A 72,089-nucleotide genomic window follows, 5' to 3' on the forward strand; every position below is an offset into this window, starting at 1 on the left:
GTTCGTCGTTGAGTACACCATCGCAGGCGCTCCTGTCTGTGATGCACCGTCAAGGGTAACCGCAGCCATAGTCTCCAAGCTGATAGTTATGCTGCTGCAAACATCGTCGAACTGTTCGTGCAGATGGTTGTTGTCTTGAAAACGTCCCCATCTGTTGTCTCAGGGATCGAGACGTGGCTGCACGATCCGTTACAGCCGTGCGGATAAGATGCCTGTCATCTCGACTGCTAGTGATACGAGGGCGTTGGAATCGAGCATGGCGTTCCGTATTACCTTCCCGAACCCACCGATTCCATATTCTGCTAACAGTCATTGGATCTCGACCAACGCAAGCAGCAATGTCGGGATACGATAAACCGCAATCGCGACAGGCTACAATCTGACCTTTATCAAAGTCGGAAACGTGATGGTACGCATTTTTCCTCCTTAGACGAGGCATCACAACAACGTTTCACCAGGCAGCGCCGATCAACTGCTGCTTGTGTATGAGAAATCGGTTGGAAACTTTCCTCATGTCAGCACGTTGTAGGTGTCACCACCGGCGCCAACCTTGTGTGAATTCTCTGAAAAGCTAATCATTTGCATATCAAAGGATCTTCTTCCTCTCGGTTAAATTTCGCGTCTGTAGCACGTCATCTTCGTGGTGTAGCAATTTTAATGGCCAGTAGTGTATTTAAAGGTACATGAGTATGTGCATTCACTGATTGTGCGTAAAGTTACCTGCCTCAATAACACGAGAAGTTTTCACGTTTGCTCTAGTCTGGAACACTTTCCGTTACTTTCCGCTGAGTCATGTTTGCAGAAAATAGTTCCCCCTCTTGCCCATTGACTTCCGCAGAGAAATGGCTGTCGAGATCACCTAGAAGCCTGCTACCATCAGCATGGGACGGGATTAATGATGGGAAATTGCGGACGCAGGAATTACTGAGGAGCGTGCGCAAACTTGCTCGCCTCTTTGTAATCCGTGGCCGCTGATTAAAAAGGAATTTTCCCATGAATACCGAAATGAGCTAGTGCGGATTTGCCGAGGGAGGGGGATGTGCGGTAACGAGATTGAGACAGACCGGCGTTAAAAGCGGCGCCCCGCGGAATCCGCGCGCGGCTGCACTGGCGCCACTAAAAATTTACATTCGGTGATTAAAGGCGGCCACGTTAATTGCTCGGCTGGACCGAATAGCGCGTTAGACTCGCTTCACTCGCGGTGGAAAGACGGGACTTAGCGCTGGCGGCCTTGCAAAGGGACTCGGGATATCTGCTTTCCGCTCCTAGCCTGATGACGCATAGGTGTATTGTGCTACATCGCTTCAGACAGCGTTGCATTATAGATGACGTTAGTGACAGCGCTAGGTTTGCGCTTCGTTTGCGTGAAGGTTCTCTTATTGCTGCTGCTACATCTGAACTAACGGATGACTGCCATTCAACCCACGTGAGCTCAGATCTCTCTAATTTTACCAACCTCTAGTAGAAAACCATCTACTCATTCTCTAAGGACATGCATTCTAGAAATCTCAGGAGTAACTTACATGGTGATGCACGAATCCTCTCTTGCAGTGTCTGCAACCGGAGTCTGTTGAGTAGCTGCTTGACGCTTTCGCCTTTATGAAATGTTCTTACTGCACTTCTTCGGTCCATTTCCATTCCCTCTATCAATCCTTTTTAAGTTCCCACGTAGAGGAACAAGAGTCAGTAATACTTCGTTAATAATGTACAAAATGGCAACACGTTTTAGATTTAATTTTGTACAATAATGAAAATATTATGTTCTAGTTCATACGTCATCACTCGTTGTCGAGTAAATATAGGGTGACTCAGCTGCCCCTACCCAAGGGTTTTCTGCAACCCGTAACCCCTTCAAATACAACGCACAAGATTTTCGTGTTCTCTTTGGAAATTTGTGGTAAGGTCTTATGGGACCAAACTGCTCGGGTCTTCGGTCCCTAAGCTTAACCACTACTTAATCTAACCTAAATTAATTTACGCTAAGGACAATACACACACCCATTCCCGACGGAGGACTCGAACCTCCGACGGGGCCCGCCGCGCGAAACGTGACAAGACGCCTCAGACCGCGCGGCTAACCCACGTGGCTTTCATGTTCTCTCACTCGCAACATACAAATAATTAGTCCTACAGAAAAAAATGGACAGGACCTTTTTTTAAAAATCTGAAGTAGTTAAATTTTGTTCTGGGATTAGTAAAGGCCACTGTTTTCGAATTGTTCAAGAAAAACGTACAAAATTTACCGACAAACGGGTTTTCCTTGAATAATTTGAAGACTGTGGTCTCCAGCGAAAACAAAATTTATCTAGATCAAATTTCCTATAAAATGGTCTTGATTCTTTTCTGCAGGACTAACTACTCGTATGTAGGGAGCGAGAGAAAATGAAAATGCCATTTACGGTTTCTGTAGGCGTTGTGGGTTGCATAAAAATTATCGGTAGGGCAGCTGAATCACCTTATGTATACAGAGCTAGCGGCTTTCACCTCAAAGAATTTTTGACCTATTATACACGTCTGAATCAATTAACAACATTGAAGTTATTCTATCCTTTGCGACTTCGAAAAGTTTAATTTGGAAGAGGCGAGTTTCGAATTATTTAAAGAATCTTCAATGGTCGGTATTTAGGCTCCTACACTATTTCTATGCGTCGCCGCGGTCGTCTAGGGAGTAGGTCCCAGGTTCAACCCCAGATAGGAGCTGCGAATTTTCCTGTTTCCACTCCCTCCAGGATGTCCCCAGGTCCACTCAGTCTGCTATCAAATGAGTTCAAATGTTCAAATGTGTGAAGTTGGTTCAAATGGCTCTGAGCACTATGCGGCTTAACTTCTGAGGTCATCAGTCGCCTAGAACTTAGAACTAATTAAACATAACTAACCTAAGGACATCACACACATCCATGCCCGAAGCAGGATTCGAACCTGCGACCGTAGCGGTTGCTCGGCTCCAAACTGTAGCGCCTAGAACCGCACGGTCACTCCGGCCGGCAAATGTGTGAAGTGTTATGGGACAACTGCTAAGGTCGTCAGTCCCTAAGCTTACACACTACTTAACGTAAATTATCATAAGGACAAACACACACATCCACGCCCGAGGGAGGACTCGAACCTCCGTCGGGACCAGCCTATCAAATGAGTGCTCCGGCTCTTCCCCAGGGCTAAAAGGCAGCCGGGGCGAAGAAAGGCTGTACTCTACAAATAGTGAGGCCACGGTCAGAATTGTGCACTACAGACTTCCACTCTTGCATTATTTTCAGTCGTTCTGTTACACACAGGCATTCGATTCTTAACACACTGAACTGAACTAATATACAATATTTTCTCGTTTGGACTTTTTTAGTGCTCCATAACGCAATCGGTAAAAACGGCACACTTACGGGATCACCTTGTCTTCCGTCTACCTGTCCGTCCTTCTGTCTATTAAGATCTCGACATTTCTCAGGAATCGGTGGACAAATCAAATTGAAATTTATGTCTTATACTAAGATGTATGTTCCCTTGACAGTATAATAAATGGAAGCTTGTATATCAACGCAATGAAAAGATAAAGCCATTTATCTCACATACTTCGATACTCGCAAACTTACTCATCAAAACTTATAGGGTGCTTCCCGTTGGACTAAAATCATTTAGCAAGAAGAAAGATTTACAGTAAAGTTGATTTGTAGTTCTATCACATGAAAAAAATTGGCGTTTGTTATCCAACAGTCTTCCTGTCCGTCCGTCTATTAAGATCTCTTTTCCTCGGGAATGGGTAGATGTATCAAGTTAAAATTCTTTTTACATACTAAAGCCTATGGTCCTTTGGTCATGTAAAAAAGTTAAGCTTTCAGTCAACGTAAGCAAAAGATACAGTCATTTGTTTCACATACATTGATGTACTGGATGGGCGTAAGGGCAGGCGGTGGGCATTGTGGAATGAATAGGATAATTTTTAGATAAAGGCCATTTATTGGCGAAAGCATGTTAAAAAGGGGTCACAGGCCTAGGGAGGGGAGGGTGAGCCAGAGCATAGAGTTTGGCGAAACATAGTTCGCGAAGCTAAAGAAAGTTGTTGTCTGCCAAAACTAAGTCCACAGTGCTGCAGCACCGGGAGAATCGGGAAGGTCTACACTGCTACAGGGCGCGCATCCGATCGCGGGTGAGCAAGAATACAAGAGTGTGGGCCCGGTGACGGGCGGCTGGGTACATTCGACGCACCACGCGGCTTCCTCCGCCCTGATTGGTCGGGACTGAGAAACCCGCAGGAGCGGCGTGGAACTTTCCCCAATATCCATTCCCAAATCCTGCTCCTACCCAAATTACTACAATTATCTCGCCAAACCTCAGGCAGAACAATCATCACATTTCACAGACACCAAAAAGTACAGAAATAATCACACACACAAGTACACAGGGGAGTAAAAGCCGAAAGGCTACAAACTCCCCCTCACACTTCCCCAAAGAGGGGAAAGTAATAGATGAGAGCAGCAGGAACTTTCCAGAGCGTTGCCTGCCAAGCGACGCCTGGGGCGGCGTTACCTCGTCAGCACATGAGAGAGGCGCGCGAACAAGGTGCCCTTCCTTGGTGCTGACTTCCTGTTACTAGACCGTGGGACGAAAGAATTTACAGGCAGCTAACACTGCCGGCCGTGGCTTGGCCGTAATGGAAAAATGAAGTTACCATTTGGAAGCTCATATAATGAAGTAAAATCAGCTACTGTCTGGCTCATCCTTTGCATTGATACTCCCAAACTCACTCATTAAAACCTACTGATACTTCATTGACCTAAAAAGACAAAATTTCGCAAGAAGCAAGTTTTCACATCGCAAGTAAAAATAATCTGAAAATTGTTAATTTTTAATTACGTCACACGAAAAAATATTTATTTCGTCGTTTTTTATCCCACTTCAAACTTAAAATTGAAATATTCTCGAAAGTCTTGTAATTCGCGGGGCCAATATCTTGTCAGCATCAATCTCGATAACAGGCAAATCGCAGAGACTCTCGACCCCGAGTGGATCAACTGTCTGTATACGTAAGGAAAGACTGTGCGGGATCCTCACAGCGCGAGTCATACTCGCACCTGGACAATACTATTATTTCACGTCAAAAAATGCACACAAAGAATAGGAGGTGAACTTGTATGTTCAAAAACACGCAACAGAAAAATATACGAACTCAGTGCAGTCCAGTTTGCTAATAACCGAATGCCTGTGTATGTAAGAACGTATGGAAATAATGTATGAGCCAAACTACTGAGTACCGAATATGCTTTAAAGGAAGCGAAACGTTTCCAGCCCAACTAAGATTTTACAGTCGCAGAAGGAGTTACTCGCATATTAACCTCTAAACTGCGATAGCGGGATAGGGGCCCCAAAAACAAAATGATAACACGAACATGGCGAGAGGCTCATGAAACATTAGTTTACTTGGTTGTCCTAATTTACCTGCCTATTACTAGGCTTGCCAAAGCAGAAAATTATCAGTTTTTCCTGAAGCTATGTAACTAAATGTAAGAGTGGCGTATTTTGGGGTCATGCTCGATATCATGTAGAATTTTGGTTTTATCATATTTGGCGCCGTCAGTTTTCATATCCATGAATCTATGTTTAAGGGAGGAACACTATTTTAAAATTCTGTCGGAAATATATTTTACATTGATATTTTCGTGTTTTATTAGTCATTTCTTCTCTACGCTCATTTTTAAGAGGAAATAGGATGAGGTTGGTTCAAATGGCTCTGAGCACTATGGGACTTAACATCTGAGGTCATCAGTCCCCTAGAACTTAGAACTACTTAAACCTAACTAACCTAAGGACATCACAAACATCCATGCCCGAGGCAGGATTCGAACCTGCGACCGTAGCGATCTCGCGGTTCCAGACTGAAGCGCCTAGAGCCGCACGGCCACACCGGCCGGCGAAAAACGATGAGGTTCCACAGTGTGAAAAAACCTTACGTTTACGTACAATAATTTACAACGTTTATGAATATATGCTCTTTCTTGTGAGTATAAGACTTCGTTACTATGATTTTAAAGGTAGATTTACCTCTGTTTTATGTCTGTTACTAAGTAACGGTTTTATACCTGACTGCTTGGTTTTACCGATGTTTCATATCTGATTTTTATGTAATGTTTTATACCTGACTGTGGTTTTATTCATGTTGGATTTCCGTAACTTGCCGTGTTGCACTAAGTCGTCTTTTATTTCAGATACTATCTAACGGTTTATATTTAAGTTTGTGGCTTTACCATTATATTATGTCTTACTTTTACGTAATGGTTTTGTGTCTGACTGTGTTGTTTTATTCATGTTGGACCTTCATATCTTACCAAGTCATAAAAAGTTAATATTCAAGTTTGTCTATGATTCTGTTTGCTGGCTTTCTGAAAATTTAGTTTTGTATTACTGGATTCGTCAAGGAGTTCAACATTTTTCATCGATATGCCGAGTAAGGTGCTGGCATGACAACGTACAGATGCTTTTTTACTTCCGGTACAAATTGTAACTCAAATACCTACTTGTAAAGGTTTCTGCTTCCATTTGAAATATGTTTTAGAATGCTCGTTTCGACATGTGCGGTCAACTACTTTGTAAAAACTGAAAAACAGGAAATTTTTTTTAAAAATAAAGCTGTCCTAGAGGCGCAGTCCAATAAGCGCCCCCTATCCTGCTCTTCCTCATATCTCCCACACGTCGATAACACGGTTAGGTGAAGGAAGTTTAGCCCTGTACTGCTTTATACTAAAGAGCTGTGTAACTGCAGTGAGCAATCATCTGTCTGTCGTAATGTATATTACTGCGTAGCTTATTGGTATGAACCAATTGCCATCAGTTATCTTTGTACACAGTTTCGTAATGTACAAAGTGCTTACTGTTAGTTTTCTGTTTTTTAGGATAATTCGATTATGAGCTTAAGCTCGAAACTAGTGGCCAAGCAACAACGGAAATTAATATTGCAAATTTGACGATTCTCTGCAATTTATTGCATAATTTGGCTAACCAGAACAGTTGTTGACGTCTTGGCATCCAGTAATGTAGAAATTAATAAACAGCAAATCGTTCTTGCAACTTTATTAATAACGAAGATACATGCATTAACTATATTTGTTTTAGTTTAATTGTGCTAATTTCACGCGGCTGATACGGTCGCAGGTTCGAATCCGGCCTCGGGCATGGATGTGTGTGATGTCCTTAGGTTAATTAGGTTTAAGTAGTTCTAAGTCTAGGCGACTGATGACCTCAGATGTTTAGTCCCATAGTGCTTAGAGCCATTTGAACCATTATGCTAGTTTTTGCCGCCAGAATATCAGATCTCGATGACACAAATTCCGTGATATACGTCGTTTGAAGACATTACAAGATATCACAGAGTAAAAGTTCATTGCATATGGGGATTTTTGAGCTGCTGAATTACTCTCTACCGGGAAGTTAACTTTACTCTCTAAGTAAACTTGTGTCGTCCAGACAAGAGATACTTCGTCAGTTGTGTGTTGCCTTTAGGAGGAGGCAATGCAGTGGAACGAATGTCAATGTAGATTAGGTTTAATATGAGGAATGTTGCAATTCATTTAGAGTATGTTGGCTGCAAAACATCTACGGAGCTAGATGTTAGTAATCAATAAGAATCATTTTCAGGAGTTCACTGCCATTTTTACTAATAAAAAATTGATTAGCCAGCTCTTAATGTATGGAGAACGTCATCAAAACGCGTCATGAGCAGGAGAACTATATTCAAAAATGTTTCAGGGTGTCACAGTACAACTCGTCCCACCTACGTAAATTTTAAAAAGGAACACTTCTGAAAAATTTTAATCACTGTTTCTCAGATGAAAGAAGCAAGTCTCCTAAAATTACGGAAGTGACTCTAGGTTCAGCAGAAATTTAAAATCCTTGTTATGTAAGTATCACACGAGGTCTGCAAAGTTGTTGTTATGGTCTCCAGTCTAAGGACTGGTTTGGAGCGCCTCTTCAGGTTAGTCTACCCTGTGAAAGCTTCCTCATCTCTGAATAACTACTGCAAGCTACACTCATTTGAATCTCTAACTGTATTTGTTCCTTGGTCTCCACCTCCCTCTCCCTCCCCTCCACATTTCACTCCATAATAAAATCGACCCTTATTTCATGCCTTAGAAAGTGTCCTGGCAACCGAACTTCTCTTGTTGTCAGGTACTGCTATAAATTTCTTTTTTCACAATTCGATTTAGTACCTACTCGTTAGATACTCAATCTACCAATCTAATCTTCAGCATTCTTCCGTAGCACCACATTCCAAGGCTTTTACCTTGTTCTTGTCTGAATTCCTCATCGTACACATTTCTCTTCCACACAAGGATATACTCAAAAAATACCTTCACAGACGACTTCCCAACACATTAATTTACGTCTGATGTTAAAAAATTTCTATTTTTATGAAAAATTTTTCGTGGTATTGGCAGTCTCTACTTCGAACGTCATCAGTTGTTTTGCCGCCCATTAGCAATACTCGCACTTGTTTGTTCATTTACCAAAGTACCAGTTGGTGATGCTCTGGAACATATAGGTTCCATTTTCTCGCACGACATCATCAAGCTCTTGCATGCATGTATTATCAAGAGCTACTTCATGTGGAAGGGCGATTTATACGAACAGGTGGAAGGCGTCGCCAACATCTTCATGAAACATTTCGAAAGAATGGCGTCGTGGAGGTACATCGACGACACCTCCTTCGTGTGTAGCCATGGTGAGGACACCTGAACACCTTTCTGCCAGTAAACAATAAAATTTACTATAGACGTAGAAAAGGACCAACAAATTTCTACCTCTGCTGGTTACGAAGAATGGTGAGAACTTAGGACACAGCCTGTATCGAAAAGCAACACACACCTACACAGACCGTCAGTTCATCACCTGAACCAGAAGAGGGCATTGATCAATACGCTCGTAACGCCTGCAAGACGAACACATGAACCGCAGCTGTTCGGACGCTAGATAAAATCACCTGGAAATCGTTCTGAGGAGTAATGGGTAATCCACAAATTGCACAAGAAATGTTACGCAATTTAACGCTCAGCCAATTATTACGTCCATAGAAGAAATGTCGCCTACAGCCTTTCTACCATACATCGCCAGGGTGGCGGACAGAATCAGCCGTTTATGGTACAAACACGGTGTAAAGACGATTTAAAAACCAACCAAGAAGATTAAAAAGTGACTGAGATCAACAAAGGAGAAAGGGGACCCACTTCCATTGTCAGGAATACACCACATACCTGGACGAGCGGAAAAGTCTACGAAAGGATGACTGGATGGACCATTAACACTAGGCTCAAGGATCATAACTGGGCATTTAGGGGCCGGCCAGGGCGGCCGAGCGGTTCTAGGCGCTACAGTCTGGAGCCGCGCGACCGCTACGGTCGCAGCTTCGAATCCTGCCTCGGGCGTGGATGTGTGTGATGTCTTTAGGTTAGTTAGGTTTAAGTAGTTCTAAATTCTAGGGGACTGATGACCTCAGGAGGTAAGTCCAATAGTGCTCAGAGCCATTTGAACTTTTTTTTTTAATGCAGGCTGGGATGCGTGGGGAAGACGTCCGTGGTAGAGCACGCGCTGTGTGAGATCGACCACGCAATAAAAAGATTAGCCGACACTGAAGCCCTTGCTGTGCAAAAGAGCTAACACGTCCACTTGTTCAGGGAAGCCTTAGAATCCACAAACATGATGCTGCAATAAGGAAATCTTCAAGGAAAACGGAGCTTTGATTCCGTGCTGCAGTGTATGACCTTTGCAGGTAGCAAGGGAAGAACCACAGCGGTAATGACCTGCCAGACTTTGGTGTGATACGTACATATAATCTCTGGCCCAGGGTTAACCTCCAATCCGTCGCCAGGAATGGAGGGAGAACCTCAGACAATGTCCGTCACTCGTTCTGGCGAAGCCTAAGGAAAATCGTCGAAATACCCGAAACAGAAGGCAACAGGCATATAGTCAACAAGTGGCGTCGAAAGCCTCAGCATCACCTGATATAGTTCGACTACATCCCACCGTGAACGAGACCGAGTATTGGAAACGACTTGAATAAAACCAGATGAGGATTTTTTGAATGGAAGGCTATATGGCAAGCTGGATAGAGGGATTGCAGAGGAGCAGTTCGGATTTAGAAGAGGAACAAGAGATGCTATTGGCCTGTTAAGAACTACAGGGGAAAGATATCTTTGCTGTTTTTATAGAGTTAGAAAAGGCTTTTGACAGAGCTCAGTGGAACAAGCTGATGGATATTTTGAAGAGGAAAACAGTAGATTGGAAAGAGAGACGACTGATACAGAATCTATATTTACACCAGAAAGTAAGAATAAGGATAGGAAATGAAATGTCAGAAGGAAGCAGCATTGGACGAGGTGTTAGACAAAGTTGTTGCCTTTCCCCACTGTTGTTTAACGTATACCTTGAAGAGATTATTACGAAAGGCTTAGATGGGAAAAGAGGAATATGCATTGGTGGAAAGAGAATAGAATGTATACGATTTGCTGATGACAGGTATTAGTGGCAGAAAGTGAGCGGACAGTGAATAACATGCTGAAAGATCTGAATGAAGCTTGTGTGGAATATGGGATGCAAATAAACACAGAAAAACAAAGAGTATGGTCATCAGTACAAGACGCAGACTGTCCAATATTAAAATAGGACAGTGTATCATTAGCCAAGTAAATGCATTTAAATATCTTGGAAGCACAATAACTGAAGACTTGAGATGTCACCAGGAGGCGAAAACTCGAATTGCCATAGCGAAAGAGGCATTCAACAGAAAGAGGAGACTCATATGTGGCAAATTAGATGAAGGACTAAGGAAAAGGCTTGGCAAATGTTTTGTCTGGAGTGTGGTACTATATGGGGCAGAAACATGGACGCTGAGACGAGAGGATGAACAATGGCTAGAAGTATTTGAGATGTGGATGTGGAGGAGAACGGAGAGAATAAGCTGGATGGAAAGAGTGAGTAATGAAAGAGTATTGGAAAGGGTTGGTGGGAGAAGATGTCTACTGAAGGTTGTAAGAGGAAGGAAAAAGAACTGGTTGGGACATTCATTGAGAAGGGAGTGCTTGCTAGCAGATGCTTTGGAAGGATTGGTTTGTGGGAGAAGATTGAGAGGAAGAAGGAGATACAAGGTGATAGGCGACATAAAGGGAAGAGGAAATTATGCAGACCTGAAGATGATGGCGGAAGACCGGACAGCCTGGAGAACTACCATGTGAAAACCTGCCTTTTGGCAGAACCCTGATGATGTTGAGGAGCCACCGACCGGTCTGTCAAATCGCCGAGAGCGAGCATAAAAGTCAAACAACGAGGAAACGGGCAGATAGAGATTGCACTACATATAAACAAAGTCCGATGAGTAATCCGCAGAGACGGAACCTGAGGCGTAGCGAAAAATGGAGACCAAGAGCCAACAGTTGTGTCACGACATTGAGGTTATAGTGAAGGAAGTTACCACTGAGGCCCGTGACGATGAAAACGACGACGAAGACAACGACGATGATTACAATTGAACTTCATTGATATTCAAAATGTTCAAACGTGTGTGTGAAATCTTATGGAACTTAACTGCTAAGGTCATCAGTCCCTGAGCTTACACACTACTTAACCTAAATTATCCTAAGGACAAACACACACACCCATGCGCGAGGGAGGACTCGAACCTCCGCCGGGACCAGCCGCACAGTCCATGACTGCAGCGCCTTTGACCACTCGGCTAATCCCGCGCGGCCATTGATATTCCTTCTTCTCTTCTGTTTTATGGAGTTAAAAACTTGCAGTTATTCCTCAATTTCCGGTTGCGTGTTTATCCGTTATTCTTCAGTTCTGCTTTGTCTTCTTTCTGATCAAGTTTCTTTGCTGGCTTCTGGTGCTGACTGACGTTGCCAAGTAGCAGTCTATGTCCCCTGTCGCTGGAGAGGGGTAGTGGGAATGGGTGGGGTGGGGGGATGGAACTTACAGGGCGGCCGCGAACTCTGGTTGACCTGTGAAGTAGTGTCTGGCGCACAGGCAGGGCTGTGCTGGAGTTGACAGTTGAAGCAGCTCCGCCTAGCGGCCAAGGTCCATTCCCAGCCTCTCTGATGGACTTTCAAAGTCACTGGCTTTTGTTACGAAATATTCCATTACCCTGATTTTATTTATGTTGATGTTTTCTCTATCTTTACAGAAGAGGATCCATTTCCGTTCAACTACTCCTCCAAATCCTTTGCCGTCTCTGAAAGGAGTGCAGTGTCATTGGCAGACTTCAAAGTTTTTATTTCTTGTCCCTCAACCCTAACGTGAAACGAATATCTCCTCTCCAGAATCCATTCTACAAATGTGTATTTTCCTTATTTCGTTTGTGTGCCACGAAAATATACAGCAAAAATGTACAAGGAAATATCGTGTTGCTCTCATTTTCTTTTCCTCCCCCACGAGACGTCGGTCCTTTGAAAGTCGTCGCCCTTCCCAAGACGCGCTGTCGACACAGGCAGAGGCTGCAGCAGCAGCGCCGCCGGATCGCGGAGCGGAGACGCAGCGAACCGACGAGTGCCGGGCTGGGTTTACTACGGGGCGGATATGGCGCCGGCGTCTCTGCCGCTTTGTGCTGCTTCCCGCCCCCCTCCACCCCCGCCCCTCGCGGCGGGTCTCATATTAAAAGCCACGCCTGTAATCCCCCACCCCCACCCCCGCCCGCAGCCCGGCGGCTGTTTGCCCGCCAGATGGAGCTGCTAGAAGCTCGCAGCACCCCCACTCACCCCTACGCACGGCCGCCCCTCACCGGCTGAGAGCAGCGCGGGGCATCGTCGGCGCGTCCGTGCAGACACGATTCGAGGATAAAACTCTGAGGCCCGCAGTACTCGCTTAACCCCTGCCTGCACGTCCGTGTCTGCTCCTCATTCTCCTCGCCTCCTCTGTCTCTCCGTCTCGTTCGCTACGACTCATTCGCCCGGAGACGATGCTGTGTTTTCAGCAGACGTCCAACTGGGAATGGAGTTACCGGGCCGAACGTGCGCGTTACAAATAGCGTATCGAACATTTTCTGCTTGTCGACATGGGGACTAAACCGCTGCAGTTCTGTCAGATTCGTGGATGTTTTCCTTCGCATGAGCGAACAGAAGGCAAAAATTGGGCCTAAAGACCTGTTTTGCGCTCTAGTGTGTAATGGTACTTGAATTACGTAACCATTACGGCAGTTCACCTGAATCTCTCGATACCAGCAATACTCTACTGTATTTCTGTAAAGTAGTTAACATGTTTGTGAGACAACATTCAGATTTGATTTCATTAATGTAGAGATACTTTGATACATCGATATGTTTATGTTGCAATGATATTATTCTTATCTGTGTTCTTTCTTTTGTCACTATGATCTTTGACGTACTTGTAACTCTGATTTTTGGGCGCGTAAGCGGTTATTAGTTGTTAGAGAGTAGGACCTTGAAAAAGTCAAGTCTTGGACGTCATGTTGGAAAGACGCATATTGTAGTCAGTTTATAAAATGTGAACTTTAACAGTGAGGAAGATGTTTTCAAGTATGTTTTGTATTGTGAAGTAATGTTTTGTGTGTTACGCGATATTGCAACAAAAGCAATAAAAAGGAAGTGTATCTTAAATTCGGAGTGCTGATTATTTTTTACATCACCATTGTGCTAACTTTCAAAGGTTTAATCTTCAAGAATGGTTTGTGAAACACATCTATAAAACTTTTGAATATAGCAGAATAAAACCTAGGCCTCTTTGCATTCGAGCTTAGAATCATCACCACCTAGATTTTCGACGATTGAGCCATGATTTTACAACGAGACCAGCGTGGGAAACACGAAAAGATGAGTGCCTAGTTTATTCATTATTACATGAAATGACTTTATTAACTGTGCTCTAATGACACCTGCCACATAATAACTTTGTTGTTGCCCGAAAATCCAGTATTTAGCAGCGTGAGCAACACCACAATCATTATTAAATTTTGACCTTTGTTGTGGTAGGGTTGTTAGAAGGGGAAGCCGCCGCTGTATTGACAAACTCGGATCATATAACACATTACTTTCATTTTTCATCAGCTGACAGTTTCAGTTGGTGATCAGTTTGCGTAGAGCTAACAGGTTACGAGGGTGAAAATTGCCGCAATTCAGCCACTGTTCCAAGTGTAACAGAAATTTGCAATTGGATTAACACCAGGTGATTTAGTGGTCCAGTCAAAGTATGATTCGATGTTGTAGAGTTATTAAAACAAGGACTGTATGCATAGGAGTACTGCGAACATGGCAGTTGTCTGTCATCTTGGAAGACAGCGCACAGCATACTTATCTAGAAAAAGTAGAAGGGCCAACAGTTGGTTAATGAGTATGTTGAAATGAACATCATGACTAGTGTTCACGTTAACCTAAATGAGTGATCCTAAGTTTTGGAAAAAAAGTCACAAAACCAATTTTGGTCTGATTTACACTCTCGTGGCACTGTGGGTTAAACTCCTTATAAGATCATCGGTACACTCGATGATTTGCATCAGTTGAAAAGAGGTGAAGCTACATCAAAGTATCCTATGACTACAATACCAGTAACTGACAGAGTCAGGCAACCCATACAAATACATGTAAAATTATGCACTTCACAAAACGAAGTATACTGCAACTAAAATATCAGTTTACGTGACCATAGTCAGCCGTCTTTCCCCGCTGGTTGGCCCACCGCAGACATGCAACCTTATGTCTTCCTCTGAACAATGGCCTTTCGCAAGGTACCCGTCTCCAAATTCCCATTGTAAATACCAATTCCTGTCTGAATTGAAACCAGTTATCATTCACAAGACATCACACACGTCTCCAGGCCCTTTTGGTCAGCATCTTTGAGCCGTTCAGAGAACGACTCTGTTTATTGATTCTAGAGATGTAGAGAGAATGATTGGTGGGGCTCGTAATACTGAGGCATGGAGAACAATCAAGTCGATGCGAGTGTCAACTAGTGACAAATTGCATAATAATAATATTAGTTATGGTTAATGGACAACGTATTTTAAGGATTTGTTGCAGGGACATCGTCCTGAATTTTCACGTAGTTCTGAGATGAGGATGTGAGGACCATGGCGTTTAGACATAAAACTTCTTCAACAGGCTGTGAGGAGCTGTGAGATGAAGAACGCACAAGGATATAAATCAATATATTCAGAGCTGGTGAAGTCTGGTCCATAGAAATTGTTGGAGGTGCTGAGGATACTGTTTAAAATATTGTTAAATGGAGAAGATGTCCCATGGGAATGGAAAACACGTTTACTAAGATGGGTGCATAAGAAAGTGTCACAATGACACAAATAATTTTTGGGTTATTGGCAGTGATCGCTTTCGTTGGACGACTGTACTCGAAGATATTGAAAGATCTGCTACAGAAAGAAACAAGTCACAATCAGCAAGAATAGCAAGCAGAATTCCGAGCAGGAAGATGGGTAATAGACGACATCTTCACACTGAAACTAATACGTGAAAAACGTAGAAAGGTGGGACTGGAGGGGCATGTTAATTGATTGACCCAGAGAAAGTATATGATAAGGTACCCGCCCACAGACTGTGGGAGACGTTGAAAGATATTGAGTTATATCAAAGATTTCTAAAGGTTACTGTGATATGATATGAAAGTAACACAGCCCGAGTAAGGGTTGGGAATAGTTGGAGGGAACAATTCGAGTGTGAATAAGGATCTGCTATAGGGACACGGGCTGTCGCTACCCTCTTTAAGCTGTATCTAGGAGCAATCCTGCAAACTTGGCATAGAAAATGTAGAAAATCCCGGGTTATGGGAGTGACAGCAGAGAACTGCAAGATATTTAGCCTATATTTTCCACATCACCAGATTATACTAGCAGAAGATGAAGATAGTCTCAGCTGTATGGTAAGAACCCTTAAAGGGGAATACAACAAGGCTGGGCTGAAAATAAACATGAAGAAGTGTACTGTTGAAATGGAAAAAGTAAATGATCTGCAGATGGATGGAGAAGCAATACTAGGGGTGGGGAAGGCGAAGTATCTTGGGGTATTATTTAATAAACAGCTAGTAGGATTAATAAAGGACGAGCTGTAACAAAGGCAATGAACACTGTTCTATGGAACAAAAAGATATGATGAAAAACGAGGAAGATAATGTATATAACTATAGTCAAGTGTGTAATTTTGTACAGAGCAGAAGCCTGAGACGTTGGCAAAAGAAATAAGGATAAACTGCTTGGCACTGAGATGGATTACTTTAGACCAAGCTCAGGGTGTACTAGGACGGATGGAATAAGAAATGACATAATCCGACAACGGATGAAAATGGACATGGGCATCTGTGACGACATCTAACAAAAGCAGGATGAATGAAGACAGGATACCGAATAGGATACTATGATGGACACCATCCCAGCGGAAATTCAAGTGGCAAAATGATGTGGAGGAGGCAATGAGAGCGAGGAATGTGAATGTTAAGGGAACCCACGACAGATGAAGATGACGAATGGGAACGGAGAAGCGGCGCCAGACATTGGTAATCCGCAAGAAGAAAAAGAAGAAGTGTCACTGCAACTGCTTTTGTCTCAGGATTCTTTTCGGACAACAAGGACATGGACTTAGCGTCAGATGGTGCTTGCTGTCTGCAGTGAGTCATCCGGTAGACGAGAACGACAGAGATGTAACTTCGGAGCGCCACAGGTAAAAAGCAGAGGAGGGACATTCGGAAAATGACAGGCGCCCAGCGCTGACTCTCTCTCTCTCTCTCTCTCTCTCACACACACACACACACACGCGCGCGCGCGCACGCGCGCACACACACACACTAATGTGAATGGAGGACTGTGTTCTGATGCAAGCTATGCCGGTTACCGTCTAGGTGTGTAAGTGACGGTTACATGCTATTGCGATAGTAGGTTGTGGTTGCCAGTGGAATTAGCCTGCAGGAAGTAGCACAGTGGAGTGTGTTTTGCTAGTCGGCGGTACTTAACAGTATTTCTATTACTGGTAAAGGCTAATCATTATGGTTGTTTTTGCTGTGGGAATATACTAGTGTGACTGAAACCTCGTACTGTGACTGATCGGCGTTTGGGCGGCGTTATTCTTCGGGTCGTTGGTTCTTTTTCCTTAGTGTGGCCCTGGCCATAGAGGTGTCGTGTTTTGCTTTGCTTTCAGACTGCCTCCTAGAATAAGATAGTGTATCATCACTTTATACTGTTTAACGTTTTTCTGTTTAGTGAAAGTTGAGGGGGTTTCTGGCTTTACTACAAATGAAGAGCCTTCCTCTTTGTATATGCATTAGTATTAGCCTCATTGCCTTCTCACTGATGCATATATGTAGACTGAAGCGACGAATGAAAAGTTGTACCAGGATTAGGATTCGAAACCAAGTCTCTTGGTCACTACACTATGCGGTAACTTCTGCGCCACCATGGCACAGTGGTTATGCACAACTGGATGGACTATGCCATCAAGCCTCCCCCCTTAATCCCTGGACATTCACGACTCAGCCCATTTGGTATTCCCTCTAAACTCGAACAATATTGCACAACCCCTCCAACTGAAACCCAGGCAGGAGAGAGGTGCGCCAGGGTAGATGTGCAGAGCCACTACAGTATACCAGGGTGGCGTAGTAGTTAGCACATCTGCCTAGTGTGCAGAAGACCTGGATTCAAATCCCAGCTGTGGACAAATTTTCATTCGTTTCTTCTGTCAGCATATACACATCACAGGTGTTTGAGACTTGAAAAAGTCTCTGGAATCATATAGTTTCAACCGGTTAGTGCAGCTATGCCTGGATTTCACAGGCAGGATCCTGCGTTTCATTCTATGCTGAGGTGCCGGAGAGCCTCTGCAACGCTGTACGAGTTCAGGGGGTAAACCGAGTGAGCGGTCGCGAATGAGAATCTGTACTGAGGAGGGAGGCGTGCTATGGTAATCCATGCAGTTGTACAAAGCCGTTGTGCCAGGATGGCGAAGAGGTTAGCGCGTCTACCTAGTGATCAAGGGACTTGGGTTCGAGTCCGGCCTTGGTACAAATTTTCATTCGTCACTTCAGTCTGCATATACACATCGTAGTTTCGTTTGTTTTCGTGCAGGTTAAATGTGTTGGTACTGAGTGCATTTTAGATAATGTCAGAAAAGTGTAATATTTTACCAGAAGTATTATTTATGTAAAGTGTTTTTAAATATTCAGTGCACTGTTGGCGCCAAATATTATTTTACCACAATTATCACATTTCAGTGTTTTTAAATATCTAGTGTACTAGCTATTGAACTGTGGCTATTACATTGTGGCACTTTAGCAGCCTGTAATTTATTTCTTGCAGCGAAAAGTAATTTTCTGGCTATTTTCATCAATAAACTTGATTTCTAATAAGTCCATTTTTGAAACGAGCAAGACTCACCTCCCCAGCCCATGCTATCTACCATTCCAACCTTCATATGCCGTTTTACATGACAGAATGGTGCAACATTCGATGGACAAATGGTTCAAATGGCTCTGAGCACTATGGGACTCAACATCTGAGGTCATCAGTCCCCTAGAACTTAGAACTACTTAAACCTAACTAACCTAAGGACATCACACACATCCAAGCCCGAGGCAGAATTCGAACCTGCGACTGTAGCGGTCGCGCGGTTCCAGACTGAAGCGCCTAGAACCGCTCGGCCACTCCGGCCGGCCATTCTTTGGACAACGGGGCATCTTCATTCGCGGTGTGGTCATTGTCTGTTTGCACTGACTCTATCCAGCCGACTACCCCATACACACCTCTACATACCACGACTCACGACAGCAGTGGAGAGTCACATAATATTCTGATACCACTCCCACATCATCTACAGAGGCTGAAATGTCATAGTGTTGTCTTTTAAGCGGATGTCTAATATTTTTACTTTGAGCTTGCCTGAACCACGAAGCTTTTGTTCACAACATTGTGTCCTTTCGCAGTGGTGGAGATAAACGTCCACAATAGAAGAATAGGAAAACTTAGTAAAGAAGGCCTGAACGAAGGCTTCAAAACTTATTGCAACAAAAGTAAATGAACGTGCGATGTAAACATCGATAAGAAAAGTCTACACATCCAACGAAGAACAACGTCATACAGCCACTTGACAGCTCTTGGGGTTCTGGGCAGTTCAAGAGAACACATCTACCGATGGCAAAAGCGATAAGAGTGGCATTGCTAAATAGAGATTTAGAAACTAAGATTATCGACAGTAAGCTTAGAGTATAATGGCAGTTTTGGATTACGATGGCACAACGGCGAAAGAATCAGCAACGATCAATGGCATGAAGATGCAGAAGGTAATGTAAACCACTCCATTAAAAACACATAACGTGTATCCAAAGGACACGTGGCCTGTAACTTAAAAGTGTCATGATGATCTCTCCATTGGCAAAAGATTCCGGAATAGTCCCCCATTCAGATTTCAGAGAAGGATCTGCCAAAGGGGAGGTGACCATGAACGATTGAATAACCAACGAAACGATAAAGTTTACGAGTCGGGGGCGTGGAACGTTAAAAACTTGAACATTGTAGGTTAGATAGCAAATCTGAAAAGGGAAATGCAAAGCCTCAGTCTAGTTATAGCAGGGGTCAGTGAAGTGAAATGAAAAGAAGACATGGATTTCTGGCCAGATGAGTATAGGGTAATACCAACAGCATCAAAAATGGTATAACAGGTGTAGAAGTCGTCATGAATAGGAAGGTAGGACAGGGGGTGTGTGACTTTGAACAGCTCAATGATAAAACTGGTCCTTATCAGAATCGACAGCAGACCAACATCAACAATGATAGTTTCGGTACACATGTCAGCAACACAAGCTCAGTATGAAGAGATGGAGAAAACATATTGGGATACTGAAAGGGTAATACAGTATCTAAAGAGAGATGAAAATCTAGTGGTCTGGAATGCAGTTGTAGGGGAAGGAGTAGATGATAAGGTTAGAGGAGAAAATAGGATTGGGACAAGGAATGAGAGAGGAGAAAGACTAATTGAGTTATGTAATAAATTTCAAACAGTAATAGCGAATACTCTCTTCAAGAATCATAAGAGGAAGAGATATACTTGCAAAAGGTCTGGTCATACGGGAAGATTTCAGTCACGTAACGTCATGATCAGACAGAGATCCCTAAATCAGATACTGGGTTGTAAGGCGTACCCAGGAGCAGATATAGACTCAGATCACAATGTAGTGAAGAGTCGGCTGAAGTTTAAGAGATTAGCCAGGAAGAATCAATTCGCAAAGAAGTGGGATACGGAAAGACTAAGGAATGACGAGATCCTCTAATGACGAGATCTCTAAGGCTATAGGTCTATAGATACAACAATAAGGAACTGATCAGTAGACAGTACAGATTAAGAGGAATGGACATCTCTAAAAGAGTGCAGTCACGGAAGTTGCAAAGAAAATCATAGGTACAAAGAAGGTAATTGCGAAGAAACGATGGGTAACAGAAGAAATACTTCAGTTGATCGATGAAAGGAGGAAGTAAAAAAGTATTCAGGGAAATTCAGGAATACAGAAACACATGTCGCTGAGGGATGAAATATATAGGGAGTGCACGGAAGATAAGGCGAAATGGCTGCATGAAAAATGCGAAGATATCGAAAAAGAAATAATTGTCGCAAGGAAGACTCAGCATACAGACAAGTCAACATAACCTTCGGTGAAATTAAAAGCAAGAAGGGTGGTAACATGAAGAGTACAACGGAAATTCTACCGTTAAATGCAGAGGAGAGAGCGGATAGTTGGAAAGAGTACGTTCAAAGCCTCTATGAGTGGAGAGATTTGTCTGATGTGATAGAAAAAGAGACAGGAGTTGATTTAGAAGAGATAGGGGATCCAGTATTAGAATCAGAGATTTGGAAGACTTATGATCAAAATGGCTCTGAGCACAATGGGACTTAACTTCTGAGGTCATCAGTCCCCTAGAACTTAGAACTACTTAAACCTAACTAACCTAAGGACATCACACACATCCATGCCCGAGGCAGGATTCGAAGCTGTGACCGTAGCGGTCGCGCGCTTCCTGACTGTAGCGCCTAGAATCACTCGGCCACCCCGGCCGGCACTTATGATCAGATAAGGCAGAAGAGATAGATAACATTTCATCATAATTTTTAAAATCATTGGGGGAAGAGGCAACAAAACTACTGTTCACTTTGGTTTGTAGAATATTTGAGTACGGCTCCATACCATCCTCCGGAAAAATATCACCCACACAATTCCGAAAACTGCAAGAACTGAGAAGTGTTAAATTATCGCATAATCTGCTTAATAGCTCATGCTGACAAGAATAATGTACAGAAGAATGCAAAAGAAAGTTGAGGATGTGCTAGATGACGATCAGTATGGCTTTAGGGAAGGTAAAGGCGCTAGCGAAGCAATTCTGGCGTTGCAGTTGACTATGGAACCAAGACTATGGAAAAATCAAGAAACACTCATAGGATTTGTCGGCCTGGAAAAAGCGTTCGACAATGTAGAATGGTGTAAATTCTTAGAATAAAAAACGGTAAGCTAAAGGGAGAGACGAGTTATATACAATATGTACGAGAGCCAACCTTCCCCCATGGACCATGGACCTTGCCGTTGGTGGGGAGGCTTGCGTGCCTCAACGATACAGATGGCCGTACCGTAGGTGCAACCGCAACGGAGGGTATCTGTTGAGAGGCCAGACAAACGTGTGGTTCCTGAAGAGGGGCAGCAGCCTTTTCAGTAGTTGCAGGGGTAACAGTCTGGATGATTGACTGATCTGGCCTTGCAACACTAACCAAAACGGCCTTGCTGTGCTGGTACTGCGAACGTCCGAAATCAAGGGGAAACTACAGCCGTAATTTTTCCCGAGGGCATGCAGCTTTACTGTATGGTTAAATGATGATAGCGTCCTCTTGGGTAAAATATTCCGGAGGTAAAATAGTCCCCCATTCGGATCTCCGGCGGGGACTACTCAAGAGGACGTCGTTATCAGGAGAAAGAAAACTGGCGTTCTACGGATCGGAGAGTGGAATGTCAGATCCCTTAATCGGCAGGTAGGTTAGAAAATTTAAAAAGGGATGTGGATAGGTTGAAGTTAGATATAGTGGGAATTAGTGAAGTTCGGTGGCAGGAGGAACAAAACTTTTGGTCAGATGAATACAGGGCTGTGAATACAAAATGAAATAGGGGTAATGCAGGAGTAGGGTTAATAATGAATAAAAAAATAGAAGTGCGGGTAAGGTACTACGAACAGCATAGTGAACGCATTATTGTGGCCAAGATAGACACGAAGCCCATGCCTACTACAGTAGTGCAAGTTTATATGCCAACTAGCTCTGCAGATGATGAGGAAATTGATGAAATGTATGATGAGATAAAAGAAATTATTCGGGAAGTGAAGGGAGACGAAAATTTAATAGTCATGGGTGACTGGAATTCGGGAGTAGGAAAAGGGAGAGAAGGAAACATAGTCGGTGAATATGGATTGGGGGAGAGAAATGAAAGAGCAAGCCGTCTGGTAGAATTTTGCACAGAGCATAACTTAATCATAGCTAACACTTGGTTCAAGAATCATAAAAGAAGGTTGTATACATGGAAGAATCCTGGAGATACTAGAAGGTATCAGATAGATTATATAATGGTAAGACAGAGATTTAGGAACCAGATTTTAAAAGTGTAATACATTTCCAGGGGCAGATGCGGACTCTGACCACAATCTATTGGTTATGAACTGTAGATTAAAACTGAAGAAACTGCAAAAAGGTTGGAATTTAAGGAGATGGGACCTGGATAAACTGACTAAACCAGAGGTTTTACAGAGTTTCAGGGAGAGCATAAGGCAACAATTGACAGGAATGGGGGAACGAAATACAGTAGAAGAGGAATCGATAGCACTGAGGGATGAAGTAGTGAAGGCAGCAGAGGATCAAGTAGGTAAAAAGACGAGGGCTAGAAGAAATGCTTGGATAACAGAAGAAATATTGAATTTAATTGATGAAAGGAGAAAATACAAAAACGCAGTAAATGAAGCAGGCAAAAAGGAATACAAACGTCTCAAAAATGAGATCGACAGGAAGTGCAAAATAGCTAAGCAGGGATGGCTAGAGGACAAATGTAAGGATGTAGAGGCCTATCTCACTAGAGGTAAGATAGATACTGCCTACAGGAAAGTTAAAGAGACCTTTGGAGAAAAGAGAGCCACTTGTATTAACATCAAGAGCGTTGATGGAAACCCAGTTCTAAGCTAAGAAGGGAAAGCAGAGTATATAGAGGGTCTATACAAGGACGATGTACTTGAGGACAATATTATGGAAATGGAAGAGGATGTAGATGAAGATGAAATGGGAGATACGAAACTGCGTGAAGAGTTTGACAGAGCACTGAAAGACCTGAGTCGAAACAAGGCTCCGGGAGTAGACAACATTCCATTGGAACTACTGACGGCCTTGGGAGAGCCAGTCCTGACAAAACTCTACCATCTGGTGAGCAAGATGTATGAGACAGGCGAAATACCCTCAGATTTCAAGAAGAATATAATAATTCCAATCCCAAAGAAAGCAGGTGTTGGCAGATGTGAAAATTACCGAACTATTAGTTTAATAAGTAACAGCTGCAAAATACTAACGCGAATTCTTTACAGACGAATGCAAAAACTGGTGGAAGCCAACCTTGGGGAAGATCAGTTTGGATTCCGCAGAAATATTGGAACACGTGAGGCAATACTGACCCTACGACTTATCTTAGAAGCTAGATTATTGAAAGGCAAACCTACATTTCTAGCATTTGTAGACTTAGAGAAAGCTTTTGACAATGTTGACTGGAATAGTCTCTTTCAAATTCTAAAGGTGGCAGGGGTAAAATGCAGGGAGCGAAAGTCTATTTACAATTTGTACAGAAACCAGATGGCAGTTATAAGAGTCGAGGGGCACGAAAGGGAAGCAGCGGTTGGGAAGGGAGTGAGACAGGGTTGTAGCCTCTCCCCGATGTTATTCAATCTGTATATTGAGCAAGCAGTAAAGGAAACAAAAGAATAAAGGAAAGAAAAGAAAAATTCGTAGTAGGAATTAAAGTCCATGGAGAAGAAATTAAAACATTGAGGTTCGCCGATGACATTGTAATTCTGTCAGAGACAGCAAAGGACTTGGATGAGCAGTTAAACGGTATGGACAGTGTCTTGAAAGGAGGATATAAGATGAACATCAACAAAAGCAAAACGAGGATAATGGAATGTAGTCCAACTAAGTCGGGTGATGCTGAGGGGATTAGATAAGGAAATGAGACGTTTAAAGTAGAAAATGAGTTTTACTAATTGGGGAGCAAATTAACTGATGATGGTCGAAATAGAGAGGATATAAAATGTAGACTGGCAATGGCAAGGAAAGCGTTTCTGGAGAAGAGAAATTTGTTAACATCGAGTATAGATTTAAGTGTCAGGAAGTCGTTCCTGAAAGTATTTGTATGGAGTGTAGCCGTGTATGGAAGTGAAACATGGACGATAAATAGATTGGACAAGAAGAGAATAGAATCTTTCGAAATGTGGTGCTACAGAAGAATGCTGAAGATTAGATGGGATATCACATAACTAATGAGGAGGTATTGAATAGAATTGGGGAGAAGAGGAGTTTGTGGCACAACTTAACAAGATGAACGGACCGGTTGGTAGGACATGTTCTGAGGCATCAAGGGATCACAAATTTAGCATTGGAGGGCAGCGTGGAAGGTAAAAATCGTAGAGGGAGACCAAGAGATGAATACACTAAGCAGATTCAGAAGGATGTAGGTTGCAGTAAGTACTGGGAGATGAAGAAGCTTGCACAGGATGGAGTAACATGGAGAGCTGCATCAAACCAGTCTCAGGACTGAAGACAACAACAACAACAACGAGAGCCAAAAGGAAATAATAAGAGTGGATGACCAAGAATGAAACGCTCGGATTAAAAATGGTGTAATCCCCCCCCCCCCCCCTACTGTTCAATCTGTACATCGAAAAAGCAATGATAGAAATAAAAGAAAGCTTCAGGAATGGAAACAAAATTCAAGGTGAAAGGATATCAATGATACGATTCGCTGATGATTTGGCCATCTTGAGTGAAAGTGATGAAGAATAAACTGATCTGCTGAATGGAATGACCAGTCTAATGTTTACAGAATACGGACTGAGAGTAAATCGAAGAAAGACAAAAGTAATGACGGACGCAGCAAGGAGGACATCAAAAGCAGAGTAGCACTGGCAAAAAATGGCATTCCTGGACAAGAGAAGTGTAGTAGTATCAAACATTGGTTTTAATTTGAGGAAGATATTTCTGAGAATGTGCGTCTGCTGCATGGCATTGTATGGTAGTGAAACATGGACAGTGGAAAAGCCGGAACAGAAGAGAATCGAGGCATTTGAGACGTGGTGCTACAAACGAATGTCGGAGATTAGATGGACTGAGAAGGTAAGGAGTGGGGAGGTCGCGCAGAATTGGAGTCGAAAGTAATATGTGGAAATCACTGACAAGGAGAAGGGACAGGATGATATGACATCTGTTAAGACTCCAGGGAAGGAATGACTTCCATGGTACTAGAGGTAGCTATAGATGGCAAAAGCCGTCGAGGAAGACAGAGATTGGAATACGCTACTGGCCATTAAAATTGCTACACCACGAAGATGACGTACTACAGACGCGAAATTTAACCGACAGGAAGAAGATGCTGTGATATGCAAATGATTAGCTTTTCAGAGCATTCACACAAGGTTGGCGCCGGATGGTGCAGCCACGTCTCGATCCCTGAGTCAACAGATGGATCGATTGCAAGACAACAACCATCTGCACGAACTTTTAAACGACGTTTGCAGCAGCATGGACTATCAGCTCGGAGACCATGGCTGCGGTTACCCTTGACGCTGCATCACAGACAGGAGCACCTGCGATGGTGTACTCTACGGCGAGCCTGGGTGCACGATTGGCAAAACGTCGTTTTTTCGGATGAGTCTAGGCTCTGTTTACAGCATCATGATGGTCGCATCCGTGTTTGGCGACATCGCGGGGAATGCACATTGGACGCGTGTTTTCGTCATCGCCATACTGGCGTATCACCGGTCGTGATGGTATAGGGATGCCATTGGTTACAGGTGTCGGTCACCTCTTGTTTGCACTGACGGCACTTTGAACAGTGGAGGTTACATCTCAGATGTGTTACGACCCCGTGGCTCTACCCTTCATTCGATCCCTGCGAAACCCTACATTTCAGCAGGATAATGCAAGACCGCATGTTGCAGGTTCTGTACGGGCCTTTCTGGATACAGAAAATATTCGACTGCTGCCCTGGCCAGTACATTCTCCAAATCTCTCACCAATTGAAAACGTCTGGTCAATGGTGGCCGAGCAACTGGCACGTCGCAATACCCAGACACTACTCTTGATGAACTGTGGTATCGTGTTGAAGCTGCATGGGCAGCTGTACCTGTACACCCATCCAAGCTCTGTTTGACTCAATGCCCAGGCGTATGAAGGCCGTTATTACCGCCAGAGGTGGTTGTTCTGGGTACAGATTTCTCAGGATGAATGCACCCAAATTGCGTGAAAATGTAATCACATGTCAGTTCTAGTGTAATATATTTGTCCAATGAATACCCGTTTATCATTTGCATTTCTTCTTGGTGTAGCAATTTTAATTGCCAGTAGTGTATATCCGGCAACTAAGTGAGAACGTAGGGTACAAATGCTATTCTGATATGAAGAGGTTGGCACAGGAGAGGAATTCGTGGCGGGCGGCATCAAATCAGTCAGAAGGCTCCCAAAAAAAAAGCTCAACATGGACTCTTAGAACCAATGAGAATGTAAAAAATTGGAATGATATACGTATAGAGCTACAGTGACGCACAGTGAAACAAACAGAAGAATTAGGGAAGAGGTTTGACTGAAACGGGTATTGATGGCATGAGAGAGCATGCAGAGGTGAGATGCATATGTATAACTGCAGGTCGTAACGCATGGAAAATCTAAGAGAAGCTTCATTAACGCAGTGTGAATGTAAGCTCATTGGAGAAACTGTTAGTTACCCTTTCAAAGAAACAAACTGATAGCCTGACGGCGCTGTTTATGCTATACAACAGGTAGCGGGCGCCCACGTGACCCTCCACCTCTGCTGAAGTGGTGGCAGTGAAGCGGTGTGCATGTGCCAGTCGGCTGAATGGAATCAGTTCAGTAAAACTGACTTCGACGTGGAGTAGCAACACAATCCTAAAAGTAGGATATCGCATTTAGATTTGAGCATCACCACACTGTGAGTGAAACTGCAAGAATTATTGATGTATCAGCATGGGCATATCAACGCATCTACAAAGAGTGGAGTATCAGTAGCAGTCATGTAACACGGCCTAAGAATGGATGTCGCAAAACAATGTTAACCACCAGGGACCAGAGACGGGTGTCACGCCTTCTCAGTAGCATTTGGTTTCAAGTCTGAGACGAACAGCTACTGTTAGAAAATTCAGGTTCATCTCAACCACGTTCCGAGCTGACACAGAGGGCAACTGCTCCAGACCAGTTCCCAGATCCGCACATAAAGATGCACGACTTCACTGGACCGGTCAGCGCAGAACTTGCACAGTAGCGGGCTGGAGGCGTCTAATGAGATCCGACGTGTCGTCTCTCTTCAAATGGTGTGAGTTGCCGCGTGCAGCTGTAGCGTTGCATTTGCATTGGGAGTGTGTGGGCGTTGTGAAGGCATGGTGGTATTTCACAAAACCAATCATTAACGACATAAATATTACCACGCAAACAAAATTACGTGAACAGAATATTAACAATAATTAGAAATCAGTGGTATGCTAGTTAGAGCTAATCAAATGGTTCAAATGGCTCTGAGCAATATGGGACTTAACATCTGAGGTCATCAGTCCCCCTAGAACTGAGAACTACTTAAACCTAACTAACCTAAGGACATCACACACATTTATTTATTTATTGCCAAATTATAGACCTGTTACCTGATGTTTAAAACAGGTCGTACATCTTACAATTTTCGTTTTTCATCTTTTTACAGTTTTCTTTCCTTTTGTTTTATCTACAAAATTTACAAAGAATGATTCAAAATAACAATAATTTGAGGTTGAAATACAAATAAAATTTTGTTGTTTTTAAGAAGAATATAAAAAGAAGATAGTATAGATGAGAGATTTGTTAGTACCATCACCGAGTGTGACTGACGGTGAATACCTCGGAATGGTTTCATCGAGCCGTTGACCGCCAGTCACACACACACACACACACACACACACACACACACACACACAAATGGTTATTAGAAGAGAAATGTTTCTTATCCTATTTGTTACTAATCCTATGTATTAACTACATTAGGTGCGCATCCATGTACAGCATTTGGTGTTTTCTTGGCTAGATTGCCAGCAATTTGCTTATTTACTGTCACATCTCAGCTTCCTCCTTCCTCCTCATTGTCACTATTTTCGCTGTCCCTGTGGGTATCGCTGTCCACCTTCTGGAGATTGTTGTTACGTTGCACATAGGCATGTCTGTTATGTCGTGTCCGCATGTGCTCTTCATGTGTCGTTTTTGAAATACTCTTTGTCAGTGCGTTTAATTGTCCCCATTGTCCTTCGTCTCTTATTGCTGTGCATATATCAATGTCTGTATCTGTGTAGTCTAAGTGCAGTGTGTGTCTATTGTTCGTGTATTGCCCGCAGAAAAAGACAGTGTGTTCTGGGGAACCTCCTTCTCCGCATGTGCATGTAGGTGTCTGCCTCAGACTCACGCGGTTTAAGTGCGTGGGATAAGGTCCGTGTCCGGTAAGGAAATGTACCATACCGCGGCTGGGATCGATACGTCTCATTCTCAAGCGCTCCCTTATGTCAGGGAGGAAGTCGTGCAGCCTACGTCCCTTATCACTTACATCCCACTCACCTTGCCATGTATCCAAACGCCAACTTTTAAGGTGACGTATCGTCTCTATGGGCACACCGGTTATTGTGTGTACCTTATCTAGTCTCCCCACCTTTAACCAGTACCTTGCAGCTCTGTATTTGATCGTGATATCTATGGGGCATATTCCGAGCACCACACACAGTGCATCTGTTGAAGTGGTACCGAAGGCTCCAGATAGCACACACACATCCATGCCCGAGGCAGGATTCGAACCTGCGACCGTAGCAGTCCCGCGGTTCCGGACTGCAGCGCTAGAACCGCACGACCACCGCGGCCGGCAAGAGCTAATCCCTGTCTAATCTGAGCATCAGACAGTAATAGAATGAATAGAAAAACAACCAAATATATAATAGAATATTGAAAATCTGTGACCGTAGCACGTTGCAATTGAGCACTCAGTATGGTACAATAAATGAAGAAAGTCACAATAGCATCCACGCCTACTAACAAGGACCTCCACCAGCTGCTTACTACCATTACGGACGGGAGAACTACCAAACTACCTACACAATGAACAACAACAACAACAGCGACAACAACAACAAAATTTTGCAACTTACAGCTATGTACAACATTTGATACACTCCCCGAGTGGTTGAAAAAACCCAATGCGCAGAACTCTCTATTTTGTATCACAGTAGTGCACGCCCTCCGCGTGAAATGAAACCCAATACAGGGCACAATATTCTGTCGCTATATTCACGCCGTGAAATATGGGACCGAAACGAACATATTGTACTCAAAACTCATACGTTAGCCACCTCACTACGCACAGTACCTCTGGTACAAGTTCTTGCTGTGAGTCATTGGACACCATTAAAGCACTCTGCTAGTCCCCGTGTTTGCAATAATAACAAAACCGCTCCTGGCGGTGTTATTTCTCTGGACACGAGAGAAAAACGCCGACCACTGTGCAGGTGAGCGATGTCCACTACGGGTCGGCCACGCCCAGCATCGTCCGCATGTCTAGGGATGGCGGTTATCGCTGAAACAACCGGTTTTCTTACACCAGCATAATCTGAGTGTTAAAAGCGCTCAAAATAACAGGTTTCTGAAATTAATGGTTTTCGATATTTTATTCCTACTATTTACTGTAACAAGCGTGTAAATGGAACAAAAACTGAAAAACATTCAAGTTTCATGGAATCAAAATATTAAATTAAATGTGCACATAAAAGATAACTTACTTTGTCCACCGTTCTTTGCTGTTGTTGAAAAATGGTAAGAAGCTGAATACTACAAAAAACCACGAGTATTGTCCTATTAATTGTTTGAAACTCTGCTGTCACGTGATGTTCTAATCGGAGATCATACAACTATTTGGGCATTACGAATAATCAGTGATAAAACATTAAAACTAACGTTGAAGAACTCGCGTTTTTCGTGTTGATTTGGTCGTTATCAAAGGCTATAAGCAGATAAAGGCAAATTATGGAGAATGTAGAGACAGGTAGCAAATCAGCTAGTTTCCATTTTTGTTGTGTACTATAAATGAATTATCGTTGATTTTAATTTATTGTTGTTATCATGATTTCCATTTTCTTTTCTTATTTCATAAACGTGTCAAACAGATCTTCCATTTTTTAAGCAAATGATGCGTTTTACTTCATTCATATGTCGCGTCATAATAATATTTCCAGGTCTGGGTTTGGTGCCATTCTTCAGTACAACGTGTGTCCAGCAAACTACCATATAGACCTGATGGGGGCATGCGTTGCACACAGCAACTACATTCTTACCTTATGCCAACACACAGGGCAACAGGGAATTATTATCTCAGCAGTGAAATGGCTCTGAGTACTATGGAACTTCTAAGGTCATCAGTCCCCTAAAACTTAGAACTACTTAAACCTAACTAACCTAAGAACACCACACACATCCATGCCCGAGGCAGCATTCGAACCTGCGACCGTAGCTGTCGCGCGGTTCCAGACTGTAGTGTCTAGAACCGCTCGGCCACCTCGCCCGGCTTCTCAGCAGTGATGTATCATTTTTTTTGTGATATATGTTTGTTGCTCGTTTCCGTCGGCATTGTTATTAAAAAAGCACTGATCGCTTTTGCCATTTTCCATAATATCGCAATATTTCAAACCTATGCAAATTATACAAATGAAGACCATTGATTTAAAAAAAAGGTTTATTTAAAAACGAAAAATTGTAGCATTGGTGCTACAGCTAATTGATATTTCGCTATCTTTACTCACTCATTAGCGAAAAATGCCAACGGCCTTGCCGCAGTGATAATACCGATTCCCGTCACATCACCGAAGTTAAGCGCTGCCGGGCTGGGCTAGCCCCTGGATGTGTGACCATCCGGTCTGCCGAGCGCAAATGGGGTGCACTCAGCCCTTGTGAGGCAAACTGAGGAGCTACTTGATTGAGAGTAGCGGCTCCGGTCTCGTAAAGTGGCATACGGCTGGGAAGGCAGTGTGATGACCACATGCCCATCCATATCCGCATCGAGTGACGCCTGTGGTCGGCAGGTGTGGCCGTGCGGTTCTAGACGCTTCAGTCTGGAACCGCGTGACCGCTACGGACACAGGTTCGAATCCTGCCTCGGGCATGGATGTGTGTGATGTCTTTAGGTTAGTTAGGTTTAAGTAGTTCTAAGTTCTAGGGGACTGATGACCACAGATGTTAAGTCCCATAGTGCTCATAGCCATTTGAACCATTTGACGCCTGTGGTCTGAGGATGACACGGCGGCCGATCGGTACACTTGGACCTTCATGGCCTGTTCGGGTGGAGTTTAGTTTAGTTCATTAATAAAAAATAGACAACACTGCTATAACCGAGACCAAATAAATACCGAAAAAATGCCGATTATTCGGAACTGAAATAGCAGTGTCGGTTTTAACGGGTCGATTTTTCCTATCCCTACCGTTGGCTCCATTGCACACCGGGTCCCAACTGACTCCATCTTGGCTGCTGATGACTAACAAACCCACTGCTGTCCGCTTCGCTCAGTATCTACAACTGCGGGCCTATTGCCATTATGTAGGCATCCAATAGCATCAGCGTTGCACACCAGCTTTGGCAACACCCGGTGGCTGTCCTGCCGTTAGCCACCACAGCTTCCGTAGGAGGCTGAAGTAGTTGTCACTGCATCTCCCAGTCCATTGTATAACACCTCCAGGCTCAGCTCGTATCCAACACGTATTATATTCTATTTTTGCAACTAGATAGATAATGAATTAGAGTTAAATTGGAAATTTTTTACGACTTTTAACTGTGAAGTCATTAATGGAAGTTAATGAAATGCTTTTACGGACAGGTGCCAAATAAACACTGTTAAACAAAAAATGGCTCTGAACACAGTGGGACTCAACTGCTGAGGTCATCAGTCCCCTAGAACTTAGAACTACTTAAACCTAACTAACCTAAGGACATCACACACATCCATGCCCGAGGCAGGATTCGAACCTACGACCGTAGCGGTCGCGCGGTTCCAGACTGTAGTGCCTAGAACCGCTCGGCCACTTCGGCCGCCACGCCGTTATACATATCTGAAGTAAACTTGCTAGGAAATTTAGCAGTAAATATTCTTAGTTGTGTTTTCTTCTCAGTGGGAAATTTTACCTTTGCTTTCTGCTGCCGTAGAAGTTGCTAATTGTTGACCGTGTCGCCTAATGACAGAAACTAATATTACGACGCGGTGAGATGAACTGCTTGTCAATAAATACACGGGCACTGTATTTTACTCGGCGTCATTTATGTTAACACAAAATCCAATATTATTAACAAAAATGTTGCAATAGAAGGAGCGATAAAATGTTGGTGACCTCTCTATATCAAGACACACCACAGACTCCTCTCTTTCAGCCGACTTAAAAAAAGGTGACAGTCACATCCGTCTCACGAAACCTCCTGGCAGATTGTGTGCCGGACCGAGACTCGAACTCAGGACCTTTGCCTTTCTCGGGCAAGTGCTCTACCATCTGCGCTACCCAAGCACGACTCACGCCCCGTCCTCGCAGCTGTACTTCTGCCAGTACCTCGTCTCCTACCTTACAAACTTTACAGAAGTTCTCCTGCGAACCTTGCAGAACTAACACCACTGAAAGAAAGGATATTGCGGAAACATGGCTTAGCCACAGCCTGGGGGATGTTTCCGGAATGAGATTTTTACTCTGCAGCGGAGTGTCCGCTTCTGTAAAGTTTGGAAGTTAGGAGACGAGGTACTGGTAGAAGTAAAGTTGCGAGGACGGGGCGTGAGTCGTGCTTTGGTAGCTCAGATGGTAGAGGACTTGCCCGCGAAAGGCAAAGGTTCCATGTTCGAGTCTCGGTCCGGCACACAGTTTTAATCTGCCAGGAAGTTTCATATGAACGCACCCTCCGCTGCAGAGTGAAAATCTCATTCGGGAAACATCTCTCCCATGCACATAACTTCTGGTGCAGCGCATCGCTTCCTTTTTAATCTTACATGTACCTCATTGGATATATACAGAAAGCGCCATGACAAACAACAGAGTCAGCCAGCGTCCCAAGACCTGACCGCTGGTGACGCGCTGCAGGCTTGCCGCCGCCTGGCGCAGGCCTCCTGGACATGTTGACAGATCCAAGCAGAGCAGCTGGCTGAATGCTTCAGGGTCACGCCACCGCAGCTCGCCTCAAGGTGGTGCTGTTGCGGCTCACACGCCGCAGACCGCGCCCTCTAGCCAAAATGCAAGTACAACATGTGCACTGCCGCAAAAATCTAGGCGGACACGAAGAACGAAGCACCGTGAACTTCAAATTCGCAACACACAACGATGGCCCAAGGTGCTGTGGTATTTGGACGTATCCATGACTACACTGTGGATAAAGTTGGCCGATTTCTTGGCGTAACATTACGTACTGAATAAAAAACGGTGTACCTCTCACAGCCATTTCACTCGGCGCAAATGGATATAGCAGACACAGATTGAGTGTCATACCTCTAAGCCAAAGCACGCTCCTGACTCCGTCTCCTCAAGCTCCTTTCTGGCCGTACGTGGGGTCTGGACCCCTCCACCATACTCCACACCTATAAATCCCTCATCCGCCCTATCCTTTGTTACGCCCATCCGGCCTGGATCTCAGCCTCCCCCTCTACCTTTTGTAAATCCCTTCAACTCCTTGAACGCCTTGCTCTCCGCCTCGCCTATCGCATCCGTCTCCCCTCCCCCACGCGGATCCTTTACGATCTCATTCCATTCCCCCACCTCCTCCTTTTCCTTGAAAGGATACGGATCCTGTACACCTCCCGCAAGCTCGATCCTCCTCACCTGCTTATCTCGCCCATCCCTTGCCAACCCCCCCCCCCCCCCCCCCCCCGCCCGCTGCCGCGCCTGTATTCCCACGTCCCACCCGGCCTCCATCTCTCCACCCTTTCCCAAGGTGGCTTCCGCCAGCTCCCTCTCCCTGATGATGTCCTCCTCCCCTCCACCTACCCCTCCTACCAACTTTGATCCTCCCATCCTCTTCCTGTGTTTGCTCCTTTGGGCACCCTCCCTCCCTCCTCCGCTTCTCCCCACTCCTCCCCCCCCCCGGGCTTCCCCTCCCCTGTCCCTCTCCTCCTCCCCCATCTCCTCATTGGCATCCTTGTTCTCCCCTCTCGCCCACTTCACCCTTTTTCCTCTCTTGGCAGGTCCCCGGACTCGTACACGCTTAGTGGACATTTGCGCGCCGGAGATCATCGCCATCAGTGTCTCGTGTGTGCCGTCGTGTTTAGTGTTCACTGTCAAACTCCATCGTTCACCAGTGCCATCGACATCTTCAGTGTTTGTGCATCGTGTCAACAGTTTGTAGTGTGGATTGTCATAGAGTGTGAACGGATTCATGTTTTTTTATGTTCATGTGTCTACTGTTTTTTCCCCGCAGTTTTGTTCCAACTCATGTGTCTTCTCTGTTTTATCATTGTACTATCTTTGGCTGAAGAGCGGCGTATTGTGCTGCTGCCAGCCTACCTGTTCTACGGGTTTTAAAATCACAATAAAGAAAAAAAAGTGTCAAACCTTGTCAGTATTAATTGGTTTCAAATCCGACAGACCCTACTGCTCTCTGTCCATGTAGGTCCATTTCGACGTGTTTCCGAACGAACATTGCGACATGCAATAGACATTTGGAGTTGGATACCTCGCTCTCACAGCGACACAAAAAGATGCGTGTCTTCAGTGGGCCAAACCAAACAAAAGTGGGATAGGAGCTGGCTGTGTTATGACCTGCTCTCAGTGCAGTGAGGTACATCACTTCGAATTGTTGCACCATTATAGTGTACTGAAATCACTACACAATACGTCAGACCACGTCCAGAAACTCTCTTGTAATGGAACTCACGAATATCGTGAATAGCTCACTGAACATGTACTGCCAGTTATACAGTCTCTGTTGAAGCTAAGTCCATAAGGCGATACCACTTTTGATTGTGCTGCTTGCAATAATTAGTGCATCACTACCACGTTGTATTCCTGGACGTCGTTCCAATTAATCCATGATGAACTGTTGCTCGCGACTCATGATGAGAATGCTGATGAGGTCCTCTCTGTAGGCCTGTGCAGATGAGTACAGTGGGACTGCATGATTGGTCACCGGTATCACAGATACCGTGCTCGTGGCCAGTTGGCTTTCTTGACTTCCTAGTCCCAGATTGACGCCCACAAGAAGTGCGCCAAAGCAATTCCTCCACTGAAAGCGGCCTCTGTTGAGCAACTGTCGGACTATCAGTTGTGTCAGTGCTCAGTGCATTGCAGGCGTGGCCCGCAACCCGGAACACAGCGATGTGGGTGGAATATATACGGCAGGAATAGCCAAAACATACAACACATTGTAGGGGTATAGAATGGTCCGGCGAGTCGCAGTTTTGCCGTTCATGATGAGGATGCTTCCAGGGAAACAAGTCATGTTCCCAGAGTTCCACGCACACGTTACTGGTTTCACGATCTCGTGCACCCTATTGGATCTGCACTTGCCTGTTAAATCGCACAATCTTAATCACACAGGAAAGTTTTGAACACTTTGGAACAGTGGGTGAAATGTAGCAGTCACTGACATACATCCCCGTAATGTGGAGGCTTTGCATGATGTAATCATCGATGAGTGGCTACAGTGGATATGAAAAAACTCATGGACTCTCTTTTTTGTCGACGAAAAGAGGACATTACGAAACCTAAACGTGGTGTTACAACACATTAGTGTGATGTGTCCTGAGGTTGGTCAATTTCTTGTCCGATGTGCTTATGTTCATCAGAACCCGCAAGAATAAAGTATTGGATTAGCTTCCACCGAAGCTGAATGATTGGCGAACGCTCGTCAGATAAATCATCGCGTAACATCGTATTCCGGCAAAATACTCCTGCAATCACCATCAAAGCGACTGTGCTTGATGCAATTTGCTCGTGCTGCAATACCGCTGGTGTATCTGGCTGGAGCGCCTGATACCGCACACGTTCTCCGCAGTAAATCCCGGCGGGCATGCACTATTCACACTTTCATCAGTCCAAAGTGTGCTGTCGACGGTCGCCTATCAACTATGCACGGCGCTTCCCGCCATCGCTCCACGAGACCCTGTTCCTATTTCGCAATTACATTCGTCTCGTACCAGCATCGCAGTTTCGTGTGGATCCTCGGTAGTGAGACCACAGTTCATGTGGACTTTTCCCCCTCGGACTAGTTCGGAGTTAATATCTGCTACCAGCGCTGGATTTTCTTTTTTGCCAGTTTATACGATCGTTGTAGTGGTAACTAATACGCATTGCCAAATATCATACAGTTGCATGTCACTTGTTATTGAATTTTAGTTGACGTAATACTGGAAGAAAACAACAACTTCAGTGAAGTGTACACCTCTGGTAAGAAATGAATTCCCGAAGCAAACAAAGCAAAGATTTATAATCGTCTGTTACGACAAGCACATGTTTTCGTCAATCTGTCACGTTATTTGGTGAAGTAAACGGTCGAAAGTATTTACGCACTGTTTTACAGTAATATTAACGTTTCAGTGAAGGTAAATGCTTTGCTCACGTGTGTGTGTGTTTGTGTGTGTGTGTGTGTGTGTACGTGTCCGTGTGCGTTTGAGTGTGTGTTTCTCTATACGGAACGCGCCGTGGTGAGATAGGGAATTTTGGCCCCGAAACTGAGCCGTACGGGCCTCCAGAGAGAACGTGTACGCACTACTAGAGTATTCTGTTTGGCGCCTTTGTCCCGCGCCATTCCTGATTCTACCGCACTGCAAAGGACTTCACGTTCACAGAACAGCGTTCCTCTTACACTGGGCTGAGGTCTCCAATTTATAGTCATTCCTTGTTCAAGCATTTTTGCCAGCACATATGTGAAAAAGAAAGGTAACTGTTTATACAGTCAGCCTGAGAGGAATATACTACTGGCCAATAAAATTGCTACACCACGAAGATGACGTGCTGCAGACGCAAAATTTAACCGACAGGAAGAAGATGCTGTGATATGCTAATGATTAGCTTTTCAGAGCATTCACAAAAGGTTGGCACCGGTGGCGACACCTACAGCGTGCTGACATGAGGAAAGTTTCCAACCGACTTCTCATACACAAAAAGCAGTTGACCGGCGTTGCCTGGTGAAACGTTGTTTTGATGCCTCGTGTAAGGAGAAGAAATGCGTACCATCACGTTTCAGACTTTGATAAAGGTCGGATTGTAGCCTATCGCGACTGCGGTTTATCGAATCGTGATATTGCTGCTCGAGTTGGTCGAGATCCAATGACTGTTAGCAGAATATGGAATCTGTGGGTTCAGGAACGTAATGCGGAACGCCGTGCTGGATCCCAACGGCCTCGTATCACTATCAGTCGAGATGACAGGCATCTTATCCGCTTGGCTGTAGCGGATGGTGTAGCCACGTCTCGATCCCTGAGTCAACAGATGGGGACGTTTGCAAGACAACAACCATCTGCACGAACAGTTCGACGACGTTTCCAGCATCATGGACTGTCGGCTCGGAGACCATGGCTGCGGTTACCCTTGACGCTGCATCACAGGCAGGAGCGCCTGCGATGTTGTACTCAACGACGAACCTGGGTGCCCGAATGGCAAAACGTCATTTTTTCGGATGAATCCAGGTTCTGTTTACAGCATCATGATGGTCACATCCGCGTTTGTTGACATCGCGGTGAATGCACATTGAAAGCGTATATTCGTCATCACCATACTGGCGTATCACCCGGCGTGATGGTATGGGGTGCCATGGGTTACACGTCTCGGTCACCTCTTGTTCGCATTGACGGCACTTTGAGCAGTGGACGTTACATTTCAGATGTGTTACTACCCGTGGCTCTACGCTTCATTAGATCCCATACACTACAGCAGGATAATGCACGACCGCATGTTGCAGGTCCTGTACGGGCCTTTCTGGATACAGAAAATGTTCGACTGCTGCCCTGGCCAGCACATTCTCCAGATTTGTCACTAACTGAAAACTTCTGGTCAATGGTGGCCGAGCAACTGGCTCGTCACAATACGCCAGTCACTACTCTTGATGGACTGTGGTATCGTGTTGAAGCTGCATGGGCAGCTGTACCTTTACACCCCATCCAAACTCTGTTTGACTCAATGCCCAGGCGTATCAAGGCCGTTATTACGGCGAGAGGTGGTTGTTCTGGGTACTGATTTCTCAGTAGCAATGCACCCAAACTGCGTGAAAATGTAATCACATGTCAGTTCTAGTATAATATATTTGTCCAATGAATAACCGTCTATCATCTGCATTTCTTCTTGGTGTCGCAATTTTAATGGCCAGTAGTGCACATTTCCTCCACAAATAATTACAGGTGATAGACAAAAATATGGAAACATCACAAACGCGACACATTAACGTGCCTAATATGGCATAGGGAAAGCCACTATCATCCAAACAGCCTCCAGTTACATCGGGTTTGGTAGATACATGATCTGTACGGTTTTCAAGGGAATCGTACACCACTTTTCTTGCAAATTTACAGGAACGTCCAGGTAACAATGATGGAGGTGGATAGCGAACACGCATCCTTGTCTGCAAAGTAGACCACAATGGGTCAATAACATGGAGAGCTGCTGACTGTATTGGCCAAGTTACTAGTGAAGATTCATGGTCCTGCATCGAGTGAACTGTGTGAACAGGGGCCTGTCGTATTAGGACACAGCATCACGCTTGGGGAACAAACATCTTTCTATGAGATGGACCTGATCAGGTGAGATGGTGACGTAATTCTTGACAGTAATGCAGACTTCCAGAGTAACCACGCAGCTCATGGGAATACAATATGTTTGACCAAATTTTCACTGAATCCTCACTGCGTTTCACTCTTGGGACGTAGACTCGGCCAGCTGTTGGAAACAGTGTGTAACAAGACTTACCCGACCAAATGACATTCTTCCATTGCCCCAGAGTCTAGGTTTTACGGCATCGGCACCACGTTCCCCATTCACGAGATTTGCCTTAGTGATGATTGATTTTCGTACTCCTGCTCGCCTGGCAATATCTTTCTTCCGGAGGTCCCCTGTAATTGTTTTGGAGCTGACTGCGTTCGTGAATACGATATTCAGTTCATCTTCAATGACTGTCCGTCACGATCACTCAACACACACCATCATCAGCGTTCTGACTTGTCGGATGATTTTTTTCCTCTTGCCTTGCATGCAGTATAAATTTTCGATACGGTGTCACTTGATACATCAAACACTCCCTCTACGTTCGTTACGGAAGCAGCCACCGTACGAGCACAAACTATTTGCCCACGTTCGAATTCACTTAGCTCCGACATGATGCATTTTTTTTTCTATTTCAACACTACAGAGTAGCCCACCACCTGTGTTACTAAGGTGGGCCGTGTGCTACTTAAGACAAGTAACAAGCCAGGCAGAATGTAGGTCTCTTAGCCGTAATGGCTGCTCACAAGTTAAGTTAGTTTGACAAGCACCCATTCCGTTTCCCGTCCCTGCCACGAGGAGGCGGACCTTTTTCTAATATTTCTACTGTGGCTGTTGCTCTGTGTGTTGGTACACTGTATAATACAGTAAGTGATGTTTTAATTCAAAATAATTAATAAAACCAATATAATTATGTAAATATAAAATAAAACAAAATGGAAATAAAAATATACAAACAAATTTCTAAACTATAGGGTATCAACCAAAAACCAAGTTCTCACTCATGCAATTCCAAAGTTCAAAGCTGTACATGTGCCCCAAAGTTGAACTGAACTATATAAGATTATAAATGAAGTTAAAATTTCGCGTTAAACATAAGAGCATAATGAATATTAAGATATAATGATGTAGATTTAAGTTAAAGTTCCAGTTCTATTAATAAAAAAAACTGAAGCCGAAATTCTTGCAAAAACGACCTTAGATACAGGAAGTATTCTGGTAGCTATAGTTGAACATAACAAGATTCCTCTATTCAAAATTTAAAAATTAAATTTAAAGATGAGATAACATTACAAATCATCAATTGCTAGAAACCAGTGGTTACCAAAGTAAAGATAATTAATAAAAAGAATATAATTATACTTAGCATAAAACAAAATGAGCATAAACAGTGAATTTTTAAAATGTATGGTGTCTCCTAAAACCAGGTTCTCACTCATGTAATTCCTGGGTGCAGACGCTGTGTATGTGCCTTTAGGTTGAACATAACTACACTCCTGGAAATGGAAAAAAGAACACATTGACACCGGTGTGTCAGACCCACCATACTTGCTCCGGACACTGCGAGAGGGCTGTACAAGCAATGATCACACGCACGGCACAGCGGACACACCAGGAACCGCGGTGTTGGCCGTCGAATGGCGCTAGCTGCGCAGCATTTGTGCACCGCCGCCGTCAGTGTCAGCCAGTTTGCCGTGGCATACGGAGCTCCATCGCAGTCTTTAACACTGGTAGCATGCCGCGACAGCGTGGACGTGAACCGTAAGTGCAGTTGACGGACTTTGAGCGAGGGCGTATAGTGGGCATGCGGGAGGCCGGGTGGACGTACCGCCGAATTGCTCAACACGTGGGGCGTGAGGTCTCCACAGTACATCGATGTTGTCGCCAGTGGTCGGCGGAAGGTGCACGTGCCCGTCGACCTGGGACCGGACCGCAGCGACGCACGGATGCACGCCAAGACCGTAGGATCCTACGCAGTGCCGTAGGGGACCGCACCGCCACTTCCCAGCAAATTAGGGACACTGTTGCTCCTGGGGTATCGGCGAGGACCATTCGCAACCGTCTCCATGAAGCTGGGCTACGGTCCCGCACACCGTTAGGCCGTCTTCCGCTCACGCCCCAACATCGTGCAGCCCGCCTCCAGTGGTGTCGCGACAGGCGTGAATGGAGGGACGAATGGAGACGTGTCGTCTTCAGCGATGAGAGTCGCTTCTGCCTTGGTGCCAATGATGGTCGTATGCGTGTTTGGCGCCGTGCAGATGAGCGCCACAATCAGGACTGCATACGACCGAGGCACACAGGGCCAACACCCGTCATCATGGTGTGAGGAGCGATCTCCTACACTGGCCGTACACCACTGGTGATCGTCGAGGGGACACTGAATAGTGCACGGTACATCCAAACCGTCATCGAACCCAACGTTCTACCATTCCTAGACCGGCAAGGGAACTTGCTGTTCCAACAGGACAATGCACGTCCGCATGTATCCCGTGCCACCCAACGTGCTCTAGAAGGTGTAAGTCAACTACCCTGGCCAGCAAGATCTCCGGATCTGTCCCCCATTGAGCATGTTTGGGACTGGATGAGGCGTCATCTCACGCGGTCTGCACGTCCAGCACGAACGCTGGTCCAACTGAGGCGCGAGGTGGAAATGGCATGGCAAGCCGTTCCACAGGACTACATCCAGCATCTCTACGATCGTCTCCATGGGAGAATAGCAGCCTGCATTGCTGCGAAAGGTGGATATACACTGTACTAGTGCCGACATTGTGCATGCTCTGTTGCCTGTGTCTATGTGCCTGTGGTTCTGTCAGTGTGATCATGTGATGTATCTGACCCCAGGAATGTGTCAATAAAGTTTCCCCTTCCTGGGACAATGAATTCACGGTGTTCTTATTTCAATTTCCAGGAATGTAGATTTCTCTATATGAGAATAAAAATAATGTTTCAGATTTCACGTGAATAATAAAACAATACGAATATTAACATAAAACAATACAATTATACCTTTTGCAGGCTATTAGTCATAACTGATGCCAAAGTTCTCCCATACACAAATAAAAATACAAAGATACTTAGGTAGCTGAAGGTTGTACATAATCAATTCCTCTATACAAAATTTTATTTGAGACAGTGGATTACTAAAGTGGAAACAATGTTAAAAATCACTGAGTAAATGTAGAAGTAGATGGTTCAAAGACACATTGGGGAACGAATCATATATATAATATATCTTGAAAACTAGAAATGTCTTTAGTAAACTAATGAAACGTTAAGTCTCATAGAAGTGTAGAATATAATAATTCAAGTGTAAAATTACGTAAGTTGATGCATTCACAGCTACACAGGGAAAGCCGAATAACATCATCCGCTAATTCACAACGTGGACGAAAGTGAGTGTTGAGTGATTGCGACGGATGGCCATTCAAAAGGATTGTGACGGCTTCAATGGTCACTGCAGAACTGAATGTCGCATTCGTGAACCCTTTCAACACAAAGACAAAACGAAGGGAGTTCTATAAGCTGTGAGTTGCAGGTAGAGCCTAAATTCCAAAACAAACTGTCAGTGATCCAAGTGCCCGTAACAGCAAAACGTGGTGCCGAAGCCATAACACCTGGACTGTGAAACAATGGAAGAAAGTCATTTGGTCGGATGAGTCTCGTTGCCCACTGTTTCCAACAACTGGAAGAGTTTGCAAATCTCGCTGCTGCTACGGTCGCAGGTACGAAACCTGCCTCTGGTGTGAATGTGTGTGATGTCCTTACGTTAGTTATGTTTAAGTATTGAGTCTAGGTGACTGATGACCTCAGTTGCTAAGTCCCATAGGGCTTAGAGCCATTTGAACCAAGAGTTTTCGTCCAGAGAGTGAAATATGGCGGGGTTTCGGTGATGATTTGAGCAGTCATATTGTGGTATTCAATGGGCCCCGTGGTTATTCTGCAAGGTTGTATTACTGCCAAGGATTTTGCGACCATCCATGGTAAAATGTTTGCTCCCCAATGCTGACGCTGTGTTCCAAAACGATAGGATACCCTTTCACACACCTCGCTTCGTCCAGCAATGATTTTGTGAGCACGGGGATGAACTGTCACATCTTCCTTGCAGTCAACAGATCTCAGTGCTACTACTGCTTAGTGATGTACTGTGGAGGGAAGTAGGCGTAATAGCTATCCGCCCCAATTGTCTTAACCTGTACTTGTCACTATTTTGCAGGAGGAATGATAGCATACACGGTTCAAAACCATTCAAAACGTGTATGTATCAATTTCGAGACCATTTCAAGTTGTTTTCAGTGCCATGGTTTTCTCACGCCATATTAGGCATCTTAATGTGTTTTTCTTGTAGGGAGGGGGGGAGGGGGGGGAGGGGAGGGGTTTCCATATTTTTGTCCACCTCTTGTACATTGTTCACAATTTCATACGGAATTCTAGTCCTCTGATTCATTTTCATGATTTCTTGTTCCTCTCAGCAAATCTCAACACCCGGCTCTTTGTTGCCTGCTGACCATCACACCGCCTTTGCCTGCAGTTAACATTAAAAGTCGGTGTCTCAGCGCCATTGGTCAAACTCAGTAATGTACACTGCTTATAAACTTTCAATTGCAAGCACGTTAGAAGCTTACTCTTCAGCCCTGTTTCGTTTGACGTAAGCACACCATGTCAGTTTTACTCTTCTGCTGATTTATTGTCTGCCTATCTGTTGTCTTTATTTGTCCTAAACATAAAATTGCCTTTACTTGTCCTGAATATCAAAACAGTAAGGTCGGAAAGAGGCTTTAATCATCCCCTGGAAAATGATCAAGCAGCGACCATGAAACTGGTCGACGGTGTTTATCATTCTCTTGATATTCACCATTCAATGCGACACATTCTTCCCAACGTTGGATGGCTTGGCGGGGACATTAGTTGTAGAACTTTGCATTTCGGCTGTTTAGAAAATACTCCAAGTATAAAATCACGTCGTCGTGAATCTCTAAGCGCCTGCCAAGCAATGGTTTCTTCATCTTGCGAAAGAGGAAGAGATCATTGGGACCCATGTCAGAAGAATACGGGATGATGCGAAGAAATTCGATAGCCCAAAGAAGCAGTATATGTGTCGTGTGCGGAATGAGCTGGTGCGCTCTCGTGGTACAAAAACACCCCCTTGAACAGCTTCCCGCGACACTGCGTCTTGACAACCACCCGTAACCATGACAGGAGATTTTAGTAATATCGTCCTAAGGAGGTATGTCCCTTGCAAACATAATCTGTTAGGACCACGTGTAACGGAACTGGTCAGTTCACCATGAATCGGAACACTCGATAAACACAATCAGAGTACTCTGTACTCATCTACAACTGGAGTACCCGATACGCTCGGGCGAAAGCATTACTCGAATCCTTCAGAAGTCATAAACTTTTTGAGTTTCTTTGTTATGATTAAATAAATTATACAAAATTATTTCACTTAGGTGAAAATATAGTAAAATGGATAATAAGAAAATAGCTCGAAGTGTGAAAAGTTGTGTTCATCTTAAATTTTACGGAAACATTTGAAATAATTCAAATTTATTATTTTTACTATTTAAATAAATAGTTGACTATAATTCTTCAATCTGTGCAACGAAAATGTTGTAAAATATTACTGACTTATACTTTTTAACTTCTCATGCAAACAATCGTAATTTAATTTTAGCGTTTTAAGTTATGATGCGACATCAGTATTGCTGGTCAATTTTCATTAGAGTTAGCTGGTTTTTGGTGCGAGTTAATGTCGATCAGCAGTCTATAGTATGTGTTTCTCAGTGATAATATGGTGGACTGTGTATCCGATATTGTACTGTGAAATTCCGTTAATTTTGTGATGGAAAATTGAGTGTATTTCATGGAAAGAGGGGAATTAAATTTTTCATGGCGCCCACAACAGCTCATTTCATAGTACATATTTTAAAACAAAAACCAAACCTGTTGTTAGCAGATGAATATCACTAAATACTGAACAGCAACAAAGACAAAGAAGATGTTGATTCAAGTAAACAAGGTAAGTAATATAATAACGGGCTAATGAATTCGTAACGAATAAGACGCCAGTAAGTCCATCTCTTTCTCTCATTGCCTGAGTACATAAGGTGAGCAAATGCAACGAACTGAACTACGAGGTTTATAATCAAGAACTGATAACTTCAATTACACGTAGTGAGGGAAGCACCTTCGATACACCATGATAGTCCCAAAACCCTCAGATTACATTGCTCGATGATGGTTGCGTCTTCGTTTCTTTAGGCGGTGGTGAATCCGCCGCTTGTCTGCCCTGCTCGTTCTGCTCTTCTGACTCGGAGTCATAGTGACGCACATAGCACTCGTCCAGAATGTTCAGGTGGCTAGAGAACTCATCTAGGTTGGTCTGGCACAGATGCATTTCTGTTTCAAAGGCTTTTTCAGTCGCTGGGAGCAGTCGGGAAACCCAACAGCCAGCGACCTTCGTCATATTCAAAATGTCGCGCGACACGTTGGAATCTGATGCGTGACTGATTTTCACTTTTCCCACTATCGTCTCTAATCTAACACGCCGGTGTTCCAGCACCAGGGCCACCAATTATCTTTAAATTTCCAGCCTTTAATAGAAATATCATCTCACATTTCGCTTTCGACATTCAGAGTTGGTTGGCCATTTTGAAAACGTCTGTACGGCGTAATTACTGTGTCGTATGACGGTACATTGTTGCCCTACACTTTCAGCATGGATCGTTGTTCCTCTTTCTGATTCCTCTTCAGATTTGATTTTTATGAAACATGATAGAAGCAGTAGCATCGATGTATATACTTTTCAGTAAAGTATAATTGGATCAGTGAAAGACCGCGATCTTGTTTGGGATAGTTCTGTGCGCCTGACGTCACGCGTGCTGCGACAGCCAATGAGCATTCGGTAGTCTTCCGAGTGCTCTGCTGCGAACTTCATAGCCAGTGCGAGTATTTAAAGCGATCACCGAGAGTTATTTAGTGAATTTTTATACCATCTGTTGCGATTTGACGTGGTTAATGATGGTAGTAGGCGATAAATTCTGCGTAAGTAAGGCAGACCACCGTTCATGCTCATCAGGGGACATGTAAGACTATGTGTGAATTTCTAATCTGTCTCGGTCAGTCAACACCTTGCGGTACCAGATCTGAAGATGTTTCCCCATCAAATGACGATATGGCATTGTGTTATTCGTACGACCGTTTACTAACTGCACTTTGCGGCACCGGATCTGAAGATGATCTACTGGGCAGATCGAAACCGATAATGTAAGAAATATTGATCCAGACCCTTTTCCCTGTGGCCTCCTAGCAATTATCAAGCTACTTCGAAGATCACCAGGAAAGAGCGAGGAAGAAAGAGAGAGCCATGATTTTATTGTCCTTCGGATGCCATGCTCTGTAAACTTTGTTATTCTTAAATAACTTGCATATTTTGGCAAGTGACAGATAAATTGGTGAAGACATAAGCGATCTAGAATTAGTCACAGTTTAAAAGAGCTCTGGAAGACCTGAGATCAAATGAAGCAAAAGAAATCGATAATATTCCATAGGAATCTCTAAAGGCATTGAGGGAAGTGACAACTAACGCCGATTCAAGTTGACATGTAGAATATATGAGACTGGTAACGTACCATCAGACTTTCGGGAAGTATCATCCACACAATTCCGAAGATAGAAAGGGCAGATAGGTGTGAAAACTACGGCAAACCTCATGCGTCGAAGCTGCTGGCAACAATAATTTCCTGAAAAATGGATCAGTTTCAACGATCAGTTTGGTTTTGGGGAAAGTAAAAGCACCAAACAGGCTTTTCTGACGATGTCCTTCATAAGGGAAGGAAGACTGAAGAAAAGTCACTTTCATAGGATTCTCCGTCCTAGAAAAAGCGATCGGCAATGTAAAAAAAAAAAAATGTTCGAAATCCTGCTAAAAGTAGCAGTAAGCTATAGAGACAGACTAGTAATATATAACATGCACAACAACCAAGAGGGAACAGTAAGGATTAAAATTTACAGCGAAAGGATATCAGTGAGAGGATTCGCAGATGGCATTGCCATCCTGAGTGAAGTGTGGATGAACTACAGGATCTGGTGAGTCGAACAATGAGAACAGAATATCGACTGAGAGTAAGCCGAAAAACAAAATGAGAAGCGTCTGAAACGACAATAGCGACAAATTTAATATCGAAATTATTCATCACGAAGTCGAAGAATTTCAGGAATTCTGCTACCTTGGAAGCAAAATAATAACGTCTGACGTAGGAACCAGAGAAACCATCAAAAGCGAACTAACACAGTCAAAGAGGGCATTTCTGGAAAAGAGAAATTTGCTGCTATCAAACAAAGGCTTTTATTTGAGAAAGAAATTTACTAGAATGTTCGTTTGAAGCACAGTGTTGTTGTACAGTAGTGAATTCTAAAATTCAGGCCGTTGTGCCTTAGTTTCGTGGTTGTTTAAATGTTGAGTCAGCCCTGTGAGACAAGTTTCTGAAGTTATTGTGAAAGGTTTGGAAAATTGTACTTGACTTGTTTGCTCCCGTTACTGTTCTCCCAAGCTGTAACCTTTGTTGAAATGTATACAGTTCATGGTTTAAATGATAACATTTAGTCGTGCTGTGACATTAGAGGCTTTTAGTTTTGTGGGCTTGTCTATAAAAGATTATAATTTGATAAAGAAGCCTGTTTCATTTTATAACTGTTGCTGCTATCCAACAGCACTTTTTTTTACTTGTTGTTTAATGAATCTGTGGCGGATCTCAGAAATTGTTTCTATTAATATACGTAGTGATTTTTTAATGGTAATGTAAAGATTGTCAAACGGTTAATGATATATACTTAAATCCACGTCCCAGTCCTTCCACGTGATTGATTTTGGTAAGGCCGTGCTCAGAAAGGTCTGATTTCAATGACCACACCAGCGTAAGCGGTTCTCTTCAAGTTTTTCCATTACATTTGCGCCTTAAATGACAATTGGATGTGGTTGTTTCTTACTCTGCCTTTTAAGGTCATTCCTCCACACATGCACAACATACTTGTCTCCATAACCTGAAGCTTCTGTCGTCTGACTTGCAACATTGAACTGTATGTGAGATCTGGCTTTATCATTCGCTTTTGTTTTAAGGACATTGCCTATATGTAGTTGCTGTTCAGAACTGCTCAGCGTTTTTGAGATGTTGCAACACATATACTGCATTTTGGTCCAATAGTGCGATATTGTGATTTGAGGTGAATGTGCAAAATCATTATTTATCCAAAAATATTTAGAAAATATAAATCTTCCCTTAATTTCCCATTATGATTGACTGAGCCAAGAATGCCTCTGGTATGCAGACTGGTCTGAACAGCATTGATAGTGGGTTCCTTATGTTGCACTGAGGTAGCAGTCAGCATACATGCCAGCGTATGAGTAGCATGAGGGCCAACTTGAGCTCAGCTGGTACTCTTGACCAATTGTCAAAAGCCACTTATTATTTTTTCTAAGGGAAGGGGGGGGGCAGTAGGTCATGAAGGGGCAGTAGGTCATGAACCACCACCATTGTGTAGCGGAGTGGAGCCGTGATGGTGGTACCTCATGAAATAGTTCATCTGTACCAAGGTGGGCACAGGATTGGTTGCCTGAGTGTGTATGCCATAGGCCATCAGCTGTATGACATCTGCTGTCTGCCATCTGTGTCAACTGGCACCTGTCAGCCAGCTGACACAAATAGCAGATTGCAGCTGGCAGCTATCAGTCATGGGATATGAGAGGTCAGCCATCAGAAGTGAGCCTTGAACCGTCTACCATGATCCATCAAACATATGCCATCTGCTTCAATTGGCAAGTGTCGGCCAGTATGCTTCAGCCAGTTGACACAGATGGCAGACGGCAGGTGATAGCCATCAGCAGGCAGCCATTTGTCATCAACAGTCAGCCATCAGCTGTCAGGTGTGAACTACCAGCTGTGAGCCAGCAGCTGCCCAATACCAGCTGGTAGCTAATTCAGAGATAGCTATGTGGCTTATGTACACTCCTGGAAATGGAAAAAAGAACACATTGACACCTGTGTGTCAGACCCACCATACTTGCTCCGGACACTGCGAGAGGGCTGTACAAGCAATGATCACACGCACGGCACAGCGGACACACCAGGAACCGCGGTGTTGGCCGTCGAATGGCGCTAGCTGCGCAGCATTTGTGCACCGCCGCCGTCAGTTTCAGCCAGTTTGCCGTGGCATACGGAGCTCCATCGCAGTCTTTAACACTGGTAGCATGCCACGACAGCGTGGACGTGAACCGTATGTGCAGTTGACGGACTTTGAGCGAGGGCATATAGTGGGCATGCAGGAGGCCGGGTGGACGTACCGCCGAATTGCTCAACACGTGGGGCGTGAGGTCTCCACAGTACATCGATGTTGTCGCCAGTGGTCGGCGAAAGGTGCACGTGACTGTCGACCTGGGACCGGACCGCAGCGACGCACGGATGCACGCCAAGACCGTAGGATCCTACGCAGTGCCGTAGGGGACCGCACCGCCACTTCCCAGCAAATTAGGGACACTGTTGCTCCTGGGGTATCGGCGAGGACCATTCGCAACCGTCTCCATGAAGCTGGGCTACGGTCCCGCACACCTTTAGGCCGTCTTCCGCTCACGCCCCAACATCGTGCAGCCCGCCTCCAGTGGTGTCGCGACAGGCGTGAATGGAGGGACGAATGGAGACGTGTCGTCTTCAGCGATGAGAGTCGCTTCTGCCTTGGTGCCAATGATGGTCGTATGCGTGTTTGGCGCCGTGCAGGTGAGCGCCACAATCAGGACTGCATACGACCGAGGCACATAGGGCCAACATCCGGCATCATGGTGTGGGAAGCGATCTCCTACACTGGTCGTACACCACTGGTGATCGTCGAGGGGACACTGAATAGTGCACGGTACATCCAAACCGTCATCGAACCCATCGTTCTACCATTCCTAGACCGGCAAGGGAACTTGCTGTTCCAACAGGACAATGCACGTCCGCATGTACCCCGTGCCACCCAACGTGCTCTAGAAGGTGTAAGTCAACTACCCTGGCCAGCAAGATCTCCGGATCTGTCCCCAATTGAGCATGTTTGGGACTGGATGAAGCGTCGTCTCACGCGGTCTGCACGTCCAGCACGAACGCTGGTCCAACTGAGGCGCCAGGTGGAAATGGCATGGCAAGCCGTTCCACAGGACTACATCCAGCATCTCTACGATCGTCTCCATGGGAGAATAGCAGCCTGCATTGCTGCGAAAGGTGGATATACACTGTACTAGTGCCGACATTGTGCATGCTCTGTTGCCTGTGTCTATGTGCCTGTGGTTCTGTCAGTGTGATCATGTGATGTATCTGACCCCAGGAATGTGTCAATAAAGTTTCCCCTTCCTGGGACAATGAATTCACGGTGTTCTTATTTCAATTTCCAGGAGTGTATATTCACAGACATGTATGCAAGAGAGAGCAAGATTCTCAAATAGCTATTTTTGACGTAACTGAAGAGTTTCAGAATATGTAGAGACTCTAGAACCAAATTGAACAGGAATTACACAAAAGTTATTGTATGTCAGCCTGTTTCTGGTCAGATTACTTTGCCACTGAAACAGAACCTACGACTCATTGCAATATGCTGAGTGTGTATTTCTGTATTATTAGTTACTTAGTAATGTTATTTATAGCTTCCACCAAATTGATTCAACGATCTTGAATGAAATGTTGCTTACGATGAGTAGTAGTATGGTATTCTGCCTTACGGCAGGTCTTGTCATGTGTTAAGTCTCTTCCACTTTTGTATGTCCATAGCCAGTCTTTTTCGTTTCTGAATATTTGTCTCCTTTGATATTGTCCAGCGTTTGATATCTTCTTTTTCCTCTTCCCCTCTTTCCCGCCACCATTCCTTCTATTCCTTCCTTCAATAAACAGTCCCACCTCAAACAATGTCCAATCCAGTTCAGTTCTCTCTTTCAGCATGTTTCTTTCCTCTCCAACTCTTCTTAATACTTCTTCGTTCCTTACTCGGTCTTCCCATTTCACTTTTCCCATTCTTCTCCACATCCACATCTCTAGGGCCTCCAAACTTCTTTCATCTTGCTTCTTCAATGTCCAGGTCTCCGCACCATATAGTGCATTGCTGCAGATGTAACATTTGGCAAGTCTTTTCCTCAGATCTTTGTTTAGTGGTCCATAAAGTAATTTTTGTTTCCTCTTGAATCCTTCTTTTGCCATTGCAATTCTTTTCCTAATTTCTGTAGAGCAATCCATTATAATGCTTCCCAGGTAACTGAAGTTATTCACTTGCTCTATTTCCTCTCCCTCCTTTTTCATATGGCATTTTCTCCCCTTTCCTCCAAATACCATGCTTCTCGTTTTCTTCTTGTTAATCTTCATTCCATATTCTTCTAATTCTGTGGTTGGATCATCTAACATTTGTTTCATCTCTTTTGCACTCTCTGCCATCACAAACACGTCGTCTGCAAATATACACTCCACTCTCCGACCCCCTATACAAACTCCTGATCTTATACACTCCACTCTCCGACCCCTTATACAAACTCCTTCCATCAAAACTTTCACTAACAATTTCCTCCAGATATATATTGAACAGTGTTAGTGACAAACAACAGCTTTGTCTTACACCTCTTCCCAGTTCAATTTCTTACTCATCACACCTCCTATTCTTAGTCTTGCTCTCTGGTTCAAATACAAATTTCTAATTAGCCGTCTATCCTTCCAGTCAACTAGATGTGTAGGATTTCCATCAGTTTGTCCCATCTGACACAGTCAAAAGCCTTCTCAAGATCAATGAACATAAAATAAACCTTACTTTTCTTCTCCTTGTATGTCTCCCCAATCACTCTCAGTAGCCCAATGGCATCTCTGGTTCCCACTCCTCGCCTGAAACCAAATTCTCTATCTCCTGTTGCAAAATTCAGCTTTCCATATAGCCTTCTGTCAAGCGTCCTCAGCAAGACTTTGGCTGCATGCGATATCAGGCTCACTGTTCTATGTTCCTCACACTTTTTGCTGTCATTTTTCTTTTCTGTAGGTATTAAGATACTTTCTGTAAAGTCCTTTGGCCATTTTCCTGTCATGTACATTTGATTACAAAAATGGCTCTTAGCACTATGGGACTTAACATCTGTGATCATCAGTCCCCTAGAACTTAGAACTACTTAAGCCTAACTAACCTAAGGACATCACACACATCCATGCCCCCGGCAGGATTCGGACCTGCGACCGCAGCGGTCGCTCAGTCCCAGACTGAAGCGCCTAGAACCGCACGGCCACACCGGCTGGCTATTTGATTACACAGTTCTATGATTACGCCCAGGGTATTCAACGAGTTATTAACTATAAATATATTTATTCGTATAATATTTTCATTCATATACCAATAACTTAGATTGTCATAGAAGACTAAAAGTGTAGAACAGGAAACAAATCTAAACGCTGAACCAATCTGTTTTATTACGTGCCTGAAATCGACATATCACTTGTTAACCATTAGATTTTCTGGTCCATTTGCGCACAATCCATCACCATAACAACTGCCAAATAAAATATATACACGCCTTTACATGATGTAAAGAGTAAAAATACTTAAAAACATTCGCACTTACACTTAGATGCAATGCAAAATGCCTTGACACATAGTACTGTGTCACGTAATTACAGTCTCGATATCAGTGTTCAGCTGACGTAGGGCTGCATTAAATCAGCCAGAAGACTTGATAAAGACCTCCGTTCAGCGAAGAACCTTGTGCAAACGTTTGCCACTTATTCCACATCGAGGTGAACCAGTTATTAAAGATTAGATCCCACAAAGTTGCTACATTGCATTGACAGTAATTGCTACATTTAAAGTTCTGTTCCGTATAGTCACAGACATTGTCTATGGCGTTAAGCTTAGGTGCTTAGGAGGACTAGTCTTGGTGCAGTAGGGTGCCACAACATTCATGAAATCAGGAACATATGCGGGGTGCCCCAGAGACAAGCATTAAAATAAGTACCCTGTTTAATGTTGAATGTAACCTGAATAAGTGAGGCAAAGTTTACAGGTAGCACACTCGAGACACCTCACAGAGCCACCTCCAGCCTAAAGCATCACACCCCCTCCCCCCCCCCCCCCCCACACACACACACACTGTAAATTAAAATTCCCATCGGACCATAACTTCATTAGATGCCTCGCATCATTTGAAAAGACGCAAAATAGCGCTGTGTAAGACAGTAATGCACGCTTCCAATGAACGACTGTTTTGCTTCCGTCTTCTATGAACCAATGAGAATGACCAGCTCTCAGGTGCCTCCGTTAGTAATGTACCTTTGCAAATTACCAGACTCCAATGCTCCATTGCACGCAGTCCCCTTCACAATGTTAGCTTGGTAACTGGTTGATACAGACATGTATTCACATCCAACAGCAACTACTTTTGGGTTTGAAACGGATTGTCACTCATAAGGCGTGACATTCGTGTCTGGTCCCTGGTGGTTAGAATTATTTTAGAAGACTGTTCCTACATGATGTTGCAAGGCTGACGGTGGTACACCATCTCTTATAGACACCTTGGACATCTGCGTTGACACCCCAACAAATAGAACAACTTCATTGACAGTGTGGTGTCTGGCATGTCCAAACATGTCAATTTCTTTCTGCCATTCTGCAACATCTCCACGTTGATACCTGTTACTCCACTGATTGCATCCAACTGACTGGCACATACTCACTGTCTCGCTGCCATGTCGCATAAGAGCTGATTCCATACAATCAACTGGAACACACTCACTGACTCACTGCCGTAGCGCACTTCCATTGCTCCCATACAACCGGCACATGCTCACGGACTCACTGCAATAAGCACATGTGCTGATTCCATACAACTGGCTGGCACACACTCACTGACTCACTGCCGTAACACACATGTGTTGATTCCATACAATGAATTGGCACATAGTCACCGACTCACTGCCATTATGCACATCAGCGGTCAATGAGGGCCTGATATCAACACTGTGTCAACGATGATGCTCCACAGTGACCGGCAGGTGGTTAATGTTTTTTCCAGCGAACTTAGTTTTGCTTTAATTATTAAAATCAGTCAGCTTTGTCTATTCTCTAATCCTTCTCTGAAACTTACGTTTTGTCTCCGTGTGGAAGAAAAATCTGAAAGTGATATATTCTCACATTAAGGGGATATGCCATCTTAGTTTGCCCCAGAGCTTTGGATTGCAAATAAACTGTATCGCATAATGTATAATCGCATACCTTCCTGCAAAGTGTAATTTTGATGCAGTTTATATTGAAATAGTAGGGAGCAACGATCTGGGGGTGGTAAGACGCTGAGCATAAGAAAGTAATCGTTTTAACATATTATTAATTTGCCAAAGAGGACAAGTTAAACATCAAAAAGGACGAGCAATACGTACTCACTACAGAGCCCAAAATTTAAATTACAGATTCTATAACACTACGGAGAATTTTAGAACCAAGCGAACTCTTTGAACTCTGTAACGTTAGAAAATCGCCTGAGAGGCACCTACTGGATCTCCAAATAGTATTTGCTACTTCGATATCAATATTACACAGCCCATGATGTGCACTAACTTTAATCAGAGAGAAAACGCGTGCAAGGTAACAGATACTTCTAAACAGGCTTTAAAAAGAAAGTTAAGATTATAAAAATCAACAAACATAAGAAATTATTCACAAGAGCAACACAGAACAAATCCAATGTAAATAGAGGGATTGAAATGCATGGATTATACGACAAACGGTAATCAACGTGAGCTCCTGCCACCCATGGAATGGTTTTTCAAAATAGTACAGATTCTAAAACATACACGGGAGCCCATAAACGTGATAGAGGAAATGAAGGTAGACTGTTGAGTCCATTTCATCCACAAGTCTTTCTTGTGGTTAGCACAGTAGAATTTACTAAACTAAATAAATTACAACACACGCATTGGCCTGTTAACCTCAACTGACAATGAAAAATATTAAAGATGTCTAACTTCGGACAGTGGACGCACCGTTGGTGTAGGCAACGGTAAATGTTTTTAGATCGAAGTTAAATGGCAATGAAAAATTTTAAATACTCCCGAACCGGGAAAAGACGCACAACAGCAAAGCAGGTAAAGATCAATGTTAACAGGCAATGAAAAAATTAAATATACCTGAAACCTAGAAAATACAAGCAACAACAGTGCATCCGAAAGCGAGTCTTTCACAAACAGAACGAGATAAAATGTAAGCTCTCTTGTAAGCGAATAAAAGTTTAACTCGGGCACACGCTTATTGTCGGGATGCTGATCCACGGCAAGGGCTCCAACCACACAAACTGGCAATACCACAAGCCAGTTCAGACTATGATAAAAACCTCAGTAGCGAAACACATCGGTTCCACGAATTGTAGCGGGCTCTTTTTCACACACAAGAAATGGAGCTTACAAATATTCGTATCTCAGTCCTAGTAGAATGAAGAGCGGTGTATGTGGCCACATCTACCAAACGAGGCTGCAACAAAAAGGCCTGGTCGAACTGCGAAGTATGGCCCGTTATCGCAAAGGCAGACAGAAATTGCGATTCTCCAGCAGGTGTATGCACGCTCTTCAAAGTAAGCATCTGCCGTCCAGATGCGGCGAATGTACCTCTATTGGTACCCATCTCACGTCGCCATCCACAGATACTCCTTCCCAGACAGTGAACCCCAGCAGACAACCCTCAAGCGTGAGATGCTTGTGTGCTTAAATCGTGTCCAAAGTGCCGCAACACCGCCACCTACTGGGACGCTACAGATACCACAACTGTGTAACGAAACTCGAAGACCTGTAAGCTAAGAAATCGACAACCGTGGCGCGCACGACTCAGATATATTGCATTGACCTAGATACAGATGAGCGTGATCTGACGCCTGTTTTAACCTTAAAGACTTTCTTATAGATTTTATGATGGTCTGCTGTTGACTGAAATCAGCTTTAATAAAATGATTGACATGGAGCTAGCGTATCAAATCATTACCTTCTTTATCCTCTGTGCTTATTTCCCGTATCTCTTGTACTTGGCCCTCTTAGTCTTGTGAAGCCATTTTGAACGTATTTCCTTCATTTCAGGGTGATGTCTCATCGGTTTCAAGTCGTTCTCTAGGGTCTGAATCAAAATACTTCGTGAGCAACCATGACCTCTTTTCGGTTCTTTTATGTCAGGTACTGTTCTTGTTGTATAACTAGCTTGGTGGCTGATGACAACCCCACTCCAGTGTAGGCAGTGTTCTTGAAGCTTTTTCCATTAAATTTGCTATTTTCAATTAACTCTGGTTGTGGCCGTTTCTCACGCCGTCTTTTAGGACCATTCCTTCAGACTTGTCTCTGTAACTCGGTGTTTCTGTCATCTAATCTGTGCGTGGTCCAGCACAGCGCCGAAGATAACGACTCGTCTTAACGTTCGTTGATGTTATAAGGGTACTGCCTAGATTTAGTTGCAGTTTACAATTGTTTACTATTCTTGAAAAGTGTACTCGGTTTTGATCCAATAGTACCAAATCATAGTTTTACACTACTGTGCAAAATCATTGTTTTTCAAATATATTTAAAGCTATACATCATCACCTCCTTGAAATAATGATTGTCGCAACCAAGAATTCCATTCCATTTTTAAATGAAAATATGCCTAAAATTTTATTGATTGACTAGTGTAGTCCATAATGGTATGCAGAATGGTCTGCATAGAATGGGCAGTGGGTCACTAGTGTATGAGTAACATGTGACCAGAGTTGAGCTCAGCCAGTAACACTTCGCTATTTGTCAAGAGCAACTTTTAATTTTTTCCTCTGAGTGGAGGAGGTTGGAGGGGAGGGCAGCAAGAGGTCTTGAGGTGCCACTGCAGTACTAAGCAGTGGAGGCAGGATGGTGGTGCCTGGTGAATCAGTTTCTCTGCACCAGGGTGGCCACATGACTGGTTACCTGAGTTGGTGGCTTCACCTGGGGAGACAGCCCGCAGCAGTCAGTCATCACCTGTCAGCCAAGAAACGTCAGCAGCCACTCGTATGCCGTCTGCTGTCTGCCATCTGTGACAACCGGCACCTGTCAGTCGGCTGACAAAGACGGCAGACAGCAGCTGGCTGCCATCAGCCATCATTCGTGGAACTTGAGCCATCTGTCATCAGCTATGAGCTGTGAATCATCTGCCATGAGCCTTCAGCCACATGTCATCTGCTGTCTGTTCTCTGCGTCAACCGGCATGTGTGAGCCAGCATGTGTCAGCCGGTTGACGCAGATGGCAGATGGTAGTTGGCGGCCATCAGCAGTCACCTATCTGTCGTCACCAGTTAGCCATCAGCTGTCAGCTGTGAACCACCAACTGTCAACCAGCGACTGTCCACCATCAGCAAGTAGCCGACGCTAGGATAGCTGTGTAGCTCATGTATGTTCACAGAAATACACTCCTGGAAATTGAAATAAGAACACCGTGAATTCATTGTCCCAGGAAGGGGAAACTTTATTGACACATTCCTGGGGTCAGATACATCACATGATCACACTGACAGAACCACAGGCACGTAGACACAGGCAACAGAGCATGCACAATGTCGGCACTAGTACAGTGTATATCCACCTTTCGCAGCAATGCAGGCTGCTATTCTCCCATGGAGACGATCGTAGAGATGCTGGATGTAGTCCTGTGGAACGGCTTGCCATGCCATTTCCACCTGGCGCCTCAGTTGGACCAGCGTTCGTACTGGACGTGCAGACCGCGTGAGACGACGCTTCATCCAGTCCCAAACATCCTCAATGGGGGACAGATCCGGAGATCTTGCTGGCCAGGGTAGTTGACTTACACCTTCTAGAGCACGTTGGGTGGCACGGGATACATGCGGACGTGCATTGTCCTGTTGGAACAGCAAGTTCCCTTGCCGGTCTAGGAATGGTAGAACGATAGGTTCGATGACGGTTTGGATGTACCGTGCACTATTCAGTGTCCCCTCGACGATCACCAGTGGTGTACGGCCAGTGTAGGAGATCGCTCCCCACACCATGATGCCGGGTGTTGGCCCTGTGTGCCTCGGTCGTATGCAGTCCTGATTGTGGCGCTCACCTGCACGGCGCCAAACACGCATACGACCATCATTGGCACCAAGGCAGAAGCGACTCTCATCGCTGAAGACGACACGTCTCCATTCGTCCCTCCATTCACGCCTGTCGCGACACCACTGGAGGCGGGCTGCACGATGTTGGGGCGTGAGCGGAAGACGGCCTAACGGTGTGCGGGACCGTAGCCCAGCTTCATGGAGACGGTTGCGAATGGTCCTCGCCGATACCCCAGGAGCAACAGTGTCCCTAATTTGCTGGGAAGTGGCGGTGCGGTCCCCTACGGCACCGCGTAGGATCCTACGGTCTTGGCGTGCATCCGTGCGTCGCTGCAGTCCGGTCCCAGGTCGACGGGCACGTGCACCTTCCGCCGACCACTGGCGACAACATCGATGTACTGTGGAGACCTCACGCCCCACGTGTTGAGCAACTCGGCGGTACGTCCACCCGGCCTCCCGCATGCCCACTATACGCCCTCGCTCAAAGTCCGTCGACTGCACATACGGTTCACGTCCACGCTGTCGCGGCATGCTACCAGTGTTATAGACTGCGATGGAGCTCCGTATGCCACGGCAAACTGGCTGACACTGACGGCGGCGGTGCACAAATGCTGCGCAGCTAGCGCCATTCGACGGCCAACACCGCGGTTCCTGGTGTGTCCGCTGTGCCGTGCGTGTGATCATTGCTTGTACAGCCCTCTCGCAGTGTCCGGAGCAAGTATGGTGGGTCTGACACACCGGTGTCAATGTGTTCTTTTTTCCATTTCCAGGAGTGTATATCCAAGATTCTAAAATAGCCATTTTTGATGAAACTGAATTGGTAAGTCTGACTCGAGAACAAAATTCAACAGCAATTACACAAAACTTATTGTACTTCAAATGATTTTTCCTAACATCGCAACGTCTTTCTGGGTAGATTACTTTGATACCTAAATGATAACTACATCTCATTAGAATATGCTAAGTGTGTATTTCTATATTATTAATTAATTAATAATTTTATTTATAGCTGCCACCATTCTGATTCAATAATCTGAAGTTTAATCTTCGTTGTGATTAAATCCAGGACATTCAGCGAGTTATTCATAAGACGTATTTTTGTTTGTACACAACTAACTTTAAGTTGTTACTGGAGCTTAAAGATATGAAATGGGAAACAAATCTGAGTGCTTAGCTAAAATCAACATATTACTTCCTAAACATTACTTCTGCTGCCGCGTTTTGGATCAGCTCATCTCATCATCAGAACATCTTCGAAGTGAAATATATAGGCACCCTACACATGACATCAAAAGTAAAAACACTTAAAAACATTTACCCATTACGTTTGCATACAGTGTAAAACGACTTAACGCATAACTTTGTCTCATAATTACCGTTGCGACACCTGCTCAACCACCGGTGGCCTGCCGTTTCGAAAACGAAACATGCGCGCCATAAATGTTATAGGAGCGTGGAGTCTTAAGCAGACCGCGGTCCAGGGTTAGCGTCATTGACTATTAAGTAGACTGTCCTGAGTCCTGAGTTCGAACGCAGCTACTGCTTTAATTTTGTGCAAAAATCGTCAGGAAGGTGGCTGACGACTTTTAGTATGTCAAGTCACCCTCGCTCTGCCAAGGGTCTTGTCAAAGAGCTGGGGAGTGGACAGAGGCTCACAGCGCTCTCTCTCTTTCAGCTTGGGAAACTGACCCAAAAAGGCGAAAGAATCACCAGTGATCAACGGCATGATAGTGCAGAGGGCAATGGGATCCATTGCATTAAGGACGAATAACGTGTATCTATAGTAAATGCGTCCTGTAAGTGAAAAAATATTATGATGAACTCTCCATTAGTCAAAGATTCATGATTATTCCTCCTTCGGATCTCCTGGAGGGGCTGCCAAGAGGTTGGTGATTATGATAAGAGATGGAATAACCACCGAAGGGATAATATTTACGAGTAGGTGTGCGGTATGTCAGAGATTGAAATGCAGTAGTAAAGCTAGAAAGTCTGTAAATGGAAATGAAGAGGCTCAGTTTAGATACAGTTGGGATCAGTGAAGTAAAATAGAAATAAAAAAGGGATTTATGGTCATACGAATATAGGATAATGTCAGCAGAAGCAGAAAATGGTATAACTGGAGTGCGATTCATCATGAATAGGGAATAAGGGCAAGCAGTGAACCACTGTGAACAGTTCAGTGATGGGATTTTTCTCATCAGATTCTAAAGTAAACCAACTCCAACGATAGTTCACGTATATATCCCGACATCACAAACAGAAGATGAAGAGATAGAGAAAGCATATGAGGATACTGAACGGCTAATTTAGTACGTAAATTGAGATGAAGATCTAATAACCTTGGGGATTTGGAATGCGGTTGTAAGGGAAGGAACAGAAGAGAGCATTACGGAAGAATACTTGCATCAGTTATTCGCAGCTACCGATTTCACGTCAGTATAGGCCTATCTTCATATTTATAATGGTTATATTTTCATAACGTAGATGGACAATAACTCAGTTCCAGCATTCGGGAAGTTATCCAAATTAATAGCCAAACCGATTGAAGCATCGTCATACATCTGTGTGGCTTTTAGAAACTGCTCGTCATTCTTTACGTTTTTAATTGTTACGATTTTTATGACAATTTGATTGGTTACTGAATGCCGAACATTTTTTATTGTAATTCACAATGTCTCTGAGCAGTGGTTACTCTTCACACAAATTTCTTTGATTTAAAAGATTTCATAAATACCAGTAATTTGCCTTTACTTATTATTTTTGTAGCACAAGGCTTGTACCACATTATATCCAGTCATTCTAATTTTTTGTTGTATATGTCTTATAAACTATTTAAGTTTATGTATTTTACCGCTATACTAATGTTCTTGATATGCAAGCATTTTTTAAGCAAAATCTATAAAAAAGATTGTGATGGCATCTCAATGATAAATCGAAAAATTGTGGAGTTCACTGACTTTCTAAATTCTACGCTAAGGTGGTGAAACACGGGGTGAAATTTTATATGATAATATTTCATTGTGAAAGCATTTATAAAGCTAAATCTATGAAAATTGGCATCTCGCTGAGGAATGAAAAAAAAGGTGTTTCACTGTTTTTGGAAATGTAGCTCCTGATGAGGTGAAATAGGGCCAGACCGATTTACAGACTCATCATCGCCCAGCCCAAACTGCTAAGGAGAGAAAATTGAAATTTGGCGAGGATGAGGATCTTATACTGTAGGCATCGTTTAGGAAGGTATCGTTCAAATTTCCACTCCTACTATTAAGCAGTTTTGAAGCTAGGACTATGAAAGTTGGTATTTGGTTTCTCAGTCAGAATCAAAAGAAATGTGTTTCAGTAGATTTGGAAATTCAACAACTAAGGGGGTAGAATATTATGTGAAAGTTACTTTGAAAATAAATTATTATTACAGCAGTAATATTGTATTTTTAAATTTCTATTATGAAAATAGGTGTATGACTCCTATGTTACAAATAAAAAAATACGCTTTTCAGTGTTTGTGGAAATTCAACCCCCCGACAGGAGAGAAAGGCGGGATGAAAAGTTATACGGAATTATTTTATCTTGAGAGCACTTTCAGAGTGAATCTCCGAAAATTTATATTTAGCTTCTCTGTTAGAAATAAAAAATACATGTTTCAATGTTTTTGGAAATTCAGTTCCTATGGGGTGAAATAGTGGATGCTAGTTTCCAAGAAAATCTTCCGTTATATTAAAAAATTCTTCAAGCTAAACCTATGAAAACTGGTATTTCACTACTCGGTTAGATATGCAGAAATACGTATTGGCGGATGAAAGTTTCTGTGGGAATATCACCACAAGAATGCAGAACGCATGATTCATAAAAATCTAGGACTCCAGCTACTATGGAGCGGTGGGTAAATAATCTTCGCCGTTTACAAGAGCCTGAAAGCTATTTCTCGGTCAGCCAGAAAGCGATGGAGAAGATACTGTAATTTGCAGTGTGCAAGTCCTCATTATTCTTTGCACTCACTGAGACAAAATGTTCAAATGTGTGTGGAATCTTATGCGACTTAACTCCTAAGGTCATCAGTCCCTAAGCTTACACAGTACTTAACCTAAATTATCCTAAGGACAAACACACACACCCATGCCCGAGGGAGGACTCGAACCTCCGGCGGGACCAGCCGCACAGTCCATGACTGCAGCGCCTTAGACCGAGAGAAAATGTTCCTACTTGCTATTTACTCAGCAGCATCAGGATTTATGACTATAAATAAAAGTTTTGACTTTTAATTGATTGATATATTCAGTAAAAAGTTCATCCGTACAAAGTTTTCTATTGCAAGTAATATTGCTATTAGAAACAGCACTATTAACAGTTCAGAGGCGACATCTATGGGAAGTTCCAAGTAAAATGGTCTATCCCGCTGACTTCTAATCTAACTGGTCGACTTAAATGTGGAAAACAATCTCGCTACTTGCCATGCGGTTTTTTACCATTACAAGCAGCAGACAATCAGCAACACACAAGAAATCTGAGCGATCCTGGACGGTGTACAGTCCTCGCGTTCACTTCCTATTTTTACCGAAACTGCTTTTGTTAGCTGCCCAGCTGTGACGTCATCTGAGGCACAGCTCACATAGACGTTTGACTGACTCGGATATCTCTGTGCGAAGTGTCTCCTCTACTGCTTCTCTGGCCGTATTTATATATGGTTGCAGCGGACTGCTATCAATTGCTCTAAACACAGGTACCAGCATCTAAATGGCCCCTTTCTGAGACATGTAGTAATTTACATCTCTGTCGTTTAACAATTTACAATCTCCCTAGTTTTTATATAATTGGAGTTAAGTTTCCATTACTTACTGAAAAAGTTTTAGCTCGACTGCACTTAAACTTCGTTGGCTAGAATTTTTAGAACGGAACTGACAGTAGAACATGACCTCTGAACTGCCTCTTTAAGCTCCCTGTAATGATTGTTATTCACAATAAAATCTTGAAACTTGGTGCATCTGTATTACTTCATCAGATTAATCGAGTGTGGTAATTAGAACTTTTATATCAAATACAAATTATACTTGATCTATTAAGGATGTTTTAATACCAAATTTGGATTTTAGTAAATAACTTGAAAACTAGTAGGGGGTAGCTTATTGGTGCTATAGATATAAGCTTTTTAGACCAAACTAAAGCTACAAACCAATTTTCATCATTCTGTGTCTATTATTTAGTGCCTTTATTTTGTCGCTCTACCTTGCCACTTGGCATTTTCACCGTTTTTAAAGAAGACTTGGCTCAACTTCAGAAATACTGAACTCAGTTTCATTATCTAATAGCTCAATCAATTCCCCTTTTTCTTTTTCGACTTCAGCTTCGGTTACTTTATCATCAGAAATTGTGTCTAACTTCGAAGTAAAATTTCAATTTCGAATTCTGATTATTCATCGTCACAGACTGGCTCCATTTTAACTTTCACATCACCCTTATCATTACATTTTTAATGTCCTGTTAGAGGCAGTAAATAACTACTCTAAGTATTCTCGACGTAACTTAATTGCTTGATCTCAACGAGCGATGCCGGCGTGGTTTACCAGCAAACGTGTTGCAACGCGTTGCGACACAGGCAGCAGCAGCAGCTATGGCGCTGAGGATGGCGGCGGGTATCGCCTCCTGCACTGGAGACCGCGCTCAGTAGCTTGTAGGTAACTTGTAGTTCCATGCGGCTCCGTGATGATGCAATGTAATGTCGTCTTCTTACCTCCTTCTGTCACGTTCAAGGTTACTGCAGACAACATTCCGAATTTAGTTTCCACAATCACCGTCAGATCTTGACACCGTCCTCGCGCTTGTTTCGACATGTCTACCGAGTTCCCTGTTCTGTACTGATCGCTTTCAGCGTTCAGTTTCCCAGTCGTTGCGTCATATGTTGGGCGGCGTGTAAATAATCTTCGCCATTTACAATAGCCTGGAAACTATTTTTCCGCTCTGCCAGAAAGCGACGGAGAACATATTAACGTTAATTTCCAGCCTAGAAGTCCACATTACTCATTTTAATCACTGAAGGAAAATGTTCCTACATGCTATTTCTCAGTGGGATCCAAAACTATGATTAAAGTTTTGAGTGACTAATATATTCAGTAAAACGTTTACACGCACAAAATGTTCTATTGTAACTAATATCCCTATCAGAAACAGCACTATTTACATTTCAGAGACGACCTTTACAGCATCTTCCAAGTAAACTGGTCTAGCTCCCTGACTTCTGTGCTTGCTTCTTCTGTACTTTCCTTATGCGCTTAGTCGCATCGCCGTCTCTTTAATGGCATTTTTAATCACGTACTAAATACCAGTTTTAGGTATTTAGCTGTTTTCTAAATTTTATTAGTACAATGACATCATAAGTCCATAAACACACTTCTCCCCATACTTAATGCCTTCCCTCCTCCCTCCAATCGTTCTGGATTACTCGTATATGAATTCCCTAGAATGATTCTTGCTTTTGTGATGATCGATTCGGCAGTGTCACTTGTTATTGACTCTCATATGTGTGAATTACAATTGGTTTGTCACTGACCCAGTAAGCTTCTCCCTGCCCACCCATCATCTCGTACCAATAAGACCTCAAATTAATCACGTGATTTATTGAGGTAGTTTTGTTGATGCACTTTTGACGGTCGTTTTTAATTTTCCTTTTTGCTCGTGTTATCTTTAGGTTTTTCTAAAACTATTTTCGCACCTATTCTTCCGCCTAGCTTTAATGTCCAATTTTAAAGCCTCTTCAACCACGGAAATATGCCACTTGATGGCCTACACTGGTAGTCCGTTTTTGAAACGACATTCCCTTCGTCAGTTGAGTGTCAATGTCTGGAATGTAATTATGTGACACAAAACCATGCGTTAAGGCATTTTGTATGGTATGTAAACTTAAGCATGAAAATATTTAAGAAATATTCACAGTTAATATCATGTATGCTCTGAGTTTGTAATTTCATGGCAATTATGTTTCATTTGGCAGATGTTCTAATGATGGGGTACCCCAAAAGGTATCAGCCAATATAACCACAAGTGATCTGCTGACTTAAATGACCTAACAAAAAAGTCATACAAGACATGCTCAGAGTTTACAAAATGACCACAGGCATCCTGCGCTACACCATGTAGCAATTTAAGGTAAAATCGGAACGAATGAGAAAATCCTGTTGGATAGCGACAAAAATAATCACTAAAGAATGAAAACTTTTTGCTCCTCAAAATGGATAACATGAAGAGACTCCACGCTCAGTCGTTCAATCGTGCTCGGTAAGCTCTGGTTTTAGCAAGCCCGCACACAGCCGCTGACAGAAGCACACGAGAATTTTGTAGTAAATATGAAGTCTGAAGCACCAGATTTCATTGCAGACGCTTATGGCGTAGCGCAGACCTGGTTTTATCAGGCTAGGACATTGGATCGCCCCCGCCCCCCGTCCTTGAATTCTTTTTGCTATTAGTTAACACTCCTGTATATAACCTTTCCTCCTTCAGTTTTATCCAAACGCCCAGCTCCCCACTTCCCCCACCCCCCTCCCACAAACCACTTTCGTCTGTTCCAATAATGTTATGGTCTTCTACAATCTTCATAATATATGTCAATGTTAAGCGCTCATTTTAAGTATTTTGCGTAAACAAAATGACAGTTTGCATTTCACTTAGCGTTGGTTCATGAATGAAAATGTCGCAATGGTAACATTTTATGTAATTCCCTATATAGATTATAATATTTGATTATGCTACATCTTCTAACACCAATTCTTCAACCCCCCTCTCCCTCCATCCATTTTTCCTCCTAGCCTGTTGGATATGTAATCACTGTTGATTATTATTGAAGACTGTTATGATTTTTGGCTGAGTAGCTATTTTTGTATGTTCCCTGCTGTAAGAATTGATCGTATGTCTGTTCCTGTTAATCAATATGATGAATTTTTACTGGAATACTGTCATATCAATTATCTAATGGCAGCACTATAACTATTATCCCACGATTCTCTTGTAATCATGTGTGATTCTTTCCGATATTATACAGATGTCTGAATTATGTTATGGTTGGTTTTACGATGTCATTCTTCGTAAGATATGATATATCTGTTTGACATTACCAGTCTGTTTCAATGATATGTATTTGCTTTGAAAAATATTTCAATCTTGCGATTTTATTTGGATACTTATCTGAAACAAATGGCTGATTTCATTTTACACAATTGGGCTTTGTACTGGATAAGGAATAACATGTATAATCCCACTCTTGTACAGAACTTATCATCCTTCATTATGTGTAATTACTGTTTTAAATATTTACTAAAGCAGCCATGTTCTGGATATCCCCTGCAATATGAACAGTCCAGTAATTATATCTACTGGTGTTAATCATTCAATGTAATTTTATTGGCATACTATTATAGAAATTATGTAATTGTATCATAATGAGTGTATTTTCATGGTGTCTCTATATAATTATGTGGTATTCTATCAGACATTGTACAGGTGAATGAGCCAGCTTATGATTTGGTCTGAATGATGTTTGCTCCACAGGATATGGTGTACGTGTATGGCCTTAATAGTTTACTCCAATGATGTTATGTGCTCGGAAAAATATTCATGATATGCTTCAATGTTAAATGTTCATTATAAATATCTGTTTTATAAATGAACAGTTTGTATTTCACGTAAACGAATTTTACCGGTTCATGAATTAATATGCCACTATGCTATGTAATATCTTATGTAATTCTCTATTAGATTACAATATTTGATTGTGTAACATAAGCGATGTTTTCGCACATGTTCATAGAGGCGCTATGTTTCCTAGTAAAAAGATTTCTCCTGTCCCTCTTCTGCCCACCTCCCTCATCCACCTGCCCCTCTTTCCTCACCTCCTCCTTTCTTCTGTGTCCTCTTCCCTCCCTCTCTCTCCTTGGTGCAACACTCTCTCTTCCACCCACTATCCCCTGCCTCAATCCTACTCATATAACCCTTCCCCTCCCCACCCCCAGTTCATCCAGTCCCCTATTACTGTAGCCCCTCCCCACACCAACCACTGTCTCCTTCCTACTCAGCTTTCCCTCCCCTCCTGTGCCTTGTTGTCCCTTTCCCCTGCCTCTTCCATCTATTTCAATGAATTCTGGACTTTTACTGTGTATACTTTATGATGGAAACAAAAAAATTTGCGTCATTTGATTCTTTGTGATATGGTGTCTAGACAGTTAATATTCCGCACATATCACAACAACCTCTAAATATGTAATTTCACTCCTCGGCGATAAAACGAGGAAAATCTATGACCACAATTGTAAGTGGCTTCTCATATTGCTAGCTAGTTCCTCACTATTCATGTGATTCGAGAGAAAACCCGGGGTTTTGCTGTTACACCGCACAGGTCTCGAAAACAGCCGCCAGAGAGCTTTACTTTGACAGCAGCTACGTACACGGCAGGTGCCGGTATTTCAAAGCCACCGGAGGGCAGGACCACGTGGCACAGTGTCATTCCTCATTGTCTCGGTGCTTATTTCTTTCAATTACCTTCTTACTATACTGTAGCAGTTGCTCCTATGTATGGTCCAAATTTCATCGAGTTATGTTACTTAGCAGCGACACATCAGGCGAAAGTTTCGTTCGTCCTTAAGTTTTGCACAGCAATATCCACACATATCATAAAAATGTGTGTGTGTGTGTGTGTGTGTGCGTGTGTGTGTGTGTGTGTGTGTGTTTGTGTGTGTGTGTGTGTGTGTGTGTGTGTGTGTGTGTGTGTGTCCTACGAGTTATCAGATGCATTTTTTCTGGTTTTATTTGAAATTTCTTTTTTGCAAGGTGTAAACGGGGTCATCCCAAAAAATGCTGCTCATCACATGCTTCATGTGACCCCCAGTTTCAATGGAATGCGTAGGTTTGTTTGCCATTAGAAAAAAAATGATTTTTAAAGCGTAATTTTACATGGCCACTCGGTAAAAGCGGTTCTAAATTACTCCAGTGCGACATTTGACATTCGTCTTATCTATACGTATTCATAGGGGCAGAAACCGACGAAGAATTACCAGTACTCCATCAACGATCGGTGCGCTGCCCTGGGCGTGCTAGCTGAGCCATCTAGCAGCGTTACTCACGCGCAGCTGGAGTACTGGTTATGCTCCGTGTTTTACTGTTCCTGTTAATAGTCATTATTAACACAAATATTGCACGAGGCTAATGTGAGATCCATTTATCGAATGAGAACGTAAGATTCCATTAAATGATTTTAAATGGGAAATATACCAACGCTTTCCATTGAAACTGAGTGTCGTATGAAACACATGATGAGCGGTATTTATAGGGGCCAACCCCAGTTACACATTTCAAAAACATGTGAAAACGCCGAAACATGAAGCTGATGATTCTGTATACACATAATATATATGTCTTAAAACATGTTTTGAAAGTCACTTTTGTATGGCCTCTGGAGAAAACGTATACCAGTACAAAATAGACCTACATTAAATTTACTACAAAAACGTCCTGGCAATATTTTTGTAAAACTATTAGTTCACACATAGCGAGTGAGATATGAATGTCGCGCAATGGTTTTGGAATTCATTGTGTGTTGCATATAACCCATAGGTAGGTCAGCTGAATCACCCTGCATATCGGCTGTTGTTATCTTCACAATATCTTTAACTTTCTTTATTCACCACCATATTTTACAGAAAACACAATCCAGGTAATTCGTTGATTTGATCGCGGCCAGTACGAAAATTGATTACATCATCTTCGGTATTCAGTCATTTGCACATGTATCATTTATTTCAACGTATACTCATAATCACCGCAGGAGATGTGTCACTGCTTTGGGCTTCTTGACTAGACGAGTACTGAATCAGTCTGCGTGATCCGTGTCGCACGAAAAACATTTATCAGCTTCCACCAGATCTCCGTGATGTATTTGCAACAAAAAATAAAAACAATTAAATACTTTGCAGTTTTACATTAAACAGTTATTATCATGAGAAAATTTGTGACATTAGTGTATAATATTTCCTGTATAGTACTTCACCACATTTCGTGTAGGTGGCAAAGTTGACAATGGCAGAGAACAAAATATGTACCACTATGCCGTAGACAGTAGGGTGTCGCTCGGTTATGGACAAGAATGAGGAGATAACCAGTTTTTTCTCCTACTAGATATCATCCAGCAAGGTTCTCTACTCCAGCTGAAATCGCGTCAAGCAGCCGGAGAACCTCCATGGGCCTGTTAGACAGCGTTTTCATTCCTGTAACTGCCTGGAAATCTGAGTTCTCATTTTCACCCCTGCAAGATTCATGGCGATTTTAAGTAACTGACTACCGAACACCCAGGTTTTGATTTTCCTCGTTCCACCTGGCGCAAACTTAATCGAAACAGATGTGAGGCAGGGAGACCAGCGGCGACTCTCAACAGCAGGCAATGGCGAAATTCCCCAGGCTGTTTCTCCAACAGACAGAGCCACATGTCAAATCTTCCACGACCGAGCCTTATGTGCTCTTGTTGAATTCTTGGAAGAAATGCAAGTCTTGCTCTATAGGAATGGGTTTAAGAGCCTGGAAATTCTGATTCTTGAAGTTTTCTCAGCGAATTAATTGTTGCATGACGTTTCGAAACTGCAGCTGGAATAAGTCAGCACCTTACCTCGATACTTCGGCCGACAACCATTCAACCATTTTCAAGTGAGCTTTTCGCTGGCTTATGCTGGCGCATGTCGCTACCTTTACACTCAAAACTTGGTGTGTTGGCGTATGTGTATAATTTATCGCTAAGAGACCGCTCTCTGTTGTGTTGAATGGCATTTGTTAAAATATCGCTCCATCTGAGGCTCACAATTTCGTGCCTAAAGGTGATACTACACGCACCTAATCAGGCGATTTGAGGACCCATGGAGCTAAAATTCGTAGTTCATAATTCAAAATTAACATTCACCGAATACGTTATTAGGTGTGAAGTTGCGTCTTTCTGAGTATATTGGAAAAATTACCAAGTTCCATGCCTTATGAAGTTGAAAGATGCCACCGTGATTAATCAAACATATTTTATAGATTCTTTGATAACTGAATGGTAGGAAATTCTTCTCATGGCCAAGATTTTGGTGGTGTACTCGATAGTATGTGGAGATAAAATGCTAGGCTCAGATTGACTTACTTCACTGCAAAATACAGTTGGAGAAAAGGTTTGAACAAGTATACAGTTATTCTATTATCAGGTGATGTTATGAGTTTTAAACAGTTGTTTACTTAGTACAAATAAGGTACATTAGCTAACTTTCATGATATCGTGTTCAAACTTCAAACTCAGCATTTAATTTTCTGATGATAATCAACAAATGTTAAAGATTGCTAAGTTAAGCTGTATGCATGCTGCTTCTGACGTACTGTTTACATGGACAACTTGAAAATGAAAAATTCTATCAATTTTTCCTTCACCTCTCATTTGTGAAATAAGATCTACATATATATATTACGAAAAGTTTACATAAAAGGTGGGTGTCCTATTAAAGTAATGTCTACGTCTCTTTACATTAGGTGCAGTTGAAAATTACTGGATATGGAAATATTTGATCACCATGAATACAGTCTTCGCTGGAAAAAAATATAAAGATATAAACAAAACTACCATTGTAATACAATTTCATAATGTGCCCTCTTTTAACCAACATTTTAGTGGCGTTTACCAAATGTATTGCATATTTATTCTTGTCTTCTGACGAACAATGGAGAAACAATACAGAGAATATAACGCTAAATCCGTTGAATTCTAGACTTCCTTTATTAGTCAGATTTTCGTAATAAAGCATTAGTCTTCCCACTTAAGTGTGATATACGTGTGAATCGCACAAGGCAACACATGAAGTGTCACTAACATTGTCATCCAGACCTAAGAGATGCACGCTGCCACTCCCCAAGCCAAATGCTGTTTGTGATTTATTCGGAAAGCTGGTCTACATGGGTTTTATGAGGCAACAAAGTCCCAGGCTCCTTGCGGTGATAGGCTGACTATGGTGCTGCAGAGCAGTCTAGCATACAAAGCGACAGGCGTTGTGCGCTGCGGGGCAGCGTGTGAGGCAGGGGGACGGGCGGTGCAGAGTAGCCTAGCAGCCAGACGGACAGGGGCTATGTGCCGCAGGGCAGCCTACCTCGCAGGGTACAGCGTGCCTCATAATGCGCTGCACGTGGCAGGGGCGTCATCTGGCTGCAGCTGCCGCACTGGCCGCCAAAAACGGAAATAATTTGGCAGTTTCTGTGCGACCACACAATTCGCCTGGGCGCTGCGGTTTGCCGCCAGCCACCATATGCTGCTGTGCATCCCACACATTACCCTGCACTCATTATTCCACATTTCAACACAAGTTTTACATTATGAATATTCCCTTTCCAGCATTTAGGGGTCATAGCATTCTGTTCATCAAATATTACTATTCAATTTTAAAATCATTTGCAAGAGCTCCACATCGGGGAACGATTTTTATCGAAATAGTTTCACTTACTACCAGTGAGCCCTCCACTCCCTTGTAACATGAAAACAATGAAGGAAGGATAGAAAAAGGTCGAAATTAAAGAAGTATCTGTAACGTTTGTCAGTGCTCTTTGCTTAGTATTTTGTGGTGCATTTGTTGCAATCAAGATACATAAGCTTTTTTTTTCAATTCATACTTAATCTACTTTTATTTCCCCAAGTCTCAAACCACAGTACTTAAACGTACAAGGCATAATCTAATGACTAACCACTCTTTTTGGGTCTTTTGACTGGTTTCATGGGGTCAGCCATTGTTTCTTCTCTTTTCCTAGTTTCTTCTTCTCAAGTCAAAGCTCTCTTCCACGTACAAGCTATGGCATCGATTATTTACTGTATACATTTTCATCTCTGTTTTACCCTGCGTGGAAGGCACAAAATAAATCCACTACTTGTAGTTTCGCCTACTCGTTCAGCACTATTGTTTAATTCATTCTCCTACGTTACTGATTTGCACAAGGATTAAAATTAGGTACTACCGGTCGTCATACGTAATCCCTTATAACACGCCATCGCTGTTAACGATCACAAG

This window comes from Schistocerca americana, chromosome 5 (genome assembly GCF_021461395.2).
Source record: "Schistocerca americana isolate TAMUIC-IGC-003095 chromosome 5, iqSchAmer2.1, whole genome shotgun sequence".
Lineage (NCBI taxonomy): Eukaryota > Metazoa > Arthropoda > Insecta > Orthoptera > Acrididae > Schistocerca > Schistocerca americana.